Source organism: Sinohyriopsis cumingii, chromosome 13 (genome assembly GCF_028554795.1).
Source record: "Sinohyriopsis cumingii isolate HCF-2022 chromosome 13, ASM2855479v2, whole genome shotgun sequence".
Classification (NCBI taxonomy): Eukaryota; Metazoa; Mollusca; class Bivalvia; order Unionida; family Unionidae; genus Sinohyriopsis; species Sinohyriopsis cumingii.
Window position 1 is genome coordinate 38,907,774 of NC_142973.1, and position 72,089 is coordinate 38,979,862.

General features: G+C 35.1%; 1 protein-coding gene across 1 annotated transcript; it reads left to right on the forward strand.

Annotated features, from left to right (window-relative positions):
- Positions 1–16,509: 16,509 nt before the first annotated feature.
- On the forward strand, positions 16,510–38,475 carry LOC149785244 (myomodulin neuropeptides 2-like). Its single transcript, XM_089979090.1, has 3 exons — positions 16,510–16,836; positions 34,918–35,332; positions 37,528–38,475. The coding sequence occupies exons 1-3, from the start codon at positions 16,782–16,784 to the stop codon at positions 37,964–37,966; spliced, it is 909 nt and encodes a 302-aa protein (XP_089835216.1). The 5' UTR covers positions 16,510–16,781; the 3' UTR covers positions 37,967–38,475.
- The last annotated feature ends 33,614 nt before the right edge of the window (positions 38,476–72,089 follow it).

Sequence of the window (72,089 nt, forward strand, 5' to 3'; positions counted from 1 at the left end):
CGATCAATATAATATGTTATGCTAAGCTTACTATGTCATCCATTATGTTAAGATTACCTTATCACCCGTTATGTTAAGCTTACAATATCATTCGATATATAGCTTAAAAACGAATGTACAAAACATATTTAACATATCTTGCAGCAGTGTTGTGTAATATCATTGCCAATAACATGAAACAAGCACAATCTATTCTTTTAAAAGCGAGCTCACAAATATGTTCTTTGTGATTATGCCAGTTCTCAAACAAATCGAGATACCTTACTCTGACATCCCCGCCACCTTCACTTCTCCAAATATACATGAATCATCATCGTCGTCGTCGTCGCCGTCTTCATCTTTGTCTTCTTCTCGTCAAACTCTTAACCCAAGAGGTCGTTGGGTCGCCACAGTTGACTTTACAACCAATTCTCTCTATATTTCCCTGTTCTCTACTGCCCTTTTGGGAATCTCTAAATCCAATGCCTGTCCACTCCTTAGTGTTGTCTTCCCACCTCTTTTTGTGTCTGTCTCTTCTTCTGCAACCTCACACTGTGCCTTGCAAGATTGTTTTTGCCAGTAAAGATGATCTTGAGACATGGCCGTACCACTTCAGTTTACGCGCTTTTACTGTGGTCAAGAGGTCTTTACAGGATCCAATGGCTCGTTGGATCCTATTGTTGACTTCTTCTTTGGTTATACATGGTCAACGTATGAGATGCCCAACATCTTGCGGTAGCATCTCATTTCGAAGGTTTGAATCCTTCTATGTAGATCTGACGTGAGCGTCCATGTTCACAAACATACAGAAAGACGAATATGACAATCGAGTGCATCAGTCTGCTTTTAGAACCAAAAGCAATGTTGGTATCTTTCCATATTGGTCTCAATCTTATTATTGCTGCTGTTGTCTGGGCAATCCTGCAAAGTAGTTCTGGTTTGGGGCCCTCATCTGTAATAACTGATCACAAGTACTTGAAACTTATGACTCTTTCCAGCTTCCGTCAACTGACTTTTATTTCTGCACTGATGCCGTTGGTGTTGTTTGTCATCAGTGTGGTTTTTCCGGCGCTAATCTCCATACCAAATGATGTGGAGGGTTGTGTCGATGCGCTCAACCAAGTCAGCAAGTTCTTTTTCCTCTCCTGCTAAACCATCAATATCATCTGCTCAGCGAATGTTGTTGATTGTTCTTCCTTCAATGCTGACAGTGCCCTTGTTGTCATGCAAGATCATCCATGATCCTTTCCAGGAAAATGTTGAAGAGTGTAGGTGACAGTATACATCCCTGTCTGACTCCAAATATTGTTCGAAACCATTCTCCTCTGCTGCCATTGATGAGGACTGCACTGGTGGCTTTGTCATAGAGGTGCTCAACAACCTGCCCCAGGTTTGAGCTGATGTTGTACTTCCTCATAGTTAACCATAAGGTCGCATTCCATGCCCTATCAAAGGTCTTTTTTAAACCTATAAAGTCGTGGTATAGATTATGCTGATGCTGAAGATATTTCTCGCAAAGGAGTCTGAGATTGAAGATTTGTTCTGTTGTGCTCCTTCCTGATCGGAAGCCTGTCTGCTCTTCAGCAATAATGTTCTCTGCTTGAGACTTTAGTCTGTTGAGAATTATCTTCAGCATTACTTTGCTAGGATGACTGATCAGACTGATGGTTCTGTAGTTTTGGCATAACTTTAGGTTTCCTTTCTTGGGGAGCACGATGACCAAAGACTGAGTCCATGTGGTGAGCCATTCTCCTGTCTGCCATATCTTGTTGCATATTGTTGTTAGGATTGTGACTATCTCTTCTCCTCCTGCTTGAATGAGCTCTGATTTTATGTTGTCAACGCCAGCTGACTTTCCTTTCTTTAGTGACCTAACTGCAATTTCTGCTTCTTCACGAAGAATGTTATCCTCAGTGTCTTCTGCATGAGGGCAATTTAGTACTGCTGGATCTCCTTGGGAATTATAATTGTACCATTCTGAGCAGTATTCTGTCCATCAATTGAGGATCTCTTGATCTTCTGTGAGGCATTTTCCTGATTTGACTTGGATGGTGGTCACAGTTTTCCCTTGTTTATGGTTGTGAGATCTTTCACCAGTTGATATGCAATTTTGCTATCATTTCTACTCATACTGTCTTCGATTTTGCAGCATTGTCTTTCTATCCAGGATTCCTTTTCCTTTTTCATGCTTTCCTGATCAGGTTGTTTATCTCTCTGTATTTTCTAGCTCCTTCATGATTTATCTTTCCCTTTTTCAGTTCTCTTCTTTTGTCGCATAGTTCCTGGACATCTGTTGTGACCAAGGTTTCTTTGTTCGACGATATTTGCCAATGTTCTCGCTAACTGTGCTAGTCACAGCTGTGTTGAATGTGGTTGTTAAGGACATGGGGTCGGTGTCCTGGCTGTCCAGAGTAATCAAAGGTGCAAATTTACCACCTATCATTGCTTGGAAGGCTTCTGCGACTTTTGGATCATTAAATTTTTCAAGTTCAAATCTGATTCTTGGTTGCTTTTTGATCATTTTCAGGTGGAGCCGAAACGTTGTCATTAATAAATCATGGTCACTTCCAATATCTGCTCCTGGAAATCTTCGCGTTCTGGCGATATTCAGTCCCGTGCAGAATCGTTTTTTTCACCAAGCTATAGTCAGTCTAGCTGTGATGCTGTGATGTGATGTCGCCCATCTGGATTGTGCCAGGTTAATTTTCTAGATGCTGTGTGAGGGCCGAATGTGTTGGCTAGCCCAAGATTGTTGTAGGCAGCAAACTCCAAAGAGCCTGAGTCCTCTTTCATTTATTTCAGCATTGTAGAAGGGTGCACATGTATTTTGCCAGTTTGTCTGTAAATCAACTCCCACCTGTGCATTCCAGTCTCCTTGTCTGTGAATCAACTACCACCTTTGCATTCCAGTCTCCTTGTACAAACACAATGTCTTTCTTGGGTGAGTTGTCAATGACATCTTGCAGTTGGTTGTAAAATTTCTCGATTTCGTTGTTAGATGTAGGTGCATAGGCCTGTATGTGGATGGTAATGAACCTGCTTGAGTCTGTGCAGCAACCCATACTGTTGTTCACAATGCTGTTGTGGACAAGATATCCAACGCCATGATTGTGTTTGTCCCTTCTTCCGTTGATGTACAGCTTATGCCCTTCATCTGTTGCTATTTCGCCAAAGTTTTTTCCAGCGCACTTCACAGAAACCAACAATGTTCCAGTTGTACCTCTCCAACTCATCTTTAAGTTCTTTCAACTTTTCCACTGCCCTCAGTGTTCTAAAGTTCCATATACCGATGATGATGTTGTCTCTCCCACGGATCTTGTTAGTGGGGGCACCAGTAGCATACTTGGCACCTCCGTCCTGGCGTTCAGCGAAAGCGTGGTCATTGTTGACCCGGGCTGCGACCGATCCGGTGTGGAAGAATTGTTAGTTGTCTTCATGTGGTGTGTCAGGGGCAAGATACAGCCTGGCGGAGCCCATCCCTCTCCAGACTGGATGAGCACAGCCGAAGTCCACTAATATAATGTGGCACGCCCTGTCCCTGAGCACATGGTCGTTGATCTCATCTTGGAGCCTTTTTCAACCTATTGAGGACTATATCTAATAATGTTTGATTGATTCAGAGCCAGATATTTTATCCTCAGAAATTATTATTATTATTATTATTATTATTAATATTAGGTCACCGTCCTTAAAATTTTAGCCAAAATTACGAATAATAATATAGATTATATAATATAGATTATAATTATTATTATTGCCATATTATCAGTAATGTTATGCTTACCATTTCACAAGACCATCGCTTATGTTAAACTTACTATATCACCATATCGTTGTTATATTAAACTTACATTATCACCACATCATCAGTTATGTTAGCTTACCATATCGTTGATTATGCTAATCTTACAATATCACCATATCATCGATCACGTTAATCTTACCATATCACCATATCATTGCTCATGTCATATTCATAAAGCAAGAAAATACAAGGAATTTAAATATAAATATGTGAAACAAAAGCTTGAACATATATTCACCCACCCTCAACAACAAAACAAATGGCGAATAATCACTTTTTGAGTCATTTTCCAAAGGTAATCTTTGAATTAGGTCAATAGGTACCCATCCATACCATAAGTTAAAACAGAATCCATTTATATTTTGTACTGTAACAAATATATTTGATATATCGCGAAACGAAAAGCCAAGTATCATGCGTTATTATCTGGCTCATTACACACTCGTTTTGTATTGATATCGTTTGGTATTCTGTGGAAAGGCCTGGTAAGAACCCTGATTGATATTTACAGAAAATGGTATTGTTATAAAGTGAATTATGATTTAGCGATTGCAATTATATTTTCTAAAAACTGTTCATGACTCAGCTGAGAAGCGACACCAGACAATAATCACTGGCTCTGTGTGGATCTACTTTCTTTTAATGAAGTAGTATAAAAGTGTCATTCGAGTTTGTTTTAGTGAAATTATAATTATACGTAAAAGAAGCTTTTAGCATTGTGCCTGATGAACTTTGTAATTACCTGCAGATTATTCCGTAACATCCAGCAGTTTTGTCAGCTAATACGTGTAAATAAAATCAAGTATATCATTCCGAATATGATATACTAAAAACATCGCAGAAATAACACAGTAACCGCTATTGCCTATACACATTCCGAACACTTTCGTCGCGTTTCGATACAAGTGGAAAAACTTCGACTCTCAAAAGAGACTCGAAGGTAAGCGTTGTGATACTTCGAAAATTGGTAAGTTTTTGTAAACTAGATGTGCAAAGCCTTAAAACATTATAGTCATGAAAATAAAACTCGACAACGTTTCAAAAATCAATCAAATACCCGTACATTTCAATTTTAATGGTATTCCTGCAACTTTCTAATAAAAAAAATAAACTGAAGAAATTATTCAGTATAAATGGTCTACATGCTTTGTGTTACACATTACTATTGAAGTTATTATGACGTAGTGACAGCCAATAGCTTGAAGGCAATTCGAAATTGTCATTATTTATATCCGAGTTTTTCGAGCATGCATATGCATGTGCCTTGTTTACAAAATGACGTCATATGCACTTTGCACACTAATATATCTTCATTGGGGCGATTCAGCTGAAATTATCTATATTGGGCCGAAACATTCCCGAGTTTATTTTGTTTCAAGCATGAACTCACTTGATAACTTTCCATTACAGAACTTATATAAATGATTCCAAGTATAATTATGATTTTAGAATGATAGCGTACTTCAGCGGATAACTGAGTTATCCGTCAGTTTCCCAAGATTTCCCCCTTTTTATGCTGGCATGTTTCCATCGAAGTATATCAGAGATGGACATTTTGTAGAAAATAAACGAGGTGTTAAGAATCATGAACTATGTGCAGATGTCAGATTTTCACGACATTTTTTGACATAAAGGACGAGCGACCGAAAGAGCGTTGTGTCGATCGTTATTGTCTTTTAGAAACCTTTCAGACTCACGCATAGGAAACCGCATCCATCTTGCGCAGACCCAAGAATTAGAGCCAAGGAGTGTTAAGTGAATTCTATTTAAAGATATTTTATGGTCTTTTTTTATCAAATCATTGAATGTTGTCAACGAGGATTGTTTTATTGTAAAGTTCGTTTCTTCTGCCAATAGAAACAATTCAAAGGTGGCATGTTTGCATGGAGAAAGTGTACTCGTTGCACTGATACAAATTTTTCAAGACGTACTAAGAGTCAGGCAGAAAGTAAACAATGTTATTAATTTGACATTTTCACTCGAGTGTCCAGATCGATCACATATTATGTTCCCATGCTATTTTACACTCAGAAGTATGACCGATACAAAAGGAAACTGCTGATACGGTGTGGATGATCCAGTCAAACTGGCTTGAAAAATGGGAGGTGAATAAAGCTCGTTAATTGTGGGTGACGATGATAAATAATTAACAGGTTTAAAACTTGTAACTTTGCACAAAGTATTGTCTAAAAAACGTATGTCAATAGAAAACGATTCATTAATACTATTTTGAGTGCATGGAGTAAATTGTCATCTGTTTGTTCAAGCGGTGGGATCAATTAATTCAAATAGAAGGTAATTGAGTTTGACCAGGGCAAAAATCATCCCACTGACTACTAAACACCTTATTTGATAACAGAACAGACCGCGGCTTACCGTCTCATAATGGATAGGCATATAAAGGTCGACTCTGATAATATAATTTGGAGCGAATAGGGTTGATTCTAATTTACTGATGCATCATGCATGATCAATCTAGGTTAATGCTGCATTGTACAGAGTGAGCGGTTTGAGTAGTTAATATGGTAGTAATATTTTACATGTATAAGTCTTAAATGAATTCTTCTAAGATTCCTTGATACATAATATTTGCGTCATCCACGGTTAGCTGTGTGTGATATATAATATTGGGATCATCCACAATTTGCTACGTATGATATATTATAGAGTGATAATCCACGGTTACTTGTGTCTGATATATAATATTGGGATCATCCACGGCTTGCTGTGTGTGATATAAAATAGTGGGATCATCCACAATTTGCTGTGTATGATACATAATACTGGGATCATCCACGGCTTGCTGTGTGTGATATAAAATAGCGGGATCATCCACAATTTGCTGTGTATGATACATAATAGAGGGTCATCCACCGTTTGCTGTGTATGATACATAATATTGGGATCATTCACGGTATGCTGTGTGTGATATAAAATAGAGGGATCATCCACGATTTGCTGTGTATGATACATTAATAGAGAGACCATCCAAAGTTTGGTGAGTGTGTGTGATATATAATAGGAGGATCATCCACGGTTTGCTGTGTGTAATGCATACTATATGTATCATCCACGGTTTGCTGTGTGTGGCATATAATAGAGAGATCATCCACGGTTAGCTGTGTATGATACATAATAGAGGGACCATCCACGGTTAGCTGCGTGTGATATATAATAGGGGGATCATCCACGGTTTGCTGTGTGTAATGCATAATACATGTATCATCCACGGTTTGCTGTGTGTGGCATGTAACAGAGAGATCATCCACGGTTAACTGTGCATGATACATAATAGAGGGACCATCCACGGTTAGCTGCGTGTGATATATAATAGGGGGATCATCCACGGTTTGCTGTGTGTAATGCATACTATATGTATCATCCACGGTTTGCTGTGTGTGGCATGTAACAGAGAGATCATCCACGGTTAGCTGTGCATGATACATAATAGAGGGACCATCCACGGTTAGCTGTGTGTGGCATATAATAGAGGGATCATTCACGGTTTGCTGTATGTGGCATATAATAGAGAGATCATGCACGGTTAGCTGTGTATGATGCATAACAGAGGGACCATCCACGGTTTGCTGTGTTTGACATATAATAGAGGGATTATCCATGGTTTGCTGTGTGTGATATCTATTAGAGGGATCATCCACGGTTTGGTATGTATGTGATATCAAAATGGAGGGACCATCCACGATTTGCGATGTGTATATATGTAATAGAGGGACCATCCACGGTTACTTGTGTCTGATATATAGTATTGGGATCATCCACGGTTTGCTGTGTATGATACATAGTATTGGGATCATCCACGGTATGCTGTGTATGATACATAATATTGGAATCATCCATTGTATGCTGTGTGTGATATAAAATAGAGGGACCATCCACGGTTACTTGTGTCTGATATATAGTATTGGGATCATCCACGGTTTGTTGTGTATGATACATAATACTGGGATCATTCACGGTATGCTGTGTGTGTTATAAAATAGAGGGATCATCCACGATTTGCTGTGTATGATGCGTAATAGAGGGACCATCCACGGGTTGGTGTGTGTGATATCAAAATAGAGGGATCATCCACGGTTTGTTGTGTGTAATATAAAATAGAGGGATTATCCACCGTTTGCTGTTTGTCATACAAAATAGAGGGATCATACACGGCTTGCTGTGTGATACATGATAGGGGGATCATCCACAATTTGCTGTGTGTGACGTGTTATGTAGGGATCACCCACATTTTGCTGTGTGTGATACAAGATTAAAATGTACCCATGCAGCACGTGAATTCCGATGTTTGAGTACTGCGAATGTTTGGAGTTCATCACACCTACGATTTCAGATACACGCATACTGTGAGAAAACTGAAGATCCCATTTTCATGGCATACAGAGTTCATATCTAGATAAACCTAATTTTCATTAATTGAACAGTTTTAAGATGAATCTGGTGAAAAGCGTAAAATTAAATGAGGATTTGTATTCTTCTGACAGACAATTAAAACACTTTCCTGTATACGAAGGTTAAACAGTTCTACAACATATCAAACGAATAATTTATGTGAAATGATGTCAGTGTAAGTTTTATACGCTACTGACATTATTGCATGACCGCTGGTCAAGAAAATTTTGCTTCTTCACCATAAGGGTTTGCTTATGGAGACTACGAGTAATTTTTACCAGTATAAAAAAATCAGCGCAGCTCAACCTTGGTTGACTAATTCTCAAAGAACTGTAATAAGCTTTCGATTTCTGTTTTTCAAGAATTCATCATTGTGTATTGGTTAAACACTGATCCTAGTTAAAAATAAATTTGTTATGAAAATTACTACCTAAACAAAGTCTATCTGAAAGTAAGTATCCTGTGACCATGCTTTCCTTTCTAATACAGTATAAATCTATCATTGTGCAGACAGAAACAAAATAAAGTAATGGCCAAAAATGATAAACCTGTAACACGCCAAAAATAAATTCAAGATACTGTTTCAAATTTTACATGAATTTACTCTTTTTGCTTTTTGGAGGAGGTTTGTTGTGATATATTAATATGCACCATCCTCTTGCCGCATGTGTAAATGTAATGTATGGCAAGAATGTAGTTTCAGATCGTTTGTTTACACACACACACACACACACACACACACACACACACACACATATATATATATATATATATATATATATATATATATATATATATATATATATATATATATATATATATATATATATATATATATATATATATATATATATATATATATATATATATATATATATATATATATATATATTGTTTTCTGTCTGACCGTTATTATTTTCTCCAGTCTACTAAATATTGTCTCGTTTGCTGATTAAGTGTTTTATGTTTAAATGCCCTTTCTGATAAATATCTTGCCGGGGTATTGGCATCCCACTCAAAGTTTCCCTGTCAAAGTTTACCTGCGTATTATATCAAGAGGGTAACTAGAAATTACTAGACTTCTGTATCTACACTTCGTATTTTTACCAAGAGGATGAATAATGTCAGGTCGATGTCTTTCACCGTATCAGCTACAATGTAGGTTTAGTCATCCCATTGTACGTAGAGGTTTTAGATTGCAACTTACACAACAGTTAACATGGATAATAGCAAATTCATTCAGCTACTGTAAGGTACTGGCCATTTAATTTTCGTGCAGGCATGAGCTGTGATTTTCTTTTCAGATGAAATATATTCTTTTCTTTTATCTCATAATGATTAATATTTTTCCAAACAACATAATAATATGGTGTTATTCATAACAATTTTTATTTTTTCATCTATAGACAGACGGAAATTACATCAAAAAGTGTCAGGTCTATGCCCCTGGAAATTAAATAGTTGGTCGCTAAATGTTATTACGGCATGACATGGTTGTTGTTGTTGCTGTGGGGTTTAACGCCATTTTTCAGCAGACGATAGGCTATATATGGCGGCCAGCATTAATGGTGGAGGAAGAACCCGGGAAAACCCCGGAAAGAACCACCGACCCACGAGAAGCTAGGGGCAAGCTTCCTCACATACCCACATTGGCTGAATCTTAGATACGAACTGCCGCAGACAGAGGTGAGATGGCAGTGATCCGTAACGAAGAGCGCTTTAGACCACTTGGCCACTCGGGGCCCCGCATGACATGGTATGTATCGCGATTCGTTCAGAAATACAACGGTACCAAATTTTTCGTCGTACCCAGCTCCACTACTTGCCCATATATACACATGAACATTCTGAAGGTGTGAGACAATAACATTGCATCGTTGAAAAATGCATGAATAGAGAGTTGCTTTAATTGCCAGAAAAGAAATAGTAGAAGCGATAGTTGTAAAATTACTGCTCATGTTGTCCTGAAAATGATTGCTCGTAACTAATGGTAATCTACGTGTTTATATTTGTAAATGAACTTTTGACTGGTACCATGATCTCCAGTGTAGCATTATGCAATCAGGTTAGGCATATGTACTATAATGTTCACCAGCTAGGAGTTTGAAACAGTTTATGCAAGTCATTTTTTCGCAATATTAATCCTTATGCATTTTGACAAAACGTATATTCGTCTTATTACTGTTGAGTCATTAAGAAAGAAGAATCAGTTTGTATTACTGCATTGATCGTGGAATGACTTTAAATTGCACACATACATACTTGCTGTCCTAAAGAAAAGCATTTCAAGTTGAAAATCAGCAGGAGTGTACATTCATGTCCAAACGTGCGTAAAAAAGATTCGATCGAACGGCTCATCTCAAGGTGCCCCTTCACACATCTCCATAGTATTTATGCAAAAACTGGAAATGAAGTGCACCAGAAGGACTAGATTCGAGTTTTGCAGGCTTTTCATTTGTCTTCTATACCTGATAATTATATTTGCCACCAGATTAATTGTCCAAGGAAGGTATACAGGAAAAAGGTTACTTTTTAACAACCACGTTGCAGTGCTTACCTTTATTTGGAACATTGTGACCTAATAAGAATAAATGGCAAGTATCACTGAGTGTAACACGTCAGAGTTCACATTTTAGGATGCCATTGGATATATTGCCTTTCAGAGAGTGTCAGAAATCACAAGAAAATGGGCGTTGATACTATACTAGTTGTATAGGTCGCACGTTACCACTTTCTAGTGGTGGCCGGACAAAATGGTAGCGGAGAAAATGGTACGGACAAAATGGTATGGACAAAATGTTAAGTGGACATAACGGTATTGGACAAATTGGTATGGATAAAATGGTGCGGACAAAATGGTAACTACAAAATGGTTTGGGACAAAATGGTACTAGGATTAAATGGTACAGACAAACTGGTACGACTACAATTTTATTAATACGAAGTGTAAAAAAACCCCAGACAAGTCTTTACTAAATAACATTAATAGGCTGCTATTGTGAACTGACCATGGATGATTTATAATAATTACCTATACAAACAATTTTAAAATAAAAAAGCAATTCAAGAAAAACAAAGAGCAAACTATAAAGCTACATGACAAAAGACAAGTACAAAACCTCTGACTACTATACAATATTTTAGAAATAGAAAAAATAAACTAAAGAATGTCAGACACCCAAGGCATACTCAAATAACATTTATCATATGAGGTCAAACTTTTTAACCATTGTTGCTGCGAGGTAGGTTATCGATGTATCTAGAATATTGGTTCCACAACTGAATTGCGAATCTTTGTGTACCTCTTCTTCCTCTCCTTGGTCTTCCGATGAAGTTGTCCTCCATGTAATTACATATTACTTCAATTTCTCGGTATGCTGGATCTGCGGTAAGAATTTCGAAGACTTCTATGACGCGATATGTTGGAATAAATGCTAGAGCAAGAAGACGCTTGACAAGAAGCGAGAAATCAGGTTAATCTCTGTAACGTTCTGAAAAACCTTCTGATTGCAGTTTCCTCCAGACGCTCTGACCGAAGTGAAACATGCATCCAGTTACTGTTGCCATCGGAAATATATTCTGAAAAGCTCTAATTGCTGCCAATTCAAAATCAAATACAACAGTAACTGGATCTAAATCTGCATACAAGGTGAGAATTTCTTGAAGGAGTTGTTGATATGCTTGTTCGGTTGTTTCGGATAGTAATGCATACAATGCAGGAAAAACTTCGCCATTGAAAAAGCCATGTATCGTGTAGAGTTGATCATATCGACTCGTGCTGACTCGAAATGCGCCATCGGCAAACCAATGTTGGCATCTCGAAAGGAAATCCAGATGATCTTCGGCTGCAAAAATGATCATGTTATCTTGGCTGACACGGATGAATGGGTGGTTCTTCTGTGTCTGAGAACAAACCATAATGTCTTGTTGATCATTCGGTCCAGCCATTTGACAATGCCTTCGTACATCTCGTGATAAGGTTGCTCGTTTTGGAGGTAGATGAGTGGCTGCAACTGCAACACTCAGCAATTCATTGGGACCAATCGATCGTGATGCTTCTTCAGTTGTTTCTGCTTTCCTTTTCACGTTGGCACGAACTGTTTCAGCTTCGACTTGCCTATGCATTACCGTGTGATTATGAACTCCAACTTCAAAAACGATTACATTCGCTTGTGTATGAATTCGTGCCTTGCACGTTCTTCTTTCACAACGCCAGAGCTCCTTGCCATCACTGTCATCGGTGTTCTTGGTAAATAAATAACCTTGAAATACAAGCTTGCGAGTCCCTTTTTGAGAAGTAACATATTCAAACATGATGATTTTTTTTTACAAGTTTAAAAATTAAATAAACAAGACAATAAAGTCCTCTTAAAATGATATGCAACTGTTTTCAGTTTTAGATTCAAACTACAAAAATTAAGGCACCCCAGACGTTAGCGCGCAGTTCACTTTGATGCTTTGATCGATAAACTCTACATGCCGTACAATACTGTTGTTACTCATACCGCAATTCAGTTTATTATACTCTAAACTGTCAGCTTTGTCTGATGCCAGATTGGCTAAAATGTCACTCGTACGACGGGACACCAAAAATTAAGTGTATGTAAAAGAAAAAAAGTCATTAACATTGCATTGAATTACTATTTGGTATCGATGAATTTTGTAGATTCGGCATAAGTTATTAGTAGTTGCACTTTATTTTTTAAAAATAAAATACAATTAACATTTCCGAAGTTACGCGAATTTAATAAAAATCATTTGTATTGGTATCTTTTTCAGTTAGATTATGGATGCGTGAATATTTTAATATGTGTATAAAAATTTAATTTTATTATGATTTTAGGTCATTATTATTTTCATTAGCAATCGAAATTCTAATATATGTACCATTTTATCCCATTTTGCCCCATACCATTTTGTCTGCAACATTTTAACCATACCATTTTGTCTATACCATTTAATCCTTGTACCATTTTGTCCCATACCATTTTATCCGTACCATTTTGTCCGCACCATTTTATCCATACCAATTTGTCCAATACCATTATGTCCACTTAACATTTTGTCCATACCATTTTGTCCGTACCATTTTCTCCGCTACCATTTTGTCCTAGCACCCTTTCTAGTTGATAATATATGGGCAATAAGGGCCTGTCTATAGTAGTTATTGCAGTGTACAAAGAGTGGACTTGTATCACATGACTGCATTTATATACACCTTACAGGAATGTATAAAAGGACTTCAGATGGTTGACTGTTTGTTAATGTATTGGTAATGCTTGTTTCCTGTTAATATGCTATATGAAGGTATCTCCTTGTGGGTGGGATGAGCTTTTATAGACGACACCTATATATGGACCCTTGGGGACCGGTACGGATCCAAATTTAGTGTTATGTGCTTACTACTTTGGATTAGGGTTAGTTATGGGTAAATGGATAGTCCATTCAAGAGTATGGCGAAGAGCCTTAAATGACCTTCGTTACAGGTGGCGAATGTCACGCTGTGAATGAAGCTACTGAGCAGGTTCACTTGGAAATCTCAGTTTGGGGACCTTAGGCCTGTCCTCTCTGTGTGGGTATATTAGAGGCTGATTACCTGTAAGCTTCAGTTACCTGGCTGGCACTTATGGACAGGATAATGCTTCAGCAGGCAGTCATCATATCCCCTGGGTCCTGAACAATTTATTACTATGGCGTTGTTCTTCCATCGGTTAAGGTTTGTAGGAAATGAGTTTGGATCATTAAATAATACATAGATTGTGTATGAAAATGGGATGAAAGTGTGGACATTTTCTAAAGCAGTAACACCTCATCGTTGAAAAATGTATGAATGGCGAATTATTTTAATTGCAAGGAAAGAAATAGTAGAGGCAATGCTTGTGAATTCACTGCTCATCTTGTCTTGAAGTGATTGCCATAACTAATCATAATTAACTGAATTCTATTTATGAATAAACTTCTGACTGGTACCATGTTCTCCAGTGTAGCATTATGTAGCCAGATAAGATACATGTACAACAATGGTGAACCGCTTAGAGTTCCAAACAGTTCAAGTAATTGTCCTTATGAATTTTTGACGGGACATGAACGTCGTATTGTTGAGTATTTACAAAGAAGAACTACACTTTGTATTACTTCATTATTCATGGAATACCTTTGAAACACATACTTACACTTACAATTTCTTTTTTCAAATCAAAAACATTTCCTTGATTTTTCAATTGAAACCATGCAGACGCGTACGTTAATGGTAAAATGTCATTAAAACAGCAGCGATCGACCGAAGATTCTCAAGGTGACCCTCTACACATTCCGGTAGAGTTTATGCAGAAACAGGTAAAACCAAAATGCATCAGTATCAATGGATTCCAGCGATGCCTGCTTTTTAATTTACCTGTATACCTGAAAATTGTGCCTGACACCAGGTTAATGATCAAATGGAGGTATAAAGAGGAAAAGCTGTTTGTTGTTATTTCTTTTAAGGAACCCATTCAGACATTAAAAAAAAGGTTTTGACTTCTTTAAATGCAATCTCTAGAGCTGGGGCTCTTGCGCAGTCAACCTTCCGTTCTTATAACATGAAATGAGTGGGGGTAGGGGTTGTCTTATGAATTCCAAAGAAAAAACACGCTAGTTTGAATTTCAAAATGCTGTGTGATGTGTGTGTGATTTGGATTTTTAACGTAGCTCTAACAATTGTTCAGTTATATCGCTACGATGTCTGCAGTATGGCAGTTTATAGTGATGTCTAGCACTGGGGCATCATGCCGCAGACATGTAGCATGATGTCCCACCCAGTCACACTATCCTGACACAAGGCCGACCAGTCTTAACATTAACTTCTTAATGTTGAGCGCCAAGCGAGGTAGCTGTTAGTACCATTTTGATAAAAAGTCTTTGGTATGATTTTGCCGGGGATTGAACCCACGACATTCCACATAGGCGGACGCTATAACCACTAGGGCACCGGAACGGTCTTCAAACTGCTAGTTGAATATATATATATATATATATATATATATATATATATATATATATATATATATATATATATATATATATATATATATATATATATATATATATATATATATATATATATATTAGAACTGAAGATAAAAATTACAGTGAAAATCAATATATCGAGATATATCATACACATTGCCTTTGAAGTTTTTCAAATGCCATATTACAACAATTTTTAAATGATTTTTGTTCTAATCTACGGGTAGGATAGCAAATAAAACTCAAGTCTTTCAAAACATTGACACGATATCTACGAACTTTGATACGAGTGCACGAACCACAGAATCCAAAGAATTTATAACGAAGAGGTTGGAATTGAAAGCCATCGATTTTCATATGTTTATTTTTGTTATAAATAAACTAAATGGCAAAATTGATAAGACTAATATTTGACTCCGTGGAGATAAAACTACCTAGTAAAAGATGAAATAGACAATACATATGATAATTCATAATATATTTGCAAAAACTACTGTCAATAGTATGGGTTCGAAGCTCATTATCAATGAATTTGACTTGTTCACAGTGAAATAAATTAAATTGTTCACAATTAGAGAAGAAAGTAATGGTCAAAGTTTTCCTGTTTGCTTAACGTCAAGAATATCAGAAGAACGGACCCAGAACCCCTGCTCCAGAGATGGCAAAATTTAAGATTTGCATCCCTTTAAAATGCAAATCCTGTCTTTTAAATGAAAAGTTTTGTTTTTTAATTGACGATTTTACACAATGAATTTGGGATGGAAGTGAATAGAAACTATTTTTCTCCTACAGCCAATCCCCAGCTTCCAGTAATTTGTCTTGACCAATCTGATTAAATGTTTTTCCGTGATTTTTGATAATGGGCCCAATTATAATGGTTTTAACAGTCGACTAATCCACTGATAAAGCCAAGACACAACCACCGAATATTAACGAATGCCCATCAGATTCTTCAGGAAAAGGCATTATGTATTGATTGATCTATCATGCGTCCAAAGCGGGGAAACTAACTGCTATATCAGTTATGAAAATAACTGATATAGCAGCTATTAATAAAAGCGAAATCTTGTTTCCAATTTCTCCCTATTGGAATTGTCAGTCAGATAAATGTTAATAGCCGGCCACTTACTTTCATTGATCGTTTTCGAAGGGGGCGGAGCCACATAGATACGTCAAGAGACATTTATGTATTTTACTTAAATCTGACAGATAATAATTCCAACAATACGTCACCTCTCCCTTCGATTTGCATGCTGGAACTCCATAAAAGTTCAGATACGGTACTTCGTGCTTCGCATGGTTCCGGACAGCGAGTTTTGTTCCGGATGTTGAAAGAACCCACACTGATTAAAGGCGTGTCCTGCTTGCGGGGGAATTTAGATATCCATACGTCACTGGGTTTTAGGATTTAAAGCCAAACTTTTGCCTAGACTGAAGAGAAACAGCATCAATTGAACACAAGTACACAGCTGCTTTGATCGTTTAAAGAACTTTTCCGCGTGCCTGAAAATTGGTTGACATATCAGTGAATATTGGACCTACAAGTATCTAATTGCTTTGATTGAAAAAATTAAGAAGAACTATGAAATACATACTGCCAGTGACGTTGGCATTTCTTTGCTTCCATACTGTTATAGGTGAGTGATTGCAATTATTTTGTCATTCAAATTTGTGTTATTTTCGCTTTGCATAGTTACAGAGGAAATTCCAGTATCGTAAGTAATGTTGCCGTTTCTTGTGTTAATTAACTTACACATACCACTTGCACTTCTAAGCTTTATTATGTTAACATTAGATCAAGAAATTCCTGCGAATATATTTTCAGCTTAAAAATCTTTGATGGGGCGGAGTTTTTCACATACTTACACTTATTCCCTTATTAATAATTGAACTTTATTATGTTGTTTCGGCATCTCATTATATTTGTAAAAAATGTTTTAATTCCAAATTGATTAAAACTCGTACTCATCACAGCTGTTTTCATGGTAGATCTTATTGAAATAGCAAAATCTGTTACAAGTTTGGAAAGCAACTTATATCTAACGAAACCAAACAGACGGACAAGTAAACGTTGCATGTTGGTAATCGTTCTCCTGTATCTTAGCTTTTCTCTCTTAAATAGTTGATGGTTCGAACGATGTTATAGTCAGTGAAGTGGTTTTAGTCAGTGGAGAGTTAGATTGTGAGATTAACGTGCCTTCAAAAATATGTAGATTTTACTCCTTACTCCCAACTAATCGCCTTGGATCGTATTGACATGTCACCTGACTTTTTAATTATGCCTCGCAGTATATATCCCTTTAAAATAATACATTCTAAATTTCTAATGTACTAAAACATCCTTGCGCAATTTCTGACACTATGAAAATTATAGATTCATTAATAAATCTCCTTGTCGGTTTACATGATTTGATCACTAGATCTCTCTAATCAATAATTACACCCAGTTATCATTCAATTTACTTGAGTGATAAATACGGACTGGTTTTTGCAACTTATTTTCTAATTTACCTTGCACTTACCTAAGCAGCATAAAAATGTTTGTCTCTAAACGCACGAGAAAGACTCTGAATTGTTTGGAGGTCTTTGTACAGTTAAAAACATTGATCAAACTATCACGTAACAAATATGTATCTTATTAACGTTTTAAATATTGACTTTCTTTTACTGATATTTTTAAATTCTGAATTCTTATCATTAATATTTATAAATATTGAATTTATTTTATTAATATTTACGTATCTTTGATTTCTTTAATTCATATTTATGAATATTTAATGTATCTTAAATAATATCTATAAATGTTGGATTCCTATTCGTACTATTTACTCAAATAATTCATTTTACAACTCTTTATTTGACTGCAAATGTGGCGATAATCACTTTTGGCTATATATCATATACAGTTTATGATTATAAAAGAAAATCACATTAGAATTGGTAATGTCATGAGTCTGACACCCTTTTTCTGATAAGTATACAAGAGCGCTTTTTTAATCCATGTTCTTGACATCATGAAACAAAACGGAACCGCATTAGTTGTACACTCATTTTTTTTTTGAATTTAAGTCTCAACGTTATGGGTTCTTTTTTCTTATTTCCGTCACATTATATTCTGACACCCTACGTAAGGCAGCAAAAAATGTTAACTTGGACCAAAATCGCCATTTGTCTCGTATCTTGAAATTCCACAGTTACTGTCGTTAAAAAGTATTTTGATTTTGTATGGTGACCTTCTACAGGATTAGTATTTTCAGCAAAGGTTCTGACTCGCTAATGGTCCCAACAAAGTACAGAACTGAATATTTCTGATGAGAAAAGATCAATGCAAACTGCTGGTTGAAATTCAGAAGAGCGATTACATATATTACGTTATTGCGTTGTTACAGTTCATCCCGTTGGCAAAATGGCCAGCATGCCGAATCGTAACGCTGGATCAGCACATTTCGACTTCAGAGGTGTGCCCTTACGCAACGCACTTCACTCCAGTTGCCTCATCACTAAATAACCTATTTAGTACGATGCTATCTAAAGTACCCAACCAAACCTAACCACCGGTAATATTCTTGCGTACACGGTTACTCTAGTTAATTAATTTGAACTATAGGTTCCTCTTTGACTACGCAGTCGAGAAGATTCGCTTGTTACTCTCCCTTGGAGCCAATCATTTTAAGTGGTAAACCGTTCATCTTATGTAGGATGTTTATCAAACCTAAAAGAACGCATTTAAGTTCGATAACATGGCTGATTAAGTGCATTGAAAGTGGTCATCGTTTGATTTTATTGCTGTTTACGATGTACGCAGTATTTTAAGAGCAGATGAGTAAATACACCACAGTCATTACATATATTCGCTAGATGTCGTTACATGCTTAAGGTTTGATTTATATACCATGAATACATAGGCATATAGATATAAAATTAAATATTTAAAGTTTACACAAAACGATATAAAATTAAATATTTAAAGTTTACACAAAACGCAACATTGTACATAAGCTCCTAGAGATATTATATACAATTATGAAAGCAAAACAATAACTTTTACAAAACCGGCAGAATATCAGGTCCTTACATTTGTCGTAAATGAATGTGCAAGTTATATAAAAAAAAGGTAAAGGATAGGAAGTAAAGAGGCTGAAAAGAAAGCAGATAATTGGAAGAATTCGTGTAAGGACAGTGTCCCAGGGGTTCGTGGTAAATATCTTCAAATGATATCTTGAAGAGTAACCGAATTACTGTACTGCAATAAAGTGTAAGAATTCTTTCAATGTTGCTTGTTTTGCAAAAGCATCTATTTCATGAGAGAAAGGTTATTTGTTAAATAAAAAGAGAAACCAGTGACTATGGTATCGAAGAAGTCGATATTTCTTGGTGTACTAAATCTCACATTATTATATTAAGTAAATTTCTTATTGACTTACGAGGTCAGTGGTTCCACACTGAAATTAATGGAGTAAGCAAGAGAAAAATATCTAATTCTAGTCAGGCATCCCAGAAGGTACGAGAGGTTTCTCTAGTTACAATCATTTCGGTTTGAACTCTTGTGTGACACACGATCTAATAAAACACTAACGTGAAAGTAATACAAGGAGAATTCAAATCACGTGATCATTATACACTATTGTTGATAGTGAACATATTATAAAAGTCCTTATCTACTAGAACGTATGTGTTTCCTGAAATTAAAATGTAAAGATAAAACATAAATTGTTATCATCACCATATAATATCGACTCTTTCCCCTGGTTGTATTGTGCAGTGTTTCAACAAAACTGTCAATTACTTTAGAAACACTCATTGGTTTCTTAAAACACTTTAAAATGGTTATTTTTCTACTTTTGATATTGTTTCAGTAGTTATCTTCAAGTCAAACAAATCCTGTCAATAAATTTAATAAAAGGTTTGGAAATTGGTTTCCTTGAGCATTGGAATAACCATAATTTTTTCCACAAGTCATTGCCCGTAGCTACAGATAACGATATCAGATGTATTGATGCTTAGAGTTTTGGCACTAAAAGAAGGATGTGTGATTTTTTTCTTTCAAGTTTGTTCGAACGTTACCCCAACCCTTAAACAACCATTTAAATAGGAACCGAAAGGAATGCAGTAAATATTCATTTAGATAAGAACTGAACGGAATACTATAAGCTACGCACACGTGACACTGTAACAATATAATAATTTGCTTTATGCAGTACACTGGCGCAAACTTATCTTAAAATTGCAAGCACCTAGCGAATATATTTATTATTAGACCATATGTGAACTTCATGAAGCTTTGTAGACTTTATTCATAATGAATCAGGTATGTACTCAAGAGAAATCAATGAAAAAAAAAATAGAGATGTCATAAAATAATATTGTTTATTTCGCTTGCACGTCATATAAATGCATTTTGTGCTAAGTATTTGGTTCAAAGAACGTAATATAATACACAACTTTTTACAAATATTCCCAAGTACACTAAAATATATAGCTGCACACTACGTGGTGTGTTTTATATGTAAATCAACAAAAATATAGGAGTTTTATTTTTCGTGAAACATGTAATTTTGGTATCTTATAGTGCAAATATTAAGAGAAGGAAATATGAGCGAATGTATTAAACGCGTCTCATTTCGGTTTCAGTTCACTATAGAATGCAATGAAATTCACATATACGACAACCGCTATAGCATGGCCGGCCTTTGCAAGTTCTATTCTGTTGGAATTCGTATGAAGCGTGGGCACATAAATCAGTCGATTTGCAGAATGTACAAAAGTTTAGGTCAACGTATAGTAATTTTCAAGCAACTGTCAATTGTAATGGGATATATCGGACATGATTGTCAAGTGAAACGTTGCCTGGATTACAGACTGTTCAATTTTCTTAAAGGTTTAGATTGACGGTCTGGAGTCATGCGAAAACCAAGAGGAGCGCCCTCTGCTTTACCCCTCAAATTAAATGGACTAATTTTACGTTTGATGACCCTGTCCTTACTTTTTAAAGTAAATAGTGTATCCTCTTCGCGTTGTGTTTGGATTGATTGCCATATCGGTGTTCACTATTAGGAAAATTAGAGAGAAAAAACAAAAACAAAAACAAAACAACAACAAAACAAAAAAACAAAACAAACGAAATGTTGGTTTTATTGCAGTGGAAGTTGCGACGAGAAGCAAATGGCGCATGCAGTAGCAAGCACCCTTGCCTCGTGATAGATAAGGTAAAGGTCCTGTGTTAATTGACTATAACTAGTATTAATAATCACGGAAAACACCTCGCATGTCCCAATATCGCCACAATCTCAAACGGTTGCCATTAATTAATGAAAATCTATTTTCAGAGGGTTATCATCAGAGGAATATAAAGAAAGAAAAAAATACGTTGGCAATGCAAAGATATATCGACGAATGTACCAATGTTAACTATAACTTAGCTGTCGCGACTAACGGGAAATCATTAATCATTGGACAAATCAGTCTAACATAGAACAAAGTAGAATCATATTATGAAAATCGGAGTCTTAAGACACTTTAAATACAATGTTTATCATTAGTTCTGCTTACCCGGCTGGAGCCGCGGTAGCCATGGACGGCTAGCTCAGTTTGTCTTTGGAAAGGCACTTATCTTAAATTTCTCCAGCAAGATATAGCCAATAATGTACTGAAAAAGCGCCGGAAAAAAAGCAACAAAAGCAACGTCAATCTTCCTGGATGTCATGATGACAAACGATTGAATACAATCTAAAAAAATTCGGTTATTTTAGTTCTGTAATAAGAAACACGGTCTTAAAGTAGGGAATTTATTATAACAGTCTTAATTTGGGCAATTCATCAAATGTTAGGCTATTATGTGACGAAGTGCATATCCATAGGGTCATATTTCAAACAGGCACTTAACAAAACCTGATCTTCCCTAAAGGACGTCCCCTTGATTTTTATTTAACATACTTTCTAAGGTAAAACTAAAGACTAAGCGCTCATAAGGAGTTAGGATGCCTTGCTTGTATGTCTTTGACTAGAGAGTCCAATTCTAATAAAATCGAAAGCAATTATATATCAAATTATCATCTGTTTTTACAGCTGCTGCATTTGGAAATGAGATTAATCGCTGTCAAAGTACGAATGTTTTAGACCTATAAGGCGCATTGAGTGACCGTCTGTGTCATTTGATAACTACATAAAATTTGGTCGATTAGCTCCGAGATAGTAACTCTGTCAATGATGTCGATAGTAATCAGTGTTGTGTGTATGGAAAAGATTAATTTTAAGTGAAGCGGCAGATTAATTAAACATTCCATATGTCATTGTTAATATTGTGGAAACCAGAAACCAGTCTTCGGATACCGATATCCGTATTTCGTATCGCACCAGGAATAAAAATCACAATTCCCTACGTGCACGTCGTATTATATATATATAAAGAGAGAGAGAGAGAGAGAGAGAGAGAGAGAGAGAGAGAGAGAGAGAATTTGTTAATTATGGAGGATATGACTGATATCATGTTGAATTTACAAATATGTTTATATATATGAACCGGCAAATTGATCTATTCACTTTTTCCAAGTAATTCACGATCCCCAAAACATGCGCATACCAAGACATTTCTTCTTTCTACAATACATCGATACAGAACTACCTGTTGAAAACGATCACGACGTTTTTAAAATTGCTCTTTTTTGGTTCAATTCTTCAACATTATTTGAAATTAGATTATGGGAAATATGTGCAAACAAAAGAGAATCAATGAAAATATAAAGCAATAAAATGACAAATAGTAAATTCAAAGGAAAACACAACTGTTACAAAATTGTCCCGAGGAATATACGATGCGACCAATTAAACATTTAAGGAACTATTGCTATTCAATGAGGAAACTTGTATGTTTAGTGTGCATGGCCACAAATACACAATAATGAACGATGAACTGTTTATTTAAAGTAAATGAAAATTCTGTGAACAAAATTTGAACTAATTCTAAACTAATGAAATTGACCAGATGGTAACACGAATGTGGAACACAAGATATCGTTAGCATTTGTTCTTCTTAATGGATATAATGTTTGTTAGTATTTTTATTTTGTAATTAAATTTGAATTTCATGGAGAGGAAGGTGCAGATGAAATTTACAACCTACACTTTTTTAATATTTGAATATTATCTTCATGAAAAATGTTTATTATCACTGCCATTATCCATGTATAGTCAGCAAATTGATTGTTGTAATCAACCATGCTTTGAAAGCTTAGAAAATATATAGTGCAAATCAAGTACAAATCCACCACATTTAGTAATGGTTAATTTAATTCAGTAGAACTTGGAAAACTCAGTGCCTTTTATTTTCTTGATTACAATTTTCGGTAAGTTGGAGTTTTCAAGGTTGCAAAATGTGTTAGAACGGAAATAAATGAATCATTCGAGTGATGTCATTTCCTTCATAATGGCCGACATTTGAGTTATCGATGTTTTCATATCCTTTACCCTCTCAGTTTGTCTCTTAACTGTTGAAAAACATAGGATGTAATTGTTACTTACTGGATGTTCTATTATTATTATTATTATTATTATTCAAACCATTAACAAAGGCAGATATCTTTTTCGATCACATTTCTTTAACTATTAATTTCATATTTTTTAACAAACATTTAACTTCAACTTTATTGAGGAACGAATTCCGACAGGAAGTAAACAAATAACAGTAATTTGTTTATATTCTTATCATGGTGAAGTTAATATTTGACACAGCCGCCTACCTTGAAACAGCAGTGAGAAGAGAAACATGAAAGTAATGTCCATAAATTTTTATCAGCGTGTAACTTTTCTTAATGTGTGTTTATTGACGTTCGTGTGAATCAGTATATTACCAATTTACATAATAATAATAATAATAATAATAATAATAATAATAATATTTGTCATAGTCGTAATGTCACAATTACTTAAGGTAACATATCAGCACATATTCATACATATATATATATATATATATATATATATATATATATATATATATATATATATATATATATATATATATATATATATATATATATATATATATATATATATATATATATTATTCGAGCGATAGGTCAGAAAACCCCACATAAATTAGATTCTTTGTTTTTCTCTTTGACAGTCTGTGTTTAATTATATCGTAGTGGATGATGATGCATGTTGTTGTATGGTTTGTTTGCTGCTGAACAGCCTAGTTAAGCCTCGTTTTCGTAATGGATGAATGATCGTCTCATTAAGAACGGTCTCTAATCACAGTGATATCAAGATTAATTACACGCAGAAAGGCTACTGGTCGACGAAGCACCACAAGTCTTCTATCACAGAATTATGGAGATGGTTTTTCACATTAGGTCAACATAATCTGACATTCACGTCGTAAATAATATCGTTCAGACCGACTTTAAAGCTTTCTGGCTACGGTCCCACGTGTCAACCGTAACAGCTTTTATGTATAAAGGAAGTTAATCAAAATTAACTCTTTACATTTCCTGGTGTGATTGGTGAACATATGTGTCTTATCCAGTGGGCTGGGAAAAAAATGACTTCGAGGCCTATAGAACTGTGAAGTCGAGCTTATCAAGCAACCGTCAAATTCAGCGCCAAAGTGATCGAGTTATCCCCCCCCCCCCAAAAAAAAGAATAATAATAAAAGAAAATATGTCTTTGTAGTTTTGCTTCTACTTTGCAGAAGCGTAATCTCGATCAAAAAGCATTTCAGCCGACCGTCGTATGGCGAAGTTCTCATGGAGATACGCGAGAGTCTGCTTGAACAAGACTACAAAGAGCATTAAGGTGGTTTGTCTCCATTCACATGTCCGTGTCTGTATCATTTGGTTTTGCTAGAGCCCGAAAGTCAGATGCCAGGAAAGTCATTATATCCACTTATTATTTCAAATCGTACATATTCATACTTGATTTTATCTTTTACGCTTTGATTCTATCCTGGATGTAGTTGGAAAAGGACAGTAGAAAGGAAATAAAGCATAAGAGTTGATTTCAAATATATTTTCTAATGCTGATTTCAAATTAGTTATATCTTACCAGTGAAAGGTCCAAATAAAAACAGGACAGCTTGTTCACGGCCGTCAACATCACACACGTGAACATGGACATGATGAACCCGACAAATCTTTCGTATGCTCGGCAGTTACACATTATCACTGTATGCACAAGCAATTTGTTCGCGATAAGTGGACATGATAAATAAGCTTTCTATTGATTCTGGTCATTGGGTTAACTATTTGATAGCGCCAGAGCTCATGTAAAACTGAAAGATACGAATCGTTCTTGGGTCCACTGGGCAATCGGGAGTAATTAATGAAGCGAGGGATTGTGTCCAGTGGTCGATTAGTTGACGTTCCGTGGATAACTTAGTCGGGAACTAATTTACTTTAACTACATACATTTGTTGTTTCCATGTTACTGTTAAAAATGAAAGACAATGTTTGTACATGAAATCACATTTCATTATAGCTTATATCACATTTAAGTTCATTAATTTTCAAATTGCATATTAGTCCATGTCAAATCAGTTTAATCTTATTTTATTTTGCTCTTTTGATGTTTTAGTGCTGAATTTATACCAGTGGTTGAAAAATGTAATTCAGATGAAAATGTCGTTTAAAGTCTTATCGAAACGCGCTATATTGAGATTGTAAATATATGTCAGAAATGATTTATCACGCTAGATATTGCAAATGTGTGTTGTGGGTCATATTTGTGTGGGACAAATTCGAAAGTAGTAATTCATTACTCGAGATGAATATTTAAAATTTTTCAGAATGGAAAATGTATATGCTCTTTCACCATGTATTACTTGTTGGCACCCATACATGAAATATTGTAGTATTATATGATGTTTTTGGATGTGGGGATACATCCATTTCCAAGCGCAAGAACCTACAGGAAGCTTTCGCACATTACCTTCGAATCCACGCAGACAAAGTTGCGCTAGCAGTGATCGGTAAAGGCGAGCGTTTTAGACCACAAGGCCCCCGTCTCCCCGAATGTTATGTGGAGTTTATTAGTGTATAAACACAAATATGTGTGATATTATAGTGGTATGTGCTTAGACATTTATTCTGTTGATTAATCCTTTCCTTTTGCAAGATCTCAAGGACAGACAAATTTGGTAATTTTAGTTCTGTTCCAATTGCCAAATTAATAAACTCAGTTAAAACCCCACCAATATTTTAGTTATAGATGAAGAAAAACCTTCTGGATTTGAGTACATTCAATATTTAATTTCTTACATTGCTTGAAGATAGTAATATTCATCAGCCTTTCAAAATGTATACATCGAGACACCTTGCTTTGTGTCTACTTTCAAGACTTTTAGTTGCAAGATTTCCAAATTTGTAATATACAACAACAACAAATTTGGGAAAACCTTGAGTATCTAGTTGCGCCCTATGATTTTCTTTAGATCTAAAAAGGAATTCGATTACTTTCCCACCCAGCCATGCATGCAAGGACATCCTTTTAAATGTGAACATCATATCAAGAGGAAAAATGTACTTAGTAATGTCGACTTTGTACTAAACAGCCTTCACAAATATTTTCAATATCTGGTTACTTTATGGAAAATTGGACATGTTATAAAAATAAAAGGTTTTAAAGCACAAGGTACGATCGTTGACATATATCAATTTTTGTCGTAGTCTTGAAAATATATTTTTAACACATATATTCTACTCCGAGTTATCCCATTTCGGTTAGCCACCACACGTCTGTGACAAGAAAACAACTTCAGCAAATTTGTCCCTGAAAAGTTGAACAGAAATCGGACATCTTCAATATCACAAGGTCAATGTAATTCTTAAATTATACTGGTTACATATCAGAAAGGCTATAAAGTGAAACAAATTTTGTTTTAACGTTTTTTCTTTAGTCCTATGCGATCATTAATATCGGCAATGACTGCATTTTCCAACTCTCATGTAGATTGATAATATTGTTATATTTTCTCCTCGCCAGTAATTTTAGAAACCGCGTAGCTCTTATGTATGCAAAGCAATTACATTTATTATTATTGATGACATGACTTCATACTTTCCAGGAGTTCTCTCTTTCAGCTTGTTCAGATTCGATGTCCAATGATGGGAAAAAAATCATTGCATAATGAACTATCAAAACATTATTGTTATACAGTAATACGACCTTAACTAGCACGCACTCAACTTACTTTTAAAGACAAGTCTTAGTAATCGAAATGACAATATCGGCACCCAGGTACAGATCGATGTCGATTTAACAAAATAATTACAGTAATTGCTTTCGCGCAATGTGAAATTGTCTCTCGATGTATTTCGATTTTTTTTGCTAGTGACCCATGTCCGCTAAGATAAACAACGATATTCACCATAATTGGTTTTTACCAAAACAACAAATACAGTTTTAACTTTGATTGATATATCTCATTGGATTGAAGATGTTACAACATGCTACGTGTTTAAACATTATTATCTGCTTGAGTTTTATTAAAAGCATTGAGCATAAACAAATATACCCAATCTCACACATATCTGAAAATGTTCTTTAATGTTCAAAATGCGTTTGGTTCTTTTGCTTTGCTTTGTTCTTTAATATGCTACAAATGCATGAAAATAAGGTACCGAATATCATAAAATGTATCCATATGTTGGTCTATTTACTCTCCAAATGTAAATATCGCCACACAACAGATTGTAAAATGCAAACGTTTTGGATATTTAACGATACATTCTCTAATAATCTGAGACAAAAAACGTTGGGTTACTTAGAATATTCAATTATCCATTATGCACAAGAACAACACACTACTTTGAAATATTTGTATAAATGTAGTACATTGATTTTGGAATGTGATCAGAAAGACAACATTTTGATTGCTATTTTTTAATGGAAGACTAATAATTGTTGTACAGTGCCTCGAGGTCACAAAACTGTAAAATTATTTAGTATTTAGCCTTGAAGCATTCAAATATTTGATCAAGTTATATGGTTTTCATTTCAAGCATAATGATGAATCACTCTGATGGCGATTTTCTTGCCCACCCACGCACCCTCATCCTGAGTTAACGATCTCTTCAAAATGTACATTCCATTTCAAGAAGAAACTTCGTTTTCAAGCTTGGATGAAACATTTTTTTCTAAGTAATTGTCAGGAAGAATAAATTCAGTTGCATATAATTACTAATAACAGATGGCATTAACTTACCATGTTACTGTTCTTCAAAACCAAGTGTTGTTGTATACAGGAGACACGTTCTGGCCATGAGTAGGTGGTTCAATTTTGATTCAGTTTAATTTTTCTGTGCCGGTAAAATTGTATTTGATTGCATAGAAGTCTATGACGGTTAATCAATGTTTTGTTACATCATATACTCTTAGATAGGAAAACATTTTGACATGAATACCAGGCCGATTTCCCCTTTTTATCAAATGAGACACTTGAGGCGAACGCTCAGTATTCAGTCATTCTGATTTATCGACAATTGCACAAAGAAGAAACTGCCCTGCAAAATATGATTGCGCTAGAGATAACGTTGTTTACCCTAATAGGCTGTAAAACTAGAGTCGTTCGCCGGATTAATTTGAAGCAAGGATCGCTTATCAACAAAAATATTGACTTTTTTATCTGCAACTTTTATTATAACATGGATTGGATTTCGGCGGGTATAAAACATTTTTTTTGTGGCCAAAAGCATAAATATCGATTTTTGTTTTAGACAATAGAATTTTAGGTATAATTTATAACGATTACTGTCCTTTGTGACACAATTTTTCACTTTTTATGTAATGAATAATTGAAACAAAGCTACCTTCATTTCTAGAGAATCACATCTGAACCTTGAAATGAGTTAATCAGTTTATAAAAATTGCGTATGTATTCTGAGAAATGTACAAACTTTGACGAGGAAAACATTAGTGTCCAGGCTGCTTCGAGTATTTCGACATTTAAGGCGAAGGGCAAATTTAACTTGCTGTTAATAAATTTGGCATCACAAACAAGGTTTAAGTGAGAGTTTCTTTCTGGCCTAAAATTGTCTCTGTATCATATTAATGAAGCCATTGCATGCATACAATTTAAATGATGTCTTGTAAAAGGACAAACTAGGTCTGAGGAATCTCACGCCCACGGTAAAGAAAAAGAAATAAAAAAAAAGAACACTAAAAAGAACAGTAACTGAAATTCTTTAATAAATATTTACATTAATTGACAGGCAATAATGTTTCATAGAATAAATATTTGTTTTGAATGATCACAAGCTATTTGTTTCTTTTATTGGACTGTACTATATGTAATGCCAATTTGACAGAAGTCTACAATATAAAATGCACGTTATTATTATGAGTAAGTGATAGACATCTACAATAGGACCGCCTCAGAAGCGGGAGGTCGTGGGTTCGAACCCCGGCCGAGTCATACCAAAGACTTACAAAAATGGTACTAACAGCTGCCTCGCTAGGCGCTCAGCATTAAGAGGTTAGTGTTAGGACTGGTCGGCCTGGTGTCAGGATAATGTGACTGGGTTGGTCATCATGCTACATGTCTGCAACATGATTCCCCAGTGCTAGACATCACTATAAACTGCCACACTGCAGACATCGTAACGATATGACTGAAAAATTGTTAAAGCTACGTTAACAATCGATATTACACACACACGTCTACAATAAAAATGCATTCTGGGTAAGTGATAGATGTCTGCAACATAAATGCATTCTCTGCAGGTGATGGACGTCTTCAATACAAAAAAAGCAATCCGGGTAAGTGATATATATCTACAATATGAAAAAAATGCATATATGTATTCTGGTAAGTTATTGATCTCTACAATAAAAATGCACATTGCTATTCAGGGTAAGTTTTCCATACCTACAATAAAATGGATTCTGGGTAAGTGATAGATGTCTACAACAGAAAAATGCATATTCTTATTCTTGGTAAGTGAGAGATGTCTACAGGTACAAAATACATTTAGGGTAGATGTTAGACGTCTACTGGTGTAAAATGCATTTAGGGTAAGTGATAGATGTCTACAGGTTCAAAATATATTTAGGGTAAATGTTAGATGTCTACTGGTACAAAATACATTTAGGGTAAGTGATAGATGTCTACAATGCAAAATGCATTTTGGGTAACTGAAAAATGAAGACTGAGCATGCTAGTCTGCTTCTATTTACAAAACTGTTCAGTAAATCTCATAGAAAACTCTCGTCCGTACATTTCATAGAAAACTCTCATCGGTAAATCTCATAGAATACTCTCGTCAGTAAATCTAAAAAACTCCCGTCAGTAAAGCTCGAAGGAATCGTTCATGAATTTATGGCTTATTTTTTTAATGAATTTTCATTTTCTTCTTTTGAGTATATGTGTTTATTATGGAGAAAAATTTGAAAAAAATATAGTATCTTCAGTGTTGTTGAAAACATTCCTATCCTTGATGAAAATATGTCTATACTTTAAAAGCTCCTGAAAATGGAACCAGTTGCTTCAATGAAATCCCGGTCTGTTTCCTATTCGTTTTCTAGATTTAGTGTAAATTTATTAACTAATTTAATTCGATTATATAGCTAATGAAAGTTTAGATTTATGTATAGGTCAAAATGGTTCTGGCTTATTTAATCTGTTACTTTAAAATAAAATAATCCAGGGAATTACAACAATGGTTTCAAAACCATCCACTTCACTATTGGGATATCACGACATAAATATAATTGATATTGTTTTTATTTTGAACTTGGAAGTTTTGTTTGCTTAGCAACATCGGTGCACCTTTGCAATATATAATTATTTAAAAGTCAAATACTGCACAATGAATCATATTAAGCAAATAATAACTACTAAAGTAAATAGAATAGCGACACAAAAAATACACTGAATAGGGAACACAACAAATACACTGAATAGGGAACACAACAAATACACTGAATAGCGACACAAAAAATACACTGAATAGCGACACAAAAAATACACTGAATAGCGACACAAAAAATACACTGAATAGGGAACACAACAAATACACTGAATAGGGAACACAATAAATAAACTGAATAGCGACACAACAAATACACTGAATAGGGACACAAAAAATACACTGAATAGGGACACAACAAATACACTTAATAGGGAACACAACAAATACACTGAATAGGGAACACAACAAATACACTTAATAGGGAACACAACAAATACACTTAATAGGGAACACAACAAATACACTGAATAGGGAACACAACAAATACACTTAATAGGGAACACAACAAATACACTGAATAAGGAACACAAAAAATACACTGAATAGGGAACACAACAAATACACTGAATAGCGACACAACAAATACACTGAATAGGGACACAACAAATACACTTAATAGGGACACAACAAATATATTAAAGCGAAAGGTGTTTAGTTTCTTTACATTTCATTATTCAGTTAAATTATCTACTGCGATCATCTGAACATATGTTTTCCAAGGAAGTGCGTCGATGATCAAATTTTCTTGCTAATAGCTAGAACAAAGGCTGGAGACTGGAAGTCGTTTTGATGTGTATATTTGGCCATTAATGACAAACTCTATTCATCACGGTACACATGGTTATCAAGTTACGCTCGCTTTTGGTCGCCATTACATCGAGTTACACAACAAATGGTGTCTGACTACAGTAAACGTAGTTGAATAGGCCGATAAATTAAGATTGTTACGTTTAAAAGGCATACAATCAATGTTTAAATAAAAACAAATGTTTTGGGACTATCAGTGGAAATAGTTAACATGGACATCGATTTTCTTTGCTGAATAACTGTAAGAAGTGAGGATACAAGAATAAGGTCATGGAATATTTCTACATTACTCGATGAGTTTAAAGATGTTTCAAATACTTTCAAAAAAGATAGAGTAGATTCCATTGAATGCTGAAAACAGGTGAAATTTTCAATCGAGAAACTCACGTTTTCCTTTGATGATAATTAGTAATCACACGTAACTTAAACATCCCTTTGAAGTTATATTTTGTTATACATTCAGTGTAACATTACTCCATCAATGAAAAGCTATACAATGGAAGACAAAAACAACTTTTGATGTGACATGTTGGTACAAGATTAAATGTGCTTCGATCAATATATTTTTAAAATTTTAGAGAACGCAATAATAACTGATCTATATTTTATGGAAATCATGAAGCACGAGAATCATGAAGCTGTGAATCTTGAAAAGCAATTATATAATTAATGAACGTACGTAGTGAGGCAGAGTCTGTTCATGCTTCGAGATTCATTGGTTGTTATGCTTTATAACAACAGGAATTCGGTAAAATATCAAGTTCGATGCTTATATATTGAAATAGAAATCATTAAAAAAATCTAAAGAAATAAATAACAAAACTATTATTTCAAAATTGTTTACAAATAATATGAAAACAATTAAGAAGGACGCGTGAATACATAAGTAATTCCTTTCAAGTTTTCTGAACCACGTGATGTGATATTAACCAATTCAAATGCTTTTTTAAAGATGATTGGTAAATTACCTTTAATTAGGACAGGACAACAATGGAATTTTGGCCAATCGTAGTTCTTTAATTAGAGTGCAGCTTAATTTTGCTCTTAGCACTCTATAACCATAGCCTTATGTATGGTACTTATGGATAATTCCAACAAATCTTCTGTTTCAATTAGAAAAAAAATAGTAATTTCCAAAATTTCTCTTTGAACACATCATGCTGAAATCAATCATTATTCAATGGCAACTTTCGGGTTTGACGTGATGATAACTGTATCCAAATTACAGCCAAATCTGGTGCTGCTTCCGCTATATTTGAAAGGACAAAGAGAGAAAATGACAGAAATTGATAGGCTCTGTAACAGGTGGAAATGAACATTGATTGTACCTTAAACTGTTTACGGTCGAATTGCTATGATATCCGCACAAAGTTTATCGGCTGAGAGGTAATAAAAACAAAAAATCGAACCAGTGAGAGTTAATTTTATAGACGACATCTGTCAGTGTTTGCTTTCTTCTCTACCACTTTAATTTCCACTTGTGTTTCGTCCAATTACAGATAATTGATGTATTTGGCAATCCAAATCAACACCGGTTATTTTGTCATTAAATGAAATAAAGTTGGACTTTTTACGTAGACTAAATTTTGCTGTGTACTTTTCTCAGTGATTTAATGCACAGCCTTGACGCGGTTGGAGTTGGTTAATAATTTAAATTACATTTGTGTCGACAATTTGTGGGAAAAACTAATCGGCACTAGAGGAAATCTGTAACCCAGTTGGCCTCGACGAGGAGTCGTCTTTTACGTCCGTTACATGAAGCCAGCAGACCGTCTTATATTTCCACAATCGTTTGAAACGTCGCCAAATAGTTATACGATTTATAAATCAATTATCTTAAATTGACCGGTGTTTTACACAGAATTCTAATTAGGTCTTCGTCAAATAAACACATATTAGAGGATTATCAGCAAAGCTCTGACATTAACTCAGTCATTCGTACTATCTAATTCGCATATTCCGACTGAGACGACACGCGCTTTGATGAATTCGGCGTACTTTAATAGATTATTTATTGTTTCTAAATCGCAACATTTCTATTTGATTTCGTATCAGTAAGGTTTAATTTGTTACCTAATGACAGGTTCTGGCAAAGGATTGCATGACTTTAGATAAACCTCGAGGAAGCTTTACGAATTATAATTCTTTGCTTACTTCAGCAGACATCACGAAAGTAAAACGTGTTACCTGCGCCTTCTTTCATTCTTTTTTCGAAATGTGATAATGCTACCGATATCTTAATTTGACTGTAAGCACCAAATATTACCTGTCTCTGAATTTCTTTTAAATTTATGCGCACTGAAATGGTAAAAATTTTAACTGTTATTTTTTTCTTGAATTTTTTTTTTTTTTTTTTGGTGATTTTATTTTCATCAGATTATGTGGCATCCTGTTATAACATCTTAGTAAATATAAAGTGAGGATCGATTTTTAGAGAAAGGAGTATTATAGTGACAATACAGTATTGTTGTTATCAGTCATAAACGGTGAGAAAATATATAGACAAAGCGGTAGTCGAACAGATAGATGGACAAAGAAACAGACATAACAACCTATTTAGACAACAGACTGACTTATGATTTATGTCAGAAATAATGTATTCGACAAATACAGAAACGCACAAGGTGACACCATGGAGTGCTTGGCCTGTACACATATTTGTGCTATCAAAGAAGTACATTTCATAAAAAGGATCAGTAAGAGAAAGAGAAAATATAAAATATTGCACAAAAAGTTCATCGTTATATCATGACATATGAATATGGATAGGAGAGTATATATCGAATATACAGAATAATATGTATTCCCCCTTCTGTCCGACCAATTATATACTTGATTCTATGCATTTCTATGTCGATCGAATCTCAGTAATTTAAACTTAGTTTTTTATATATCCCATATCAAAGACAGTAATTTTCCTTGCGATGGAGTATAGTGATAAAGGCTATCTCTACTGAGACCTATTGGTTAATGTTGGTGCATGAAGTTTAATGTGCAAGTATACTTCATACAAAGAAAGTTATAAATTGATCTTAGACATTTTTTGGGGATGACTGAGAATATCATATTATAATATAAAGCGTCCAAAACATTTAATTGCGAGATTAACGAATCATTCAAACAGCATAGAATGTATGTGAAATGAACCTAAATTTGTTCTGCTTTTAGGTTTAGATGAGTCCGTATCCGATGTAGACGCAAGTGACGCTGAAGCCGACTCTCAGCTTTACAGAGTCCGTAGGGGTGGACTAAGTATGCTGCGATTAGGACGAGGCCTTCAAATGCTCAGGTTGGGCAAAAGAGCTCTTCCTATGCTTCGTCTTGGAAGGTCGACAGGTGAAGATCTTTCGTCAGGAGATGTAAATTACCTTCTGGATATGTTACTTCGCCACCAATATACACGTCAGGTGCCTCTTCCCCGGTATGGCAAGGACCTTGATAAGCGACAGACTTTGGCTGATCTGAGTTATGAAGATATCGTGGACCTTTTGAGGAGTTTAAGACCCGGGTACACCTACGATCTCGATACAAGTCCGGAACGACAGATTCGTCCGGCTCCACGTCCAGGAATCGTTCGTTACAGGTATTAGGAGAACGTTTTTTATATGTTGTCATGAACCTACGTAATAATCTCCCATAGTATAACTTATCGCCGTGCAATAGGAGCAACCCCTGCCTTTTCTGTAAAGTCATACAATTTTTAGTGTATAAGGCGGACTGAGCTTCACAGTCAAGGGGAAAATGAAACCCAAACAGCTAAACTTTTTGTGCAGCCTGTAATCTGTTTCTTGAACGTATATGACCAATTACTCATATTGAAGTTAACGAATATATCGTGAACTGAAAATAGCTTTTGAATTTTTGCAAATTTTATAAATGAATTAGTACTTTAGCTTTCAATGCGATGTAATATTTCGTCACGTCATAGGTCCAGTTTAATGCATACAATTCAAAATGGCCACCTCTGAGACACATAACAGGACCTTTCACCGAGAAGGGCGACGATGCTATTGTTGTCGTGTTATGAATCACCCAGTCAGAATAAAGTTATAGCTGATAATGAGTTTCATATAAAAATAAAAGGCAAGAGTTGTGGAAATAGTCAAGACATGTGATGCACATACAAATACTGAAGTACGAGGTATGAAGGAAAGAAGAATAAAAGCGGGGGTATAGTTTTGGCGTGGTCTGATTCGTAAAATATTTAACTGTAGTCATAGTGGAATAAAAGGTGACCATATGTTTGTAAATATTTTTGCATAAATAACACATTTCTGCAGTTCTTTTTGTAGCAAAGTACTTTTTCTAAATATAAAATTCGTTGCAAAACAAAATTAAAAAAGACTACGATTGTCTTTGTCTATAGGAAATCCACAAGAAGAGGAAGGATCTGCGATATGATTACACATTAAAATCATAATTCAGTGAATTGCATTTGCGTCGTAACCGGCTTAATAACACAGAAGCTTGACTATTACCAAATGCTAAATAACTTGCAGCAGACATTTTGAGCGTGGTAAGTTATTGTTTTGAATGTCTGCACAGATTAGTAATTTCTTCTGGACCGTGTCAGATCAGTCCATGTATCGATAAGTGGATTGATATAAAAAAAATTTAACAAAGATATTCTACGTTGATATTGAATGATATTATTAAAATTTCTCAGATTATAAGGCAGCATATATTGCGAACGAGGTAGGAATAAATCAGTTATACAGTCCGGAGACAGGTTGGTGATCATTTTGTAAAACTGCAGAGAGTTTTTACGTTTCTCATTTCTTCCAGAGTAGGTCATCCATTTTCAATGTAAAGCGCTTCCCAGCTAGCAAATGAATTTTGGCATTCCAGAATTATTCTGATTGTTTCAAGCTGTAATTTTTCATGTTTTGAAGAATCTAAGCTATTTCAGGAAGACCAAATTTGAGATTCATATTCTAAAGATCTGTTATTTTCCCAAAACAAATGTCGAGATGAAACTTTTACGTGGATTTGTTTTAAAGTAGTTATTAAAGTGTTTATGTCATGATAATTCATCACGTCACTTTCAATTTTGCGCCAAGGGACTCCATAGGAAATGGAAACAAAGTTTTCCTTCAGCAAAAGTAAATGGATACTCGTGAACGTGCCATCGTTTCCATCGAATTTTCCTTTATCTAGGAACAAGTTGTGGGCATGCTATTTCTTTTAGAAAACCTGCAAATGGCTAAAATTGCCTCAAAGTGAACATATAACCCAGAGGTAGAAAAATCCATCGCCCAGTGGCAGTTACAAATTCATGCCAGGTAGCCATTTTGCCAAACGCAAATGCACGGTCGGGCAACAGAAGGTGTTATTAAAGAAGGATCATTTAAAAAAATAAAATGGAAATTTATCTATTTTTCAGTGAAAAATATCTTTTTTTTATGAAACTATTCCTCTGGGTACGTACAAGAGGGTACCTTATTATATCCATGTAATTCCGTTGATGAGTGTTGCGTGGTGGCTGTTGGTAAGAGGAATCACTAATCCATATGCGTCCTCAACTCATTAACTGAATAAGTAATCACAGTCCATACTACTAGTCCCTCAACGTGAACCCTTACAAAATCAGCACTGAAAAAAGGGAATTGCTCAATTTTTATTTGCTCTTCTTACATAGATTCGGTAACTTGATTAACTTGTGTGACATTTCAAGTTTTTTTTTATTATCCCTTTAGCCTTAAATTACATTTTCTGTTAAGTGGACACTAATGTGGTATCTTTGATATAATTTAATCTATGTTGCAATTGTTTTTATAGGCGCTCAGCGGATCAAAGTCCGACTGAGGGACAGTCTGTTTCTACGTATGATGGGGACCACGACCAAAATAAAAGAGCAGCCCCTGTACCCAGAATCGGCAAAGAATCTGGAGAGGAAGATGGGGTGGATTATGATGAAGAGGTCATCAAAAGAGCAATGCACATGCTTCGTCTGGGACGTGGAATGCGGATGCTAAGACTAGGAAAGCGGGCTATGCACATGCTTAGACTCGGCAGATCGGATATAGATGCTGATGCGGAAACAGACGATGACTCAGACCTGACCGAAGTCGAAAAGCGGGCTCTTAGGCTCCTACGTCTAGGCAAAAGACCTTTCAAAATGCTTAGACTTGGTAGAGCTGATGAAGAAGATAAAAGAGCTCTTAGATTGCTTAGGTTAGGAAAGAAGGACACTGCTGAAGAAACTAAATCATCATAGAAAAATAGATAAGAAAAAAAATGCGATTCTTTTGATAATAATTTAACAGAAAAAGTGAGAATTAAAAAAAATATTAAAATGCCTTGTTAGGAAGACTAGATTGCATAATGTTTTAATCAGAATTACTTTCGGCTCAAAAAATATGAGTAGAGTTCATATTCTAGTGTCGCATAAGTATATTTTTGTAAATAGTATGAATAAATTATCAATAAAATGAACGTCAAGTTCAGGGAAGGGTAACTGTTTAGCAAATTAAGAACTAATATCGCAACAATTGAACTGAATATAACGATTTTCAGACAGGCGATGAGTTTGGAGTCTGAGATCTATATGTATCAATATCTAGCACTGAAATAAATCATACTCGTAGCTCTTTCATCGCCATAGTCTTTTGTTATACGTGGGATAAACAGTTCGTCGAACTCATTCAAACAAATATAACAATTGCATTGCGTGTAAGATTATATATATAAACTATGTTCCAAAACATTAAAAATTGTTTTCTAAAATGTGTCTGTCTTTTTGCATATCTTTCATGAAGTACTTGTCAATCATAGGAAGACATTGAAGGTTGTGAAGATGGAACTCATGTTTAACATCTGTTAAACTCCTGGGCATGCAATACGCTAACTTTTCAACTATAAGTATAGACTGCATACTCGGCAATCAATTTCAAAACACAATTACATTCATCCAAGCGTTTTGACAGTTTCTTTGAATATAATGGTGCATTTTAACAGCAGTTAAAACTAAGTGACCTTTTTCTAGCATTTACTGGAAGATGAAAAAATATTTATCTCATTGTAATATTTGCTATTAGTCTAAATTTACTGGAACATTTACAAAGTTTATATGTTCCCGCGCTTATTTATTAAGGCACGTACAACAACACATAGTCTAATCAACGAATGAATAACACAAGAAGAGATTCATAAAAAAAAGGATGGGTCCCTTCACGATGATTTGACCATTCTACTACAAAATTCCCTTTGAATACATTCGTACCTACCTTCAACAGATGTCTTGTTGAATATGTTTCCTAAGCAAAGATTCTGATTTATTACCAGTGTGACAACTTGGCAGCCGGAAATACAATGTGCGATAAGTCACCATTGCAATTTCGGAAGGTTGTATTTCCTACAGGCTTTAACAGCGTTAGTGATAAGTCAGAAATAACAATGAAGATACTTCATTCATTGGAGTAAGGTCTGCCTAATTATGAAGGTGGTACTGAATTTGAAATCGGCCTTGACGAATACATCTACAAAAATATATTTATTTAAGTTAGGCAATGATTTTTTTTTCCAATCGGTTGATACCTTTATTTAGAAAACTCAATAATATAGACTATTTGTTCCGTGTTTACATGTTTTGACTCGTTGCTTTGCCTATACCGTTTATTAAATGTTGAAGGAAATAGAGTGGAAGACTGTAACCTTTTCAGCAGTTATCAATCATATTTTGGTAGATACTTAATGCAAAAATTTGATTCCATTTCCGAGTCCAAGATTTTGAAAGTCTAAATAAATAAAAACTTGACCTGGATGTCATCAAGACCGTAAGTATAAACTTAGACTCAAATAACAGGCAGATGATTCTGTCATCACGTGGAGCACCTTAAAGTACCATACAATTTATCAACTGAATATAGACTGAAGTTGTCTATTGACATGTGCTAGTCATCATTCAATCTAATGTTTTTCATTCTTTAACATTGTTAAAACAGTGTATGTGTAGGTGAACATGTGAAAAGCTTTCCAACCCAGGATGCAAATAATGGATCATAATAACTTAGAATGAATACAGCTAGCAGTAAGTTAGAATAAATGTCCGTTTTCGGTTTTCTTGACTTTGTTTCGTACAAACGTGAACCAAAGACCACTAAAGGGAACATGTTAGGGAACTAAGTAGCCATATATAGACATAGGTATATGCTTATAGCATGTGCTTAGAAACAAGAGATTCTAGAGCCATACTGAATACATAAATATAGATGATGCTTATTTGCCAAAAAGTTTGACGGCACTTAATACAATTATAGAAAGAAGCATTTGGAGCAAATTTACATAAAACATACAAGCATTGTACGAATGATGCTGGTTCTCTGTTTAAAATTGTCGTTGTTACTAAAATAGATAATCTTGAAACTTCCTCTTAAAATCTCGTTGACATACGTAAATCAAATTTCACAGAATGCATCCAGGCATAAGGAACAAAAGTAGTCAATCTGCGATCCAATATAGCTCCCAGTACTAGAACAAAAAGAAAAGTATTAAATCCCAGAAAATATAATACAAACCAAGATTTTTTTCATCCAATTAGCCTTGCATTTGATTGCTACATATATGTCAGTCAGGTGGTGGATATCAGTCACACTTGAGCGTCTTGTGTGTGACCTGCTTAGTATTGGTGAAAAAGCCACATTAAGACAATACAGTTTCTGTTGAATTGAGCCCGCAATCTCTTGCCCACAATGACAAACTCACAAGTGTGTTGATACTGGAAGGTTATTTCAGTAAAATAATCAGGTAATTTCCTTCAAAAGCAGCTTTCATAAAAATGTCTGACGCATGATTTACATTTTCTGTCCCAGTTACTGCTGAACAAACTAGATACACTTGCCCTTCACAACCCTGCATCACCATTGGCGACACGCAGCTGAAGAATGTGGACAGTTTCAAATACCTAGGCAGCACAATATCCAGTGATGGCTGCCTGGGTAAAGAGATCACTGCGAGGATCCAAAATTCCAGTCAAGCACTCGGACGACTCCCAACCAAGGTTTTGCAGCACAAGGACATACCTCTGTCAATAGAGATGAAGGTGTACAATGCAGTTGTCCTCACGTCTCCCTTGTATGGCTGTGAAACGTGGGCTATCTACCGAAGGCATATCAGTCAGTTGGAAAAATTCCCTGAGATCCATCCTGCGGATCAAGTGGCAGGGCCGAATCCCCAACCAGGAAGTCCTTGATAGAGCCAACACAACAAGCATCGAAGCCAAACTAACCCATGCCCAGATTCGTTGGACTGACCATGTCATCCGAATGGACCAAAACAATCCCAAAGCAGCAGTTCTTTGGCGAGCAAACCCAGGGCAACCAAAAACATGGCCGCCCTCGCAAAAGGTACAAACACAATCTCAAGACGCACATCAAATGGGCAGACTTTCAACCCCACCAGCTCTAGCTCGCTGCCTCAGACATAAGTCGCTGGCGAGCCCGGACCAGAAAAGCCAGTTCCACCTTAGAGGCTGACCGCCGCCAGCATCTTGATGCAGCATTTGAGAGACGTCACAGAGCTGTGTCCCAATCACCCCCAACCACCATATATATATGGAACTGTACGTGTCGCCAAGCTGTCAGAAACCAGTATTCTAGCCCATTCATTGCTGATTGCCACAAATGGATGAATGAAGGTCGAAGGGAAGGACTCGATTGTACCAGAAAAAACACCTGGCGAGCGCAAATAAACTTTCAGCTACATGACGAATGCACGTGTATTTCCTGCATCCCACACTATATATCTGGATGAAAGTAATTTACACAGATTTACACCAATACAATCAAACACGTTAGAGAGTTAATGCTCACTCCAAGTATGAATAAATGCATTCACATATAGTTACAATTTGTCCTTTCTTTAGTTTGTTAATGTTTTGCTTTACATCTGAATGATTCTGGATATTCTAAGTTAACGATTGCTTTAGTTATGGCATAAAAAGTTCAGCAGAAAACAACACATGGTGACTCAGTATGCGAGGAAACTGTTTTTAATCGGCAATAAAATTTGACATAAATCTAAAATCATTTATACGTTTGAATAGATTTCTTTTCACAAATTGATAAGAATAAAAGTTACAGTTTTAGATGTATGCCATGATGGCGTGTTGATATAGCATAAAGATAACATGTCAAGCGCAATGTATTCTATGGACGTTTTATACAGTTCTAAAAGTCGAATGCCACAGACTTTGCTGAACAAGGCAAAAACAGTAATTAAGGCATCGTTACTACGGTGCTGAGTTTCTTTTTGTTTAGACCAGTATGAATCAATTGTCAGTAGCTAAGAAATCTTCAAGAGTCAAAGCTTGAAAGATACATTTAAAGCATTAGGCCTCTACTTCTGAATTGTCCTTACTTCCAGTGTTGAACATCAGACTCCAAAAATGAAAAGAAATGTCGAATGCCACAGACTTTGCAGAACAAGGCAAAAACAGTAATTAAGGCATCGTTACTACGGTGCTGAGTTTCTTTTTGTTTAGACCCGTATGAATCAATTGTCAGTAGCTAAGAAATCTTCAAGAGTGAAAGCCTGAAAGGCGGCTCAAAACAGAACACATAAGTATGAAGCAGGTATTGTTGAAATACACTACCAACAGATGAAATGAATTATATGTCATACAAAGATGCGTCAACATTTTGTTATCACTGTTTTCTACAAGAAAGCAACTGTCTGGCAGATGAAGGTATTGAAGCTTTAATCAAATCATTAGATAATCGTCTATTTCGAAAGTATCAAACACTGCTTATAATAATTGTGCTTTCAATTTTAGGACAGAAGATTAAAACAGGATGGTAAAATTTTAAGAAAACAAATGGTAAAATATAATGTTTGAGACCACGATCACTTAACAGGCAAGTACATCGGTGCTGCTTATAACAAACACAATGTGGATTTCTAATACATAAAATATATCCCACTATCATGTCAACAACTTTCTGATTATGACAGTAATCTGTGTATCAAGGTGATTATAGAAAATATATTTGCCATTAAGAAAAAAGGTCACGTTTAACAAACAATTTTAACTAGCAAAACGGTAGCAAACAACTTTTAACAAAGATTTTTATGTAATTAATTTGGTCGGGTAAAGTATGAAGTTTTACTTGTAAAACATGCAATCTGTAGTACCTGTATTTACAACTCTAAATTCACTCCTAATACGTAGTGTTGTAGTTGGTGATACGGATGCTTTAATTGTTTTTTGGAGTGATTCAGCTTTTGAGATGTACTTAAAAATATCCCATATCAGTACGTTCTTGAGTGCTACAATTGTTAGTCACTCTATGGGACCTTTTTCACATGCATTTCAATCCTTGTTTCATTCTTGTCATTTATGTAGTCAGCATACCGATTTTGAGTTAACCTGAAGCATTGGAATTTCCGTCAACAAAATCAATCCTTTGTAACGAAATGGATAGTGTGTCTTTTCTGTCTTTTGTCTAGGTTACAACATCAAGAACGCAAACAAATCTATTTGTATCCACCTTGTTAGATATGGTGGACAGATGCATCACAATAAAGCTAACAACTTTTCGACCATCCCACAAAACTTGATATGATAGGACCTTACAAAAAAAACAAAACAATAGAAATAGAGACTGATTGAGAAAGAAAGCGATCAAAACAAATTGCTCCAAGCTGGGCTAAATATGACAAATCGAAATAAACAATATACAAAGAAACTTCTTTTTAAAGGTTACGAACATTTGAACACCTCCAGGACCAGTTCAAAAGCATTTTGTAGGCTCACCCGATATTTAATTAAGCAGAACGTAGCCTGTAATATACCACCATTACTAACAAAATACTGCATTCTCTGACTGAAAGAACGCTGAGCGTTCAAATTTGTTTTTTCACATTATCAACCAAACCAATGTATTTCTTTCGAAAACTGCAGACGTTATCCGAACACTTCCTCTGAAATAGCTTCGGTATCTGTAACACAAGTCACAATGTCTATCAGCAATTAAAAGACCTCTATGTTTCAGTCTGCAGATCTCTTAACAAGAAAACTTTCCACGCTTTTAGAAAGCCAGCATTCTTAGCAATAGATAAAAAAAGATAGCAAAAAATGGTTACATTAATTTTAATATAGATCCAATATTTTTACTATGGTGTGTAAGCAAAAGGGTCATTTTCAACATGTGTAAAATTACTTGCATGATAACTAAATAATTTGCAAAATATCAATTGGACTTTCTTCCAAATCACTCAGGCGTGTATCAACTAATGATATTTGTGAATCACTCGATAACAGACAAGACGCGTATGATATTTTGCTATGTATCGAAGGCATTTGACCGTGTCTGGCATAAAGGTCTTATCCATAAATTTAAAAGCTATGGAATAGAATCAGATATAGATGATTTAACTGGTTCATCGATTATATTTGAGACAGAACACACTCATGTCGTGAAAACCACAGAATATACAATTCACTCTGTTTTAGCATGTTTTTGTCAAAGATTCAGTTATAGGTCATTCAATATTTCTTGCATATAACAATAATATTTAGGTTCGCCAGACAACAGCTCTCTCTCTCTCTCTCTCTCTCTTTTTCTCTCTCCTGCTCCCCCCCCCCCTCGTGTGCAAGATATCAATACATACTCATTACTGACGTAGAAACGTTAAATAAGTGGCCGACTCAATGGTTTATAAGTTTTAACCCAGAAAAAAATAAAGCAAGTGAAGTCCTGTTTTAGTTACAAAATAAACCATTATTTCGGGAATAGATATTCCAAAACGAATCTCATGCTTTTGGGGAAGGCATAGATATTTGTGTCTTGAAATAGGTAATCCATACTCTTGAGTGGGTCTAGCTATTAAAAATATCTAAAGTGCTAAATATTTTAAGATTCCTCAAAAACAAGCTGAGTAGATATATAATTAAAATATGCAGATGTCGTTTGGGTTGGATGTTTCAATGTAGATTCAGATGAATTTGAGTGATTACCTTTAGAGGCTGCTAGGATAAAATATGTATGAGGAAGGAGGATGGGCGCCTCTCTCAGTAAGAAAAAAAGCGTACAAAATATGTACTTTTCAAACATTATTTATAGTGATTCCCAGGGATATTTAAACAAACTACTTGTCATTGAATCAAACTAGGCTGGGATTGGATTTACCGAAGACACTGATAACAATTTCGTGAATGAGTTGTTTATTTATAATATAATTGAACGACGAATGAATTTGACACGATATTCAAACGTATATAAAGTTCAACAATGGATTTAACTGAACCGAGTTCAACAATTGATATAAGGAAATGATGTCGTTTGTAAATGGAACTAACCAGAACACGTACCTTCACCAAATAATCAAACAAAAATCAACGTATGGAACTTATGAACAAATAGTACTTGATTTCACTCATATAGTGATATGAAATAATATTGATTCAAAAATGGAATATCTTGTGGCGTCTAGTTGACGATCACAGCGTATTTCCGGTTCCACGGCTCTCTTCGAATGGTCAAAGTGCCATCAAGCATGGCCTGCCCTTCACAGATTGCCGAGATCACTCGAGAATCTTATTTCGTACAGACCCGTTGGTCCCGAAGCTTTAGTCATCCATTGCAATTAAACCTATATCGTCCTCCTAGCCAACTATCGACAGCATCATACAGGTATCAGGAAACCCCACATAGTTCTACCACTCCCCTTTCGCAAAAACAGCTAAAACTAGAATGACAGAGCCGTGTAGTAGACCACACACTGTAAACGTACGAATGTAATAAGATACGTGATGTATGCGCACGCATGAATTAGTTTTATAAAAATTAGGTCATTTCATCAGAATTAGTATATGATGTTACTACTACAATAGCCACATTCATACGTGAATCGTTGTCCGCCAAGAATAATCTCACTTTATTATAAGAATTCGAATATTACTCATCAATGAATGCTTGCAACGTATACTTAAATTCAATTTGTCTGTTCAGTTATAAAAATGGCTGACTTGAAACAGATTATAGTCTTTTTGATAGTGTGGCGTTATGTGACATAGATCCAACTCTCTTCAAAATTTAGAATAAATTCTTAAACATCCAATATGAAAAAATAAATTCTATCACATATAGTGGAAAAGGATACGATTTTATGTTTCACATACCACTACAGCTGAAGATTGATTCCGTAAAATGGATAGCTTCACTAACAAACTCTTTGTATCGTGATAAAACAACTAGAATTTAGTCTATAGGTACCCAGGCTGTGCGTCACGTCATTAGCCAGAGAAAGTAAGGTAATCGGGTTATTCATTTCAGACATTTGTAACAATGCGTAAATCAGACTCAGCATTTTTAAATAACCACGGCTAAAAATAAATCACCCTCAAACAATGCTGCACATGGCAACGAACCCGAGCACATTTTTGTTCATATATGATGCATACACAATTTTCTACACGATTCAGTGACACTGCTTCATTCTTTGGTGGGACAGACGTCAAGATACAATTTAGGTAATCGACAAAACTTCTCTACATTAAATGCAAGACTTTTAATAACCCACCAACCCCCCCAAAACAACAACCAAACTTTCCCTAACTCTTGTATTCACATATGGAAACCTTTAACTCTATGTTCATTATGTTAATAAGTCTTGTTTGTGATAAGTATTCTCGTTATTCAGTTCGTCCTCATTCCTGGTTTGATCTCTTCTTAAGCCTGATCATCAAGTCTAGGTTGACATTAAAATAATAAGATTGTGTAATTTTCCTAATGATAATCTTTCTAAGTATAGTTCAGTTTCATAAAAATGAAACGTAACACTCTTGATTGTTATCTGCATAAAATCTGTACTTAATGAAATATTTAATTTTGTGATACTTTTGTTTGAATTTTAATTATTCGCACTTGATAGTTCTTTTTGAGTTTGAGAAAGCCAATACAATTCCAATGAAAAAAATAAAAATAAAAATAAGGTTCCTTAAATGGAACCTTAAGTTTATTTTCAATTTTTTTTATTGGAACTACTAAATTAAATATCGAATTGTTCAGCATTGAATTTTTAGACAGCAATTTTTCAATGTATACTACACTATTAACTGCTTAATTTTGCTCAACAATATCAACTTTTTCATACACTTTGACAAAATGCCAACCTTAGCAGCCAAGCGTCTGCTCCAAGGGTTGTATATCTCGAAAATGCACCATTTTGCACCAATAGGCACCACGTACAAACAATAGGGCGATGCCACATTTACAAAATTTGACCTTATTACGTTCTGGAGGTCAAACGTTGTGCTGAGCCTTTTCCTCCACACTATTCCATGTATTTCACTTAAAGCATATGAATATGTTAGCTATATAATTGATTTTATTTGAATACCTTTTTATATTTGCGTACAGTAGATGATTTGTTACGCTTTGTATGCTTTTCTGAGTCATTCTTTGTATGCTATTCTGTGTCACGCTTTGTTTGATATTCTGTCTCACGGTATGTATGCTATTCCGTGTCACGGTTTGTATGATATTCTGTGTCATGCTTTGTATGCTATTCTGTGTCACGGTGTGTATGATATTTTGTGTCATGGTGTGTATGATATTCTGTGTCATGGTGTGTATGATATTCTGTGTCATGTTTTGCATGCTATTCTGTGTCATGCTTTGTATGCTATTCTGTGTCACGGTGTGTATGATATTCTGTGTCACGGTGTGTATGATATTCTGTGTCATGGTGTGTTTGGTATTCTGTGTCACTGTGTGTGTGATATTCTGTGTCATGGTATGTATGCTATTCTGTGTCACGCTTTGTATGATATTCTGTGTCATGCTTTGTATGCTATTCTGTGTCACGTAGATTTAACAATTTTGCAGTCATATTGCTACGGTGCCTGCAGTGTGGCAGTTTATAGTGATGTCTAGCACTGGGGCATAATGCCACATGCATGTAGCAGCATGTCCCACCCAGTCACATTATCCTGACACCAGGCCGACCAGTCCTAACACTAACCTCTTAATGCCGAGCGCCTAGTGAGGCAGTTGTTTGTACCATTTTTATAAGTCTTTGGTGTGACTCGGCTGGGGTTCGAACCCGAGGCGGACGCTATAACCACTAGGCCATCTGAGCGGTCAGCCGTACAATTAATTGTATGTATCTGATTTAAATCTTGGTACGTCCTGTTTTACAACTATCGAACCTATTTTTCTGATCTGCTGTTTCAGTGTTCAACTTTTGATGCTTAGATGAGCTCCAGTTTATGCAGAACTTTTCTTCCCTAGTGGAATCGAGATTCCATTTGAAATACAACTCTCAAACCAAATAAGCTATTTAAATCAGTTATAAGCGATTTAATTTCGACCTCTATGAGCGTATAAGCAAAGTCTTCTGCTATGTATGAACTTGGAACTTGTTTGTAGATTTTCTGTCAGTCTGTGATGTAGCATCTGCCTTAAATCCTACATTGTTTGTTAGCAAGCGAACTTAAATATAATGTAGTAATCGCACATTGTTAGCAAGTGGACTTAAATAAAATGTAATGAATCTTACATTTTTCGTTAGCAAGTGGACTTAAATATAATGTAGTAAATCCCGCGTTGTTTATTGGAAGTGGACTTAAGTGTAATGCAATGAAAGCTACATTGATTGTTAGCAAGTTGCCTTAAATATAAAATGTAGTAAATCCTACATTGGTTGTTAGCAAGTGGACTTTAGCATAATTCAATTAATGATACATTGTTTGTTAGCGAGAGGACTTAAATATAATGTAGTAAGGTTGGTATACAATAGCCAACAAAGACAGCGGTGTCATTTAATTTTTTCATATCTTTTTAAAACACCCAGTAAATGAAATAAAATTCACTGATAAAACATCCGTCATACATTGTAGTAAATGAAGCATTCTTTTGGAGTTTGCATGACCTTGTACGTTTAGTAACTTTCTTGTTGGAGGGCGTATATCTTAGTCTGTTTGTACTGTACTCAGTACATAATGAGCAAGCTGCAATGTGGTATAGGACTATGAGCGTGTTTGTGTATTTTGGTTAACACAAAATATTATACTTCAGTTCCGAAGTATCGTTATGGTCAAGGGGTGTTGTAAGAAATATGGATTATCCAAACTTGCTGTTGTGTGGGTAAACAAGCTTGTAAGATATTGCTGCGTTGTCCATTCCTTCTGTCTACCAAATATTTCCTCCGAGTTACTTTGCGCTCGCTGAAACCTGATTTATTTCCCCACACCCACCAACTTGACGACTGCGAATCTACTATTTCAGGGTTATTTTCTAAGTCATCTTTTCAGGAAAAAATTTCAAAACATTATAAATGGCAAACACATGAATTCACACTCTCTATACACTTCAAAGGTTATTTTTTTATGTTTCGAAACAAAGACACCTTGGCATGTTTGTATCCACACCCCATTTCATTGCTTATGACGAATCCTATTAAACTGTATGATTGTAGTCACATAGTTCCGGGTCAAATATCTGGCAAAATATATTCCCATGTATGTATAGAAATGTTACCAGGTTTTCTTTTTGTTGTAATTAAAGAATAGGTCTTGTTGTGATGGGAGGAATAAGCTATGAAACGGCTAATAGTTCTATGTCAAAAACAGAAACAGTTATTATACCTGCAATTAGTTACAAAATATGAATATGTGTGTGTTTGTGTTTGTGTTTGTGTATGTGTGTTTAGGTATCAACTTGTCCGCAAACACTAATTTGGAAGACCTGAACTTTACATAGAAAAGATTTATTTTCTGTTGATAAAATTTGTTCTATGAAATATGTACAGTCCATATTTTATGAAAGGTATCTACAACAATTATAGCCTTATAGTAAAAAAATATTTTCATGCAAGTAATTTTTCTTTTCATGCTGAAATTTAATATACATCGAACAAAACATAAATACCAAGGCATTTTTCCCCCGCAAATTTATATAAAATTTAAAGACTTTAATCTTTTCCGCGTGAATCGGCTGAACCTCACATTTAAATATGATGACACAAATTTCATAAAGTCTAATCCATTTTGAAGTTCATTTACACTACATCTTAAAAGTTATTTTAAATGTGTACGTGAGGGGTGTGTGTGCTAATTGCAAAGCCACGTTCGTGTATTGTTCCGTGTAAGGTGAAAACTAGTTTGATCTACTATGAAAAGAGGCGGTGTTCATTAAAGAAGCGGTGTTCATAGCTAGTCTGAGAGAAGCATTTAAAAATGAACCAGAATTGTTGGAGTGGTGGTAAGAGTGTGGTAAAATGGACAATTGTATGGGAAGCCCTTGGTAATCAAATTCCCAAGCAAACATGAATTAAGCGACTCGCTTCTTCTGGAACTACTGTCTAGTAAGTCTTTAAAAGGCAAATGGATCCGATTATTTGCTGTGAAAGTCGGACGGGTTTACTGTTCTCATTCTTCAACAAGTCGACTTCCTGCAGTCGGCATTTAAAAGAAGGCACTGAAACCATCGAACTTCTCTTGGAACGCACTGAAACCATCGAACTTCTATTGGAAGGCACTGAAACTATCCAACTTCTCTTGGCCAGCTTTCAGATGTTATGGCCCTGTCAGGATGTTGTTTTGATTTTACAGTCAAAATTCGCAGCGCGTTCGAAATAGCAGATAACGGCTGCTTTTCCCAATTAGGGAGCAGAAAGCTTGATATTACTCCACAGGCCATTGCTGACTGGCTTAAGTGAGTGATTGGATCAGCCTCTAAAGAATCATTACCAAAGTCTCTAAGCTCATGAGATTTTTCAGCCCGTGATATTCAAGCGGTAGTCTTTAAGCTAATCCGTCGGGTTCTTCTCTACAATTATGTACATTGCACCAGGTTTAATTTGTAAAAATAAGAATTGCCCAGGGTTTGCTCACTGATTTATCCTCCTTATTTAAGAAAAAGACCTTGCGTATCCTAGGAATAATTAGCATAACTTCTTTGTGTATGACTGGTGGGTTTAATTTGGGTTATATATTATACAATTTGACCTTGCTTCAGGTGTGTACTTCTCGAAAAACGGATTGCTCTGCTTTGTGTTTTCCTTTCCTGAATTTCATAGGTAAATTAGAAGAAAAAAAATAGCGGGTAACTTTTCTAAAAGTTTTTTTATATATATTAAAAAAATTTATATATTTTATAATTCATTGTTTGCACTTTCAGAAGTAAGTATTGTCTACTCTGCCAAAATTAATTTTGCCTGATGAAGTTTGTACATTTTGGACGAGTACACGTTCAATTCTCGAGCACGTGAGAAGAGCCATTCCGATTTGCTGATTACGTTTGGCAGCGCGTTGGTTCCCTCATAACACATAAAACGACATTTTGGTCACAGTACACGAAAGAACTATAAAGATTTGCACTAAACTTGACCTTATGCTTGTACCGCTTTCAGAAGTACATAATGACTGTCGAAATGAACATTAGATAAAATGACTGTTTATGCCAGTTTATAAGGTGCAACTGATCATGCACAATAAAAAAATTTACCAGAGAAAACCGAATTTAAGTCTGGATAAATAAAATCAAGTACTCTATTAAAGCATTGTACATAATTATTGCATAAAAGTGGCGTAGTAACTGGCCAATCCCCATAACACACATGACATCGTCTTACTCATTTGACTTATCCCCCATAGTAGACAAGACGGTGTCTTTTTCATTAGAATAGCACATCATGTAAAATCAAAGTATTTAACGTTGACACTTACCAAGTGTAAATTAGTATTAATTTTTAGTACCTACTTAGAAGTTCATGAAAAATGGTCGAAAGGTTTTTAAGTTATGACGAACTGAATTGGTACATGTTATATAGTGGCAGTCGGATGTGTGACGGAGATGATATCCCAAACTCCGTCAGCTTCCAAGATGTTTGTAAATCACGTGATGCCAATATCTTTGCCAGTGAAAGTAACGGTAGGTGGTTCATATGTAACAACATCTGTTATAGTTTGAGTAACAATTTACGACAATAATTAATTTGATCTACAGTTATGTTATACCTTGGATTTTTAAATTTATCTCGATTAAAAACAACAAAAGAGACACACAAAAACCCTCTTGAATGAAGATATAAACTTTGAAAAATCGAATAAAACCTAAAATGTATTTAATACATCGAACTCCCTCAATATGGTAAATAAACTAATAAACAGATCAAGAAATTGCGTATATGAAGGAACTTTAAATTACCACCAACCTACAACTCTCTGAACGGTTTAAACAATATTTATAGGAATGGAGGTAAAAAATAACATGGATTGGCAGAACGGTTAAACATACGGCAAGATCGTGGTATTGAAGGATAATACAAATGTATAATTTCCTACCTTACAAATGGATTTTAAGACAAACAGATAGTCAACGAAAATTTGCACAAGTTAATTCCTTACGGCTTAGCTACCTAAAAATGCAAGCAAAAAGAAATTGAAAAAAGACAATGAACCGTCCATAACTGATGAAACGTTTTGTACTTTATCAGATATTTATGCTTTAACTAGAAGCGCACTGTCGATTCCAAGATAAATATTTGTGGTATTTGTTGTACAGGTTTATCTTAATTGACGCTTGAGCACACTTTCTCCAATTAAAGTTACTTGCTCTTGATCGGTGGTTAAACTTCTTGGCTCTAAGTTAATGAAGAGATAGCTTTTCGCTTGGACAAACGATTAGAATATCACAGCAAAACAGTTGTTGTTTTTGTTGTTGTAGGGTTTAACGCCATTTTTCAGCACAAGATAGGCTATACATGGCGGCCAGTATAATTGGTGGAGGAAGAACCCTGGAAAACCTCGGAAAGACAGCAAAACAATAGTTATACTGATATGATCACATATGTATGTATGTATGTATGTATGTATGTATGTATGTATGTATGTGTGTGTGTGTGTGTGTGTGTGTGTGTGTGTGTGTGTGTGTGTACGTACGTACGTACGTACGTACGTATGTATGTAGGTGTTTTTTCTTTTAATTTAAATCTCATACATTTAATTATCCAGTGTTTAGCCTATTGGTCTAAATGAAGTGTTTAAAATCCGATTTCACGTGTGAATAAGCTGAATTAGAAAACGAAAGTTTGGTATTATGATAAAGTTCTTTTGAAATAAATGACATATTGATGTACCACGCTTTTTGAGTCATTGGTGCAAATGTTGTTATTGACGAAAGTGATGCTGGGTAAATTGCAGTCATTTTTTAATCTACTTTTTTCTTGCGTTAATCTACCACCTCAGCAGTAGATCCGTCAATCGGCCAGCGCTTCCTCACAGTGACGAGGATTAGTGTAATTAAATTACATTTGCATACTATGTTGCTTGTCTTCATCAAATGACCGAGATGACAGGAAATTTATTGATCGCGAGAAAGCTTTGATAACGCGAGTTCAGGTCATGCTCTGTGTCATTGCTGTTATACGAACGTCAAAAGGCGGATAATATAGTATGATGTCGTCCGTCCATTTGTGTGTTACATTTATTTTTCCTACACAATAGCTTACGTTTCACACCATTTACCTGTAACAAAATGTGTGGATGGCCTGTACTTGGGCTAAGAAGGAAGCATGCCTGTTTGGAGGTCAAAGGCCATGGTCACTGTGGAAAAACAGTGTGAGATCAAAATTCAAAAGTTAACGTCATTTGGCTTAATTGAAAATGTTTTTTTTTCTTCAGAATAACTTTTGTTCTAGAGACAGTTCCTTGAGGAAACTTTGCGAGTGACTTACACTTGGTGTAAGAAAGAAAAACGATTGATTTTGGGGGGCAAAAAGAGAAAGGTTATGGTAAATTAGATATAGATTGATACCTTATATACAGTAAATTTAGTTGTTGACTGAACAACCTGAGCAAATATCAAGGTCCTTGAGACCCGATTATCAATAATCTTAAGAGTCATCTATTCTCTGCTTGTGCATACAAAGGGGACTATGGTATTCGGTCGAGCGTATATTTAACCATTGTATTCATATTCACGTTAATATGTTGATTGTAAGACTATTTGCTGCGTGCCGGCTTGGTTTTAGAAACTTCGGATATGCTTCAAACTAACGACACTAACATTTTATCACGCAAGATTTGATGGCAATCTGTGTCGTTGCTACTAGCTTTTAAAAACGAAGGATCGGCTTCGAATTAATGATGATTATGCTTTGATAATGCCAGCGTCAAAGATACGCTGTACCATTGTTACCAGGCTTGAAAACAGCCCCGGTGGCCTAGTAGTCAGAGCGTCCGCCTCGGATGCGGGATGTCGCGGGTTAGAACCCCGGCTGAGTCATACCAAAGACTTGTAAAAATGGTACTAACAGCTGCCTCGCTAGGCACTCAGCATTAAGAGGTCAGTTTTAGGACTGGTCGGTCTGGTGTCAGAATAATGTGACTGGGTGGGACATCGTGATACATGTCTGCAGTATGATGCCCCAGTGCTAGACATCACTATAAACTGCCACACTACAGACATCGTAGCGATATGACTGAATATTTGTTAAAGCTACGTTAAAAATCTAAATCACACACACACACACACACACACACACACACACACACAGAGCAGGCGTAATAAAACGACGTATCTGTATTTAATTGGTGATGATCTTTATTATTTTTTAAATTTTTTTTTAATTGAACGCTTTTCTCAGCTCAAGCTAGGCTAGGCATGGCGCCATTATAACTGGTGGAGGAAGAACCTTGGAAAACCCCGAAAAGAAATACCAACCAACTGGAAGCTGCTGAAAGCTTTGTCACATACACATTCCCACACCGTCAGAGCCCGAGTATTGATCCCACGCGGACTGCGGTGGGATGGCTGTGATCGGTAAAGGCGAGTGTTTGAAACCACTCAGATAACTCTTTGATAATGCGAGCGTCGAACATTGTTTCTAAGGTTATACATCTACTTTTCTGCTGCAAAGTGATGACGATGACGCGTTGATAACGCAAGTTTCAATGATATGCAATATTTAGGCTGCTAGATTTTCAAAACTACGGGTGTACTTCTGTCTTAAAAGTCTCACGAATCTGATCAACTGTCAAGGGCAATAACTCATTTTAACCACATCAAAAGTACAGACTGCCATAAGTTTGGAAAGCGCGTGTTTCATGTTTCGCAGTGGAACAACATTATCCAAGACTAAACGGTGCAATCTGTCATGCCAATCCACATACAATCTTTAGACAAAGCAAACAGTATTCAAGAGGTGCATAATAAAATATAAGAGATGATATCGTATATAGCAATTTCATGTACTTTGTCCCTGTTTCAGAAGGAATAGCATTTGAAATGATAGAAATACACCAACAAAATGATGCTAAAGGATGACGGCATTCTAATATTTAGCTCCGATGTTTTCTTCTTTTTAGGTGCAATATTAAATTAACACAATTAGTTAGGTACAATATTAAATTTATAGCAGCAGTTAGGTACAATAATACATTAATTAAGGTAATTCGGTTCAATATTAAACTAATACAGGTAGTTAGATACAATATTAATTAATACAGGTAGTTCGGTACAATATTCGTTAATACAGGTGGTTCGGTACAATGTTAATTAATACAGATAGTTCGGTACAATATTAAATGAATACGGGTAGTTAGGTATTATAGTGCAGGCGCAGCTACTAAAATATATCATACTTCACTTGTATAGATTGAATGATCTTTTTAAATTATGAAACTGGGCCAATTTGTTATCCATGTATTAAATATAAACTATGTGAAAAAAATAAATTTTATTGCAAACATTTACAATAATTGTTATATATATTTAATTTGTATTGTTTGCTGACTTTTCTTAATGATTAGATGCTATGTATATCTTTATTTGTACTGGATCATGTTCCAAAATCAAGTTAACGGTGTGCCTGACTAGTAACATTTATTTTGTAAATATCAGAATACATAGGTAATATTCAGATCATTATTAATAGAGGTAAACATGTTTACTTCTATCTGATTGTAGGTTATTATTTGTCAACTTCGTAATTCCTAAATTTGTTGACAACTTTGAATGTTTTAAAGAGGAGACTGACCTACATACTGGGTTTATTATTGTCTCTTAGTTTTGTCTATATATAAATGTTGTTTAAAGTACTCAATAATATTATTGGACGAAACCTATAATTTGGAAATAGAGTGAATTCGGTCAAGAACATTTTGGATTATATTATTGTGATATATCAAATGACCGTTAACACTTTCCTACATTCCAGGCTATTTGTACATTAGCACGTTGGAGACTACAGGAGCATGAACACATACAATATTGGAATTTATTTGGAACATCGCTGGAATTCAATTGGAACCTCGTACAGTTGGACTTGTGATAGAAATTCTACGACTGTTTGGTCTTTTGGTATCTATTTCACAATACTGTAAGTTCTTCTTAAGTTTTCACTTTTTATTCCATGGAAATAAGTTATTTGCTGAATTTTACAAAATTTCTTAGTTTTCGCTCTTTTCCGTTAGTGTAAGACCATGATGTCCTAACACAATTTATCAAAATTGCTTTTTAAGTCCTTTTACAGACAACACAGTTGTGAAATTAGCTTATGAAATGAGAGCATGCGACGATAAACATTCACGTTTTAAATATAATTAATAAATCAGTTTCCACAACGAGGCTCTTAGACTGTTACTGATACTCTCTGAGGTAGAAAACATGGTTTTTACATTTTTTAAAAACATGACTTCAAGTCTAGGTTACTATGTTCCTGTACGTATTTGTTGGATATTATAGGAGTTAATATGAATCTCTCAAGAGCTAGTCGCTCGGAGCAGAGGAGATCAATCATTTCAATCATTTCCATTACATTTGGCATTGGGAAGGTCATGAACTATAGCTGTCTTCGATGGAATTGGGTTTTGTCGTAATCTGACTGATGTGGTTCAAGATAGGTAAAGATGATGTATGATCATTGTAGCAACGCTGATAACACACTTGCTTCTGGCTAGAAACTAGCAAAAGTTGTAATGATTAAAAGTATTAATATAAGGGTGTTATTTTAGACCCAATCTGATTCGACACATTCAAACTTATAAACAACATTCAGCCATCGTAGGGGCAAAAAAATGACCTTATAAATCGCTAGGATGAAAAATTATGTTCAACCATTTATTTCTGGATTTAAAACCTCGTGCAGATCATTCAATTAAGAGAAGTAATTACTCTAATGAAGTTGTTATTAGACTGGATTAGGATTAGGTTAAAAGGGGATTTCGTTATCAAAGTTAATGTATCAAATTCCTATATGTACTTAACAATCACGTGTAATGGCCTATAGTGGTGTATCAAGTGCGAGAATGCACCGAGAGAAGATCATGTTTGCAAAGAGCAACAATAAAATCTCTTTCGTTGATAACTGTCACACTTCCGGTGCTCGTGGGCCTCACAGACAGATAACTAATATCCTTGATCTCAGTGAAAGTACGAATCTCTGTACTTTTCTTCCCATGATCCACCCAGTGGTAGGATCCCTGCTTCGCATGCTCCCTGCTATGCACTCTGCTATACGAATAATAATTAATCGGGAGATGCTGATTTTGTTAGGTACCAGGTTATGACATTATCTTCCCAGTTTAGGTCAGGTACTAGTGAAAAGTATTTCTCACAGAAGTGCACAAATGTCAGGCACTACACTAGTTATTTCCCAGGTAGAAAAACGTGGCCTGCATATTCGAGCCAAACATATGCTTGTTCCCAATCCCCCGAATACATTAACCTTATATTTATTTTCGTACGATTTTGTTCTTGCATACATATACCTCTGCACACTCATCTCTCGCAGGAGAGGAGATAAATCATTCACATTTGCTTTGGCATAGGAGAGGTCATCATATATATTTATCTTCCTCGAAAAGGAGATTCTGACAGTCATCTACAGCTAAACAAATAAGATGTTATGGATTATAAATTAATCATTGTCGAAGTAGTAACATTCAAAGCAAACCAACTAGCAATTGGAAACTCGTATCATTTATGTACTGGAAAACAATTCTCAAGATAAACGTCCCGTTGCAGACCAGTTTTAATTTTATATATTCAGTCTTGTATTAGACCAGAATCATATATACTTCTAAACGCCATTCGTCTGTGGGAGAAATATCATCATGTGAAAAACTTTTGGTATCTTTTTCCATATTTTTAAACTAACTAAAAGTAGGTGACAAAGAGATGCTATTACTTAACATAGGTAGCATTTCAAACCGGTTTGAACTTTTCTGAAAGACACTGTTCTAGGAAAACACGTTTGAGGTTTTCTGAAAGGCACAGTTCTATGAAAACATGTTATCATGCATTTGGTATTCTAGCGAGGAAACTCTGCTTGAATATATGAATTGCATGCTCTCTCTCTCCGCCCATGTCTCTGAAAGAAAAAAGTATTTTTTTTTTTTGTTTGCTCAATATGACAATTTAGCTACCGACTCTTTCTAAGATAAAAAGCGAAATGAAGGTCAATATATCATGCGCTACACTTGTATCAAGAATTAGTCCTACTAATTTTTTATGCAGGTATAGTCCGGGTTCACCTTTAATGTGACTGCAAAATATGCAGCCATAAAGCATATTTTGTACAAAGATAAAAGTTTGATTTAGGATCCACACCAAACCTAACCAAATGGTGTACCGAACAATAATAAAGTACCATACCGACATCTGATATACAGGAAGGACACACAATTTATAACCAATACAGGGTCTTAATATAGAATATGAAATAATAAAGAAGCGTAGTGGAACCGGTACTAAAATGGCCATAAAACGCCTGAAATAAAATCGTGCTAATCAATTGTGGAAACAGTCAATGAGGGGAGAGGATGACGCATGCATTTAAACGTTGGACTTTAATCATGGGATTTCTGAAGAATTGTGTCTACAGTAGGTTTTATTATATCAGTCACTACGAGGATATCAGATAAATCTATTCCGTGTGAGTTATTTCATTAAATCTTTTTTCCAAAGCCAATAATTCATCTTTAGACATGAAAACTATCCAACACTGACTTAAACAATCGTCAAAAATGAGATTGATAGATTACTGATTATTGATGGATGTGAACCACTTGCAAACTTGATACGATTGCAAAAAGTGCAAGTAGTTGCATTCAAAAAAGCAGATTTTGCACCCGGATAAGGACCCCGATAAAGAGTCACAACCTTCATCGCAATGTCAAATGCCATGAAGATATGTGCTATCTTGACGTCTATAAATTGCACCTTAAAGACACATCTATAACGGGAAATACTGCGTTCAAGAATAAATACGTAGCAACAGATAACATAACTTGATATGGAATATAGATATTTTATGAACTATGTTGAACAGAACTTGGAAAGTTACCAAAACGGCCACAGACATAGGAAATAATGTTTACTCATACATTTTGGTAGCAGACGACACAATATATTAGACATGAGTAATCATTTCAAATGAAAATTATGAAACCAATCAAATAATTGTCATATGGACGGTTTTAAAAGCCAGAGACCATGTGTAAAAAATCACAATGGCTACACATACATATCAGCAGATTCGTATTGATTGCAATTAGCTGCAAAGTTGCCGTCTCTTGAAGTAATAAAGGACTCACGGTACTAATTAAGCAGCTATATTTAACCTAATCAAACATAATGATATTAAAAATTTAAGAACTTTAAATTTATGAATACTCGTAATCAGACTTATCTTGTTGACTCAAGCTTCTTTGAAGTGAAATCCATTTCAGCATAGGCATTTATAATATACATGTATAAAAACATGTGCTTTCATAAATTTAATAATAAATCATTACCCATTTAAAAAGATTCCGTTTATCACGTAGTTTATAGTTTTTATTTTAATGTAAATAGAGAGAAACAAGAAGAAGTAATTTTGTTCGTTCTGGCTCAGACGATGCACATTTCCTTCGCTGCGTGTAGAAAATATTCCCAAGTTATAATTCAAAGAGCTGCTATACACCCGAATAAATAAGACAATTGACTCAGACATCATTTTTCAACATGGAATATGTATGGATGTTCCGTGTCATGTCACATACTGTGATTCATTTAAGTTAGACGATGAATGTAACAATGTTAACACCTTAGGTACATCATTTACACTACTGAAAGTTGTTGGATATTCATGTGAAAGGATGATTACTGGATGAAAATAATCCATATTTACTTTAATATATTGGTGACCTGATATTTGTATTAGTTGATTTGGAACAGGAGATGGTCGGAATTGCATCACATAACACACATTAGATCGTTTGAGCAATTTCACCGAGTAAAAATGAAGTGTTTGATAGGCCTTCCGTTCTATCATTTGGGAGACCGGTTGATGTTCATATTCTTGTGACAGACGTAAGTTTATTTACTTCCAGAATTTCACTTATAAACCACTCCTGTATATAGGGTGGATTCCAGATTACAGTTTTTACACCGACCCACCCACCACACCAGCTGACCAATACCGTTAGTTTTATTTGTTGTTGTTGTTGTTGTTTGTGGTTTAACGCATTTTTTCAGCGCAAGACTTGTAATACATGGCATAACGAGCCCTTGTGGGGTTAAATTAGCCATATTCTTAAAGATTTGACCTTTTTCACCTAATATTCTGTTGGGCAGTCATTTCGAAAAATGGCCACCATAATGTTTGTTGTATTAGTAAAAATAAAAGTTCCATTAGGCAGGGTAAAAAAATGTTCACACAATAGCAGACAATCAGTATAGAGAATACCGCGCAAGAATTCCATGGGCTTATTTGGACCAGTCAAAATCACATAAAGTGATACGTTATCCTGATGTAGTATCAAAAATATTAAGCCCCACAAAGTATATGTAAAGTCTTAAGACTATGTTATGATTTCTGTTATGAGTTCTCCAAACTGAAGTCTATAAAAGGACTGAAATTCATAAATAAATCATTGTCTCTATTTGCTTGAGATACAACTAGTGTTACAAATCTATGTGCTTAAACAAGGTAACAGAAAAAGTGGAACTAATAAAAAGTGGATCAAAATCATCAAATAATTTTTTTCTCTGAGTCACAAAGTAACAATTTAAGAGGAACTTACAATATTGTGCATTAAATCCCAAATAATCCTAAAAGTTCTATCACACATTCAAAAGTTTAGAATGTTCCGAATGAATTACAGTATTGAAAATGATGATGTGCCAACAGTCTTGATTTGATACAATAATATAATCCAGAATGTTTTTCAATGAATTCAGAATAATCCCAAAATCAGTAATTTAATTCAAAATAGTATTGAGCTGTCTGTAATTCCAATGGATAATTTTGAAATAAATAATGACTCTCAAATTATATCTCAACTTAACAGTAAATAAAACAAGTGACTGAACTGAAAGGTGGAATGAAGTAATTTTGTTTATCCGAACGTTTTGTAACAAATTTAGACACAATAAAATGACTATGATGTGGGTCAAAAATTCTCTTCTAGAACTAAAATTAGACCTTGAACTCAAACATATGTTAATAACCTATTTATAACTTACAAACAAGACAAAATGCAGCTAAGTACCCTGACTCTATCCTCAATCATGGACAAAGGTCAAGCACGCAAAATAAGTTAAATATACATAACACTAGAATAAGCTCTCATAAGATTCTTTTTACTAAAATTATATTCTCATTATCAACCAACCCTGACCTGCCAAACCCAAATGCACTTATTTTATTTTCACCCATTTCAGGAAAGGTTCCCATTCTTCCATATGATTAGTATCAGGAATCCTAAAGCATTTCACAACTCAGCTAATTATCTCTTGAAGCATTCATATTAGTCAATGCAATGACTTAGTGGCGTATAGTTAGAACTGTATCATTCTCTATTATATGTAAATAGATGACAGTATCTTAATAATAAGTGCTGGGATAACAAAAAAATATTCACGATGTAACTGATATGGACCGTAATATAGAATATTTTTTATTATGACAATAAATGAAGAGAAGTTGGCGGGGTACTAAAATATCTATAAAGTATAAATCACTGCAACCAAGTTTGGTATAATGCATACTATATGGGTGTTTAACTAATATACTTTTGGTAGTACCTGTAAAATTCCTGGGTAGGTTCGCGACAGGTTTCCAAATATGACGATGATTTCTGACAAAAAAGCCGTTGCAAGCATAAAGTGCCTGATAAAGGAAACTATCAAATCTTTATTTTCTGATTTGTACACTAATTCTTATGAACTGCTTGCTGTATTTGTTTATTTTACAATTATTTTCGCACGTTTCATTCTTCGCTTTTGACTGTTTATGATTGGTTAGAAAAGTTAATTAAATTACGAAGTCATGTTGCATGTCATCATCTACTTCGTTATGTCATGAACCTAACCCGACCTTTCTCATTTGGACAGCTTAAAATATCCTTCATGGCACTTTCAGCATCTTGTTAAACTTAACTCTATATGTTGAGAGCATCATGGGAAAAAAAACCCACAAACCATTGCTTTTACATTAGTCAGAATTAGATTCATTGATTGTTCTAAAAGTAAGAGATTTTCCATGTGATCCTGTTACAACAAGAATATTAAAAATAAAATAGCAGGAAAACTCCACACAAAACCAACAAAAACAAAACAAAAAACAAAACAAAAGAGAACAAAGAAAACAAAACAAAACAAAAATAATTGCTTCTTGCAATCACAACAAACTTTCCAGGAAATAATTCCATGTAATTAAAAAACACCAAATGGTACTTTAGAAGCAGTTAGAAAACTGTCTTTTTCAGAATACTGTACACAAAAATAGTTATTATGTAACCGATACCAGACCGTAATATAGATTTTGGTTAATTAAAAAAAGACAGCTAGATATAGCCATAAACGTCACAGATGAAACTGCGTGAATCGATTCTGGTTTATTTCGATGCGGTATGTATGAGGTTACAGGCTGTATCGACAATATTAAAAATACTCGTGAAAATATGTATGCACGTGCGACAGCACGAGGTTTTGACGGTATTAGATATGATAAAAGTAAGAATTATGTATATTTTAATCTCCTTTCTTTATATCTGGACCCGAATATGTGGAGCACGATAATTGTTTATGATAGAAGTAGTAAGTCAATTAATAACATCAGTCTCTTAGAAGGCTGAAAAAGTATGTTTTCCCTTACTAATCTTTCTTTAATATTGAATATTTTATAAGATAGTATGGTTCATAAAGAAGCTGATCTAAATAAATTTGATTTGATTAGCAGTTGCGATGTCCACCGTATCATCATGTATGTATGACTCCACCTCGAGCAATCTGAGTGTGACACCCGTGATTTGTCTGATACATTCGACTAAAAGAAACGTGTCTTTTATATCCAAATCATCCATATCATGTCGGTAAATATCGCTCTTCTGAATAATCTTTGTGGTTTTCTTTGATCGACCTGTTATAGTCTGCATCATGTGAGCATTATATTATTCTCTGATCTCTTCTCGTCTGCTTCATTCAGCCATAACACCATTCCACGACCTCTTCACGTCTGCTTCGTGTGATATAATATTCATTCAGGTCTCCTTGTCTGTCCCATGTGATGATAATATCATTTTTTGGCATCCTTTCATTTGCCTCATATAATCCTAATCTCGTTCTACTTCGTGTTATTATATTATTCTCTGACCTCTTCTCGTCTGCCGCACGTGATAATAGCATCTTTCTGTGGCCTGTTCTTGTCTGCTTCGTGGGATGATCGTATTATTCCCCGGATCCTTCTCGTCTGTTTCTTATGATCATAATATTATTCACGGCTCTGTGTCACTGTAAAATTATACATAACTATATAAATCGGACTAAGATGAGTCTGAAAATTCAGCAATATATTGTTTGAAGGAAATCCCAAGATTTTTTCAGACCTGACAAATATACATTATCCACGTGTTTGCTAACGCGTAAAAGAGATGTTGGGATTTTAGTCCCTTTCAAGTTAGAAATAACAATATTTTATCGACTTCAGGGTTCGGCCAATTTCTGCTGGGAGGATATGCAGGAATTTGTTTGATTTGTTGGCGCTTTAAATAAATGTAGAATGCATTTGTCCAAAAATTAAATGTATAGTACATATATAGTACTCTTAATCGAGTATATTATTCCGCGAAACTTTGTTGTTGGATCAATCAAATTTCTTTACAGAATGATTTAGAATTACACCACTACTCCCAGGAGTCTGTGTTGACGTATCTTTTAAGAAAAGGAAAAAAAAAAAAAAAACGCACGAACCTTTATTTGACCACAAACATTAACCTGATGCAAAACATGTCATGTGACATACTGCTTTTGGGTTGTATTTTTTGGGCTCAGAATTCGTAGGAACATGCTTAAAGTAACTTTTTATATGTGTTGCAAAAAAAAAGTTAACTTTTAAACAAATCCTTACGAAGTGCCTAAGTATACATGTGTGCTAATGGTTTTGGGGTGAGAAAAAGAGTGTAGGACCCCAAAATCGTATTCTATTTATGAAATCTGCTCCAATTATCAATGAAAAGTGTGTTAAGTGTGAATAATTACATCAGATTGCACTGTTTTATATATTTCTCACTAAATATTGTATTTATATAAGTCATATTTACCTTTTTCACAAAACATTTTTATCTTGAGAGATTTGAGATATACAGTACAATACAAATATGCATGTCATCCGGAAAAGCTTTGTCAATAGCTTGTACAACTATCCTTTTCTCGAAGCTAATAACATTCGCGGTTTCTTGAAGTAAAACAGCTTGGCAGCAATTACATTTGCTGCTATATCAATGTTTTTCTAATTTCTAACATGCATTTCGTGGCTAGTCAGTATATTTAGAGAAAATAAATTATACATAAACACGCTGTGTTTCGTTACGGATTCTGCATATAAGGTTGATTAATGGTGGTAATATTTAAGCCTGAACTCATCATCTGTCTTAATCGGAGGTTAGGTGAAAATGGACGATTGGATAATAATTGTTCAGAGAAGGTGCAGAGAAAATTACCGTTAATTGGAAAAGGATATTTACACAGTCGGAACCGCGACACTGCACTTGCACGTGTTGCCTGCCATTAGTGATACAAATATTATAACAGAAGGAATTATGTTAATATTTGAATGTGTTATTTTGTTTGGTTGTAATTTTCATCTCGTGTCTTATTCCATCCTCCAGCTTTATGACAACGGAACGTTGCCCTTTATTGTGTTATTATTTGGCACTGATCAAACCGATATTTTAATATTTACTATATAACATTCCTAACAATCCCATTAGTTTAACAATTTTACTTGCATGCATTATCGGTATATATTGATCGTATTTGAGTTCATATTCAACATGGCGATACTATGATTAACAAGTATCCATACTTGGTGAACTTCTAACATGTACGTAGAATCAAACTTGCTATTCATTTGATGAACATGTGTCTACAATGTTGTAGTCGCTGAATATTGTTGTAAATTAAGCTTTTTAACATTAATTGTCTCAGCTTTGAATCTGAAAGCCTATTTTAAAAAATCACCAATAAACAAGTTTTATACTCAGTCAGCCATGTTGACTGTGATATGTTATAAACTAATATTTTATTTCTTGTTGTTGTGAATGAGTTTTAAACATTGTGATTGGATATCACCAGTAATACGATACTATCCTGGAATTTGTTACATATTGGTAAATTGTGGTGACTTCTTTCGGTTTCCAGTAAGTTTCCATTGCTCAGTATGTAAATCACTGTCTAAACATAACTCCTAAACAGGTTTCTTGGGACAAATAATGTATATATCTAAGTTTGGAGAGTGTCTGCACGTTCTAGTACCGTATATGAACGGATACCAAAACATCATTTTTTGGTGATGTGGTCGTAGCTGTGGTAGTATGGGTGCTGGAACGTACAGGCAGGCGATAGTTATCTTATCTCGCATAAAGAGGACCTAGGTTCGATACCAAGCAGAAATCCAGTACGGAACGCATTATTGAAATTGCTTGTTTAGCGCTAGGGTGTCAATATTTGTATTAATATTTGTAGTAATCATTGTCCATAGATTCGTCAACCATAGTGATTTTAATATACATCCTCGTATAATATATATATATATATATATATATATATATATATATATATATATATATATATATATATATATATATATATATATATATATATATATATATATATATATATATATATATATATAATATAATATATATATATATATATATATATATATATATATATATATATATATATATATATATATATATATATATATATATATATATATATAGTCTTAAGAGTAATTCTCCTTAGGCCAGTGCTTGCAGTAATGCTACATTACTCCCTTATATAAATAAATCATAAACAGAGCACGGAAAATATAATTGATTATATAAAGCCATTCACTATGGTGCAAATTAACGGACAAAGCCAGCACTGCCTTACACCATGTTAATAACAAAAAGTCCCGAATTAGCAACCAAATATAAAATCGCTAATGAGAAGTGCAAACAATGTCATCGCAAGGTCTTTACTGCGATCTATCTCTTACCTCTGTAGCGAAACAAAGCATATTACACGTTTTACGAGCCAATCAGCATTCAGAAATTACCTATATTTTTGCTTCATAAAATATATTTCACCAGCTGTTAGTCAAGGTCATATAACCTAAGGGCATGGGATATCACTTGAAATGGACACAATTTTTAATCTGAAAGATCGGAAGCAGGAAAAAAATTAACGCTCAGGATGCAAGGGACAATTTTTATGCACACATTTAATGCCGCATATACCTACCTAATATAAAATTCATAACCAAATAACATACACGAGTGAGGTCCAAAATGTCCATATTTTTGGATTGGTATAATAAAAAAAAACATACTAATATTATTATACTAATATTATTCACTTGTCCTGACAGGTCAGCAGAAATTCACAGAATAAAATGAGTATTTAGCGAACTTTGAGTTGGTACCTAATCACTCACAAAGTTAACGTAAAATCCTTCTGAAGTTATTTACTTTTCTGAATGATTTTTAATAGATAAACATTTACCTTTCGATTCATAAACAAGCATAATCGTTTAATCCTATTATGACATTCAGTATTTTTGCGCCTATACAGTGTGTTCTCTGCGGCAGAAGAAGTAAAACAAACAGGAGAAAGAATCTACAGAAAAGTTCAGCATTAGGTTCTCCAAAGAATGCTCTATTTTTATGAATTGTTTTATTAGATATTGTTAATCATGTGACCAGTCCATTTTTATTACAAACTTTTATATCAATTTACGTGGATTTCGTTGTTGCCCCAAACCACAAATTTAGACACCTATGTTGTGTGTTTTTGGATTTTTAACGTAGCTTTAGCAATTTTAGTCAAAACGATACAATGTCTGAAGTGGGGCAGTTTATTGTGATGTCTAGCGCTGGGACATCGTGCTGTAGACATGTAGCATTGTGTCCCACCCAGTCACATTATCCTGACACAAGGCCTACCAGTCCTAAAGCTAATCTCTTACTGCTGAGCACCAAGCGAGGCAGATGCTAGTACCATTTTTGTAAGCCTTTGGTATAACTCAGCCTGGGTTAATACCGGCGACCTCCCGCCTACGAGGTGGACACTGACCACTTAGGCCACAATAGCGGTTTAATTTAAAAAACTTAAAAAATTGGACACATTAAAAAAAATCAACCCAAAACTATTTGTTTTTACTCTGATCCATTCGTAGATATCAACAAAGATATTTGATAAATTAACGTAATTTCTGTTATCTGGTAATACAAATTAGCTTTTTCAGAGCTACAGATAATATTAGGTCCGATCTTTCGTGCATTCTCGTGTGACTGTAGTTATCCATTCAACATGAATTAGCTTTATTGATAAAGTTTAAGGAAAGTGGTTGAAGTTCATTCGTTAGCGAGGCAGGCTCAAGCAAAGGAATGATTTGACTGTTTATTTAAATAGCATCTTCACACTTTGATGGCTCGCAACACATCGAATGTTCACACAGCTTGTTAAGTGAATTGAGAAGGGGCAGCTGGTCACGTGTTCAGCTTATCAATCGGAACATCATTTCTATTTTCCCTCAAGAAAGAAACGTCAAAAACGGAAAATTTTCGGCCTTTGTTGTGGTGCACTTCGCCAGAGACAATTCACCAAACACATCAAAATGAGGTGTATTCCTACCAATACTTCTAAAGTTATTTCATAATCTGACAAAAATGTTCGACGTTCCGATGGTCGGTTCCAGTCGAAACAACTTCAGCCTTTTCCATCAAGTCGATAAAGAAACATCGGATGTAATTCGTCTCCATTGAGAACTATATTTTAAACTACTTTCATTCACATCGAACAATATGACCGCGTAAGTAGACATAGTCACAATCAGATCAAATTCGGCCTCGGCAGTCGAAACATATGCAGAAGCGAATCACTAAACACATCAAATTATGCGTATTAAAACAGCTACTTCCAAAGTTATTAAACGACTTGACGGCAATGGTCGAGAGATGTCCATTCGCTTCGGTTCACATTTGCAATAATTACATAAACCGGATTGACGGGGATCTAAGTTTAATTTTGTCACTCTTAAATCACAGTTAACGCCTTGATCGTCGATCAACAGGAAGTCTTTGATGGTACAACTCTGTGGACAGTGTTTTAATGAAGAAGTCATATGCATATTTGTTTCTTTTAAATAACCGATTAGCTTTGTGTTGTTGGTTGCGTCCGTTCGACGTCGAGTGCAAATGACTGATCTTGATTGGTGTTTGGTTTCTACTCATACATGTCTTAGTCTTGTTTTAACTAATGAAGTGACCGCAACGTTTTTTATCGTCACCGTGTTGCTCCTTTGTATTCTTTATATGAAAGGACTAATCCACGAAATCAAATATCTACAAATAGACAAACTTTGACAGGTATCCACGAAAATGTCTTTTTTGTTTGTTTCACAAAACCACGAAAATAATAATACTACAGTATTCAAACAAAATATTATTATTCCTTAACACAAATTCACACCTATTCTTCTGTGCAAACGAATGTAGAACTTTGATTTGGTCACAGATTACTCTCCATTTTTCATCCGTTCCGTTACGTTCCATCTTTCATGATCAATTTCCATTGTTTTCAATCGAATATTTTCAATTTATTAACAAGATCAAAAGGAATTATTAAAAGTGTAAGAATTGAAATACATAGTACAAAACCTATATAGACATTTGCGCCTGTTTATTAAGCACACTGCAATCAAAACAAATAGGCAATTACGATTTCTGTAGCGGAGAACATAAAATACAAAGTACTCAAATCACTGATGCCTCGACCTTTTTTAATGCGCAGATTTTATGGGCATGACGCTTTCTTTTTGTTATCGAAATTATTAATGCTGCATCGCTTTTTTCCTATCTACGACTGTGTTCCACATAATATTGCAGAAATTACTTTTGAGAGGATATAAAGCGAGACGCATTCCTCTTCAAATAATAGTATGCAATGCATTTACTATCCTTACGCTGAAATGCTTGGCAAAGAGATGTCTAAAGAAAGCTTTGTGGCCAATTAATTACGGTATTGATAAGACAGGGCCATAAAATTGCAAACAGCTCGTCGTGGGGTAAAAAGAACTGGAGACATTATGGCAATAATTGATCTCATGCTTTATTGCATGGAGCAATATTGGCTGAACAAGTCCAATCTATGCATATTCCTCGAAACTATGATGGGTAACAATTAACTATTGAGGCGCTGTGACGGCTTTCTACAAAGCATTACGTTCTCAGGCACAAAAAAAGCCATAATATGTTTTAATAACTTTGCAAATCAAAATATTACGTTTAATTTAGGAGAATGGGCAGAAGCAAAATAAAACCACCACCCCTCTGTGACAACACAACATTTTTTGTTTAAAAATCTTAAAACGATATTTTGTTATTTTCTTTGTCAGCGTAGCCCATAGCACTAGTGAGGAAAACAGCGGTATAAGAAGTACATTGTCAAGATTTGACGGTGAGGAAAAGGGGTTAAATGACCAAATGGTGTTCGCAGATATAATATTCAAGTGCTGACATTTTGCAAAAAAATATGAATTCATAATTGTAAATTAATTTAAAAGTTGTCTCCTTATTTTTTTTTAAATACAGCATTTTTTATTTTCTAATTCCATTGGGGTTTTTTCTTCCTGTGGGTACTGCTCCAGTTAACCAATCAAATTTTAAAAACAGGAGTTTGGTTTGATTACTGTTATACAGATATAGCACTAGGCCAATCTAGTATATACATGACTAATCACCGCTCCAGTGCCCATAGTGGTTAGAGCGTCCGCCTCGGATGCGGGAGGTAGTGGGTTCGAACCCCGGCCGAGTCATATCAAAGACTTATGAACATGTTACTAACAGCTACCTCGATTGGCGATCAGCGTTAAGAGGTTAGTGCTAGGACTGGTCGGCCTGGTGTCAGGATAATGTGACTGGGTGGAACATTGTGCTACATGTCTGCGGCACGATGCCCCAGTGCTGGACATCACTATAAACTGCCGGGGCCCCGAGTGGCCGCGTGGTCTAAAGCGCTGTCCGTTACGGATCACTGCCGTCTCACCTCTGCGTGGGTTCGAGTCTCGGATTCAGCCAACGTGGGTATTTGAGAAAGCTTGCCAGTTCTCTTTTAACCTGTACAGTCGGGGGGGGGGGGGACGACATAAGTGAGCTAATCTCGCTTTTACACCTCAGCCGTGTCCTTAAATAGTAACAAATTTAAGATTAAGGATCGAACCGTTTCTTCCATTACCAAGAAAAGTATCTTGTTTGATATTTTACATTTCTTCCGTTCTATTATGTATTATGTCTGTCCGACCGTCCGCCTGACTTTCTCTCCGGCTGGATGTATGGCTCGCTGGTTGTTGGGCACTCTGGCTGGTTGGATTATAGGTGTCTAGACAGATGAGTGGTGGAGTGAATAGGAGACTGTTAGTGGATTTTGTCAGGAAAAAACCCAGATAATAGAGTAAATAATTAGTACAACACATAACGTTAACCGCCAATAACTGTAACTCCTCAATCCAATAAACAAATATTTTAAAGAAATCGAAGCTAGAAAAAATTGTGACCATTCAATCTATGCTAGTTGATTTTCCGCCTTTATCTGCCATTTATATCGACCAACCCGAGATGTTTAGCATCGGGAATGACAGTAAAGCAAACATTTCAATCTAAGGCGGTATAACTCGTTATTCCTTTTATTGTCGATCAATTATTCATGCCTGGATTGAAAGATTGGACATTTACGATAACGTGATTTAGACCATGCTGTATAATATCCTAAAGCACTGGTCTATATTTGGAAAATAAAATTAAGAGTTGTGGCAATATGAAATGCTGGAGGCGCTGTTAGGCTATAAAAACTTGGAACTTCGTTTACTGTCAAATTCTATGATTTAATTCATTTCTTAAACACCAACCCTCTTTAGAGATTTACCACACGAGCCTATCTGCTGTAGCTTGGCTTATGTTTATTTGAGAGATGCACCTCTAATGATGACGGATAATAAATGACAGATACAAAACCCAAACTAGTTTCTTACATTCATGTAAAAATAAAATTAAATTCAGTGTGTATCCGTTTCATGCAAAATTACAAAAAGAACATACTGTCCAATATAGTTCCGGGAAAACTCCTTTAAACAAAAATCATCTGAGGACATTTTTTATCCCATAACGAATGTCTTTTATTAAAACTTTAACATTTTTAGTCCAAATCAGAGGTCACAGTGTTGCCATTAGGAATACGGGGAAAATATAAACGTTTCTCGAACCCAAAACATCGGTGCCGTTAGGAATCCTTTATCTACACAATGTGTCATTGTAAGCGACTAACTTGCCGCAAAAGACTGGAATTTCTTTCAAAACTTTAAGGATCGTTAGATCTATTTCAGGACACTCTATGCACCGATGAAGATGTGTCCTGAGACAAAAAATAAATGGTTGAAGTGCAATTTGTAATGGACAAAACTGTCTTGAGTGGATGACCATCCACCGCAAGAGATTAATTAAACATATAAGGATATTTTATGTTTTTAGACAACTGCGTGTGACACTCATTGGCAATTACCAAGTTATCTCTTAGCAAATGACAACAAATTAATCTTAACAACTTTATTTCCCATGGTCTTACAGTTTAAATCTGCATTCATTAACGAAAATTCAAGAAATTGAAATAATGGCTCGACGTCACTTTCTGGCTTGTCCAATGTAATCATGAAATATAATAGCGCAAAAGTATGCATCAGAAATCAAGAAAATTGGGAATCAAACTGTGGGGTAAGTAGGCAAAACAAGTATATGAGGGGTCTGTGTGACAAGACATAGATAGGGTCCGAAGGGCCGAAGATTCGAGAAGATCCTGTATATTAAGCATTTC

Excerpts from the sequence above, each read along its gene's own strand:
- LOC149785244 (XM_089979090.1), top strand. The coding sequence starts at position 16,782 with ATGAAATACATACTGCCAGTGACGTTGGCATTTCTTTGCTTCCATACT. Across the intron at positions 16,837-34,917 it reads TTGCTTCCATACTGTTATAG|GTTTAGATGAGTCCGTATCC; the intron begins GTGAGTGATTGC and ends TTCTGCTTTTAG. Across the intron at positions 35,333-37,527 it reads CCAGGAATCGTTCGTTACAG|GCGCTCAGCGGATCAAAGTC; the intron begins GTATTAGGAGAA and ends TTGTTTTTATAG.